Here is a 72,089-nt window from a genome sequence, read left to right on the forward strand (position 1 = left end):
CAGCCCGTGGACAGACACCCTGTGGCAGGAGCTGGTCCTCAGGCTGAGCTCAGGTCAGGGAGGTGAGAGGATATGAAGTGCACATGTCTCCAGAATCTCGCTCAGCACGAGAGAACATTCCCATCACTGTAGCTCATTGACATTCAGATCAGCCCCGCACCGAGCGTTTATCTTGTTTATGAGTTGTGAAACCTGGAATAAATCACCGGCGTGGAGAGCGGCGCTGCCAAGCTCCCAGTGACGTTATCAACCTCCGCCATGAATCAGAAACACAGAAGGCGTTATTCCTGCTCCGCTCCGCTCAGCTAATTCTTCCTGACAAGCGAAGCCTGAACATGTCAATCACATCGTCCCTGATTGCTTACAGATATCTGGAGGTCTGACAGCTCGCTGCGATCTGCGGCTCCGTGATCGATCGTCGGTATAAACAGCTTCACCTTCAGCCTCCTCCTCCTCCTCTGACCCTTGGGAGGTTCCCCTGTGTTCGACCAACAGGGAGACTGGCTGAGGCCTTCGTTCTCCAAACAAACACACACACACAGAAACACACACACACACAAACACATGCACACACACTATTCTGGAATCTGATGTAGTGTGTGTAGCTCTGATTTGCGTTGGCCTCAAAAGTGTTTACCACCCAAAAACTGAGCTGTTATCAATCTGGAGCTTTATAGGGTTAAACACACACACACACACACACACACACACACACACACACACACACACCTATCATGAGCTGTAAACAGTCGAGTTCAGATTTCAGAACAGAGACAAATTGTGTGTTTAGCCTCGCTGTCATCGTTGTGTCTGTTCAACCCGACTGCCAGAATAAAATGTTGGCATTTTATGCAAACGTCACATTTGCATGATATAATGGAGAAGATAACGTGAACACACGCTGGTAAATATGTGATTAGGGTTAGGCACAAAAACACTTGGTAATGGTCATAGAGGGTCACTGCAGGTGGCTAGAAACCACCATGTTTGGAGGCGTAATAGGAACATGAAGGAAACAGCCATGGGTGGGTAGAAAACTCTGTGATTGGGGACTTGAATGCTCCTGGAAACAACCTGTCTAAGGAGTGAAAGGCCGCGGGAAACGGTGATGACTCACTAAATCATGACTTGTTTTGTTTGCTCGTCTTAAATGGTTCTTCGTTCTTGTTCCCGTCAGGACGAACTGTATTAACTGACTTCTCTTCCAGCACCATCATAAGGTCAGCGTTCTCCTGTGTCCATTATGAGCACACACCTGCAGAACTCAGTGTTTGGTGCTCATTACTGAACATTAGTGTGCTTTTACTCCTGGTTCATTCATGAAGACAGGAGGTGCACACAGCAGTGATTAAAGTTCATAAATAATCATTGTTCCTGAGGGAGAGCTCAGCGCACTGTGATGTGACGTCAGCTGTGAGGAGTGAGGAGTGAGGAGAGGCTGTCAGCCTGGTGGTGTTCAGTCTTCATGTTACAGGCTGTTTAGGTTGAATGTCTGACAGCAGCAGCCATCATGAAACCAACCAGCTTATATAGGCCCAACTCCAATCAGATCCCTTACAGACTCACTGACTTAGAGACGCGTTCATGTGAAGTGCGTGAGTGTGTGAGGGCTGTCCCATTGTCAAATCGTCAAGTCAGTGAGTCAGTGAGTGAGCCCTTTATGCCCCCTTACCATAGGTCAGCATCGATGCGGACTTACGGTAAGGAAATTACCCACAGTTCATAGCGTTGTGATGTCATATACAGGGGTTGCCCTCGGAACACCAGAAGTGTTATTAAAAAACCCGAAAACACGGTCAGCAGATATGCAAACGGTAACGTTATGGAAGGAGAGCGAAAAAACAGATAGATAAACAATGAAACATTATATTAACAAGGATTTAAGATGGTACATAAACACACATGAAGTCAGAGGAATACCAGTGGTTATATTCCACACACAAAGAATATATATGTCTATATATCTATCTATATAGATATAGATATAGATATGTATTCTTTGTGTGTGGAATATATGCTGACAATAACCGATAAATGATCACGCCCAGAGCCGCCAGTGTCAACAACATTTTGTAGGGAGGGGGATAAGTGCTGTCCCATTCCTATTTGTAGCATCCAGAGCCCTTTCAGACTCTCGCACTCAATCACTTACAGCTGACGTCAGTTAAGTCAGTGAGGGTTCAGGGCTTGAGTCTTTAGGGGCCGGATTGGAATTGGGCCATAAACTCCTGAACCTGAACAGGTGAGGCCAATTATGAGGGGGGGGGGGGGGGGGGGCAGCCAATCAGGGAGCACCTGAGAGAGGTCAGAGCAGGTTGTGTTAATAAGCTTCACTGAGATGGAGAACAGAGCTCCCTCTGCTCTGCACACAAACACTGAGCAATGAAACTCTGAATCAAAGCGAGTCAATAAAACAAGAACAGACAGAAACAAATGTGAGGATCAGAAAACAACTGACACGACTCCTCATGTGAAACCATGAACGGTGGAGGCCGGAGCAAAACAGAACTGTCACAGACACACAGCAACAAAATCAGTTCTTGTCTTTTTAAAGCGAGTGTAAAACATCTGTGGAGTCTGATGGAGAGCAGCTTCTTTCAGTTCAATCACATGATGTGTTTGTGGCTCCACGAGCATCATCATCATCCTCATCCTCACCAGCTGCACACTCTCAGTGTCGTTAGATTCAACCCAGAGGCCGTTTACATGTACATGGTGATTTTGATAAACGGAGACATCTTGCTTGGTTTACACGCAAACGGAGATTTCTCCTCTGAAAACGAGTCTGTCTAAAAACTCCGGCCAGAGTGGAGATTTTGGAAAACTCCGGTTGCGCATTTGCATGTAAACTGAGATAAACGGAGATAAACGGAGTTATAGGCAGCCGACGTCACAGTATGCGCCGGAACTTGCGCCTGTGTCAAAAGTGCGACCTATGTTGCTATGGTGACAATGGATACATGGAAGGCTTGAGCTTCTCGTTACACTGCCACCTACAGGTTTGGCATGCTCTTGTGTATATATACACAGGTAAGTGTAAACGAAGATCTTTTTGAAAACAGAGACGGTGAAATGTCCCTTTATGAAAATAGCCGGCGACATGTAAACGGCCTCCCAGTCACCAGATAAAATGTTGGCATTGAATGTTTCTGTAAACCACAGGTTCATTACATTTCCCAGTTATTGACATTATTGTTCCAGCAGTGCTGTGAGTGACATGCATTTGTCTTTTCTTTGTCTCATCAGAAATAAATCTCATTTGGAGACGACTCAGTTCTGATCTGTTTTTGGGAGAAATAAGGAGCACAAGAATAAAGCAGCAGGAGTTGTTTAGCTGTGCTCAGAGGCTTCTCAGAGTCCAGACTTTACTTTCATCACTGAGACAAATTTCTGAAATTGTTCAGTCTCATTTAAAAGTAAGTCAAGTTTTCTTTTGGATCTGTAACCCTCACCTGCTCCTGGCACTTTAAGATAGTGTTAAATGTATCAAATAGGAAATGAGGGTTCGATTAGGAGACTGTTGATATTTACCTGCCTAATTGTTGAATTAGACAATATCCACCCCAAATACCACACACACAACAGACTGACAGTTTTAAAGGAGATATATTGAACCCAGTAAAGATTCTTCACAACACAGTATCTCAATAAAAAAAAATAGATTGTGAGTAAATTGTAAACACAAGTGAGTACTGGATTAAAATACTACAGTAGCCTACCTTCATCCATTCAAAATTGGACTCACAATACACAGCTCTATTAAGTACCTTTGTTGTACCACAATCGGCCAGTCGAATATTTCGAACAAAAATAAAAAAAACCTCTCTGAGATCTCAGGTATAAAAAAAGAAACTCTCCCAAAAGTTCAAATGAATAGAAAAAATAAATAAATAACCCATAAAAGAACAAAATGAGTGCACTCAGAAAATCCTACCACCCTCTTTCACAGTGAATGTCCAAGGTGAGTATTGCGATGGGGGGATATGGAGATGTGAACGTGGATGACCCTTTTTCTGAAGGTGAGTGACAACCAGGATGGAGATGTAGATGGATGACAGCAGAAGATGGTGGAGGACCCAAGGACCCAATGAAGGACTCTAAAAAAACCAGCCGGGAAATCAACTGTTTACAACTCTAAACAGTTCTACACCGTCCCACTTGAAGTCACAGCTCATCAATCGTCTCGTCTACATCTGTGTTCCACTCTGTGTTAGATTTCTGACTTATGACTCTGTTTTTATCAACCAGTTTCTACCCTTTTTTCCTCTTCCTGCTTCTACACACACCACGCAGCATCGGTCGAGGAGACACGCAGAGAGTGGCATAAAGTTAAGACGCTTACTCGTATCAGTTTTTATCACACTGAAAACAACACGTAACAACTGCCACCCGAATTAAAGGGACATTAACACAAATAACCTGGGGTTTAACTAACCCTGGTTACAGATCTTTCTGTTTATCTCAGAGCTGATTATTTCAGACAAATAAAGATCATAAATAAAGATAAGCTGAATTTAACAAGTATGAGATAATGATCAGAATCTCATACTGATGTTATACTGAGCTCAGTTACGTCCAGGCAACTCGGTCTCACTCTGAAGTCGTCAAAAACCAGTGCTTGGTCACTGACTTCCTGCGTCAGACACCGATGCTGACATGATACCTGGCCGGTTGCCCTTATTGTTTAACAGTGCCCGGCGTCATCAGGGAGAAACGCAGCAGGACAACCTCAGTTAAAGAGGCAGAAGTGCAAGTACGAAAGGTGGGAGGGGCCAACAACAACGACCCAGGAGGCCGGTGATCACTTCCTGTGAGACTGTAAAGCCAAACCCTGTTCATCTTTTGTAACCCCAACCAGGTGTGTTTGTTGTTGAAGGAAAAAACCATCAGTTGGTGGTGTTGTACTGACGTAGTGCTTTTATTTTGAAAGAGACTGTATCAAACTGTACATTTCCTGTGAAAACAGAAGTGTATTTTGAAAACAGACAATGCATGTAACAGGCTGAAGTTGACACGGCGTCCCAGAACGTCAACAACCAACACACCCAGGGTACCTTGGACGTCATATGTGGACGTGGAAAGTCCATGACCAAACGTGGACATGTGACGAGGTCACAGTGAGGATGATGATGGTATTTCTGAGGTTGCAGTTTGAATCACTGACTCAAGAACACGGCCTGTTCTTCTTCTTCTTTCAAAGACTGAACACAGCGTCTCTCACGGTCGAACAGATCAGAGTTTCACGTCAGCAGAAACTGACTGCAATTTATCTACAATAAATACACAACCGATCACAGTGATTGATCTCCACACTGTGAGTTCTCCTCGTCTCTGTGACTGACAGACATCTGGAGCTGCACACACACATACACACACACACACACACACACACACACACACACACAGCGTCCCTGGAGCATCCTGGATTCCTTCAAGCTGGATGTTGATTGGCAGGGTCAGACACACATAATGGTTACCGTGGCAACAGGAGGCTGACGGGGGACAAGGCAGGAAAAGTGCAGCCAAGACGCAGAGAACACACTTCAGGAGGTCGAAGGTCGCCATCCCTGGAGCCGGGAGCCGGGCCAACGTGTTCACAGTGATTACTGAGTCACGGTGATGATACACACAGAACCCTCAGAACGTCTCTGCTGCAGGTGGCTGCTGGTTCGACACCCGCACGCCGCCGCCGAACACAAAGAGCTGGACACCTGAACTCCCCAAAGAGGAGGGAGGAGGAGAGGAAGAAGAGGAGGAAGATGAAGACGAGGGAGGAGAAGGAGAAGAAGGAACTGATGTTTCTCTGCGGGATGGATCGTCTCCCAGGAGGTCGCTTTGTGACGGAGGAAGCTGATTGGCTCCATCTGGATCAGATCTGCACGCTGCTCATAAATCCTCTCTGCTGCTTTATGTTGATTCCATCCCAGTAAGCCCAGTAAGCCCAGTGAGCCCAGTGAGCCCAGTGTCGCTGCTGTTTGCTCCTGATGGTCGCGGCCCTGTTAATCACTCACAGACACACAGACAGAGGAGATGTTTCACTGACGCTCCCTGTGGACCTGTGGATTTTTCATAAAAAATGTGTTTACATTCAGAGTCAGAGTCTTTGTATGAATCACTGAGGTCTAACAAACATGTTGGAAACATTTCCTTCATCATAAAACATTTCTAACGTATCTTAAATCTTCAGTCTGTCGCTGTTTACTTATTTATTACATCTTCACTTCTTTTTTTCCACCGATGCTTCTTGTTACTGCGCTCTCCCCTCTGCTGCTCCTCCTCCTCCTCCTCCTCCTCCTCCTCCTCCTCCTCCTCCTCACTGTGGCACTAATGAAGGACTTCATCTTTAAATCCTGCGTTGTTAACATCACTGGTGTCCAACCTGGGGGTCTCGACCCCCATTAAGGGTCACCAAAGCTTTAGGGTTTTTTAAAGGGGAGCGGCAGCATTCTGTTCATTTCTGTGAAGAAAGCTAAATGACATGATTATTTCTAAAGTTTAGATGATTATTTAAGATATACATTTATATCATCTGGTTTAAACCAACAGTCGGATTGTATTTCCTGATCTTTGCTGAGCAACAGTTTTGTGTGAAAGGAATTAAAGGCCTGTTGAGTTCAGTGATTTAAGCAAACATTAGCCCGAAGCTACAGATTGAAGTTTTATGGTAACCAGGACTAAACGTATGGGAGGCCTCAGTTTGATGAACTTCAGCACTACTATTGGGCTGCAGGCTGTAGAGACCTGATGTACTGGCAAGATGCACATCAGGTGAAGTCACTGACTGCGTTTACATGCACACCATATTCCAATTAAGGTGTTTATATGTGCTGCAGCTACTGGAATATTCCCTTTACATGTTAACTGACATATTCCCGTGTTTCGGCGTATTCCAGAAAAGACCGCGGCTACTGGCCCACCAGAAACGCTCTGATTTAATGCAACACTCAACCTGCGGGGGGCAGCAATACGTCTATAGGCGTCTGGTCTGCTGGACATACAGAAGAAGAAGTTGTGTTTACAATGAACAGAAGCTGTAATGTTTGTTTCCCACATACCCCTGTGTTGTCCTACTTGTGCTTTTACACCACAACTTAACTACAACACTCTGCTGATCCATGTTGTCCTCAACAATGGGAGACGAGAGCGAGAAGAAAAGGTGAACTAGTGTATGGACCTTTCCACGCCAGCCAGAGCCCCCCTGCAGTCTGTGGATGAAGGTCCGGAGCCAGTTCTGCTGTTCTCCCTGCTCGCCGTAACCATAACAACACCGACAACCCAGGATTTCTTGCGAATCGAGCATGGCAGATGTTACTGAATATTCCGGTACGGGGCATTTTCCGATTAAGGCGTATACATGTCACAATATTCTGGTTAACACAGCCATATGCCAGGGGTCTTATTCGGAATATTCTCCAACCGGAATATGACCGTAATCGGGTTATGCACATGTTTACATGACTCATGCGCAACTGGAATATTGAGGATATTCTGAATAACACAGGAATATGGTGTGCATGTAAACGTACTCACTGTGTCCTCTCCGTCATGTCTCCAGTCAAACAAGATCTCTCTCTCTGCTCTTCTCTTGTCATTCACCAGTTCTCCTACAACCATCACAAATCAGTGCTTTAAGAATCTGCTATCAAATAAAGAAATCATTCAAAATGCCTGGACTCCAGTGTGCCACGATGATGACCTCCCCCGTCTCTCACTGACAGGAAATTAGACTTTGGAACAATAAAGGCAGAATCACTGTAGCAGACCGTTACATCTACGACATGTTTGCCACCTTCAGTCGGTTGAGAGAAAAGTATTTACTCCCAAGTTTGCATTTCCTCCGTTAGCTCCAGATGTGTGTAGTTTTATTGTTTGTATACAAATTTGAAAATCTATTTCATGTCTACATATGAGGCACTGGGTATCCTCCTGCATATGTTGTTGAGGGACGCCATGTCAGTTTACGCCCGTTACATTCATCGTGTCTTTTCAAAATAAACTTCTGTTTTCACAGTAACTGTACAGGCTCTGCTCGTTAGATGCAGACAGTCTGTTTCAAAATAAACTTACAGCCTCAGTAAAACACCTTGTATTTACGTTTTTTTCATGTGTAACAAAAGCAAGTAGGTTCAGAGACAAACATCATGGTTTGGGTCCACAGTCATACAGGAAGTGAACGGCGAGCTCTGGGTGAAAGTCTTAGTTTGTATCTCCTCTCCCGCCCCTCTCCTCCGCGTCGGTGACCAATGTGACCACGGGGTCAAAGGTTACACTTCTGTTACTGACTTTCAAAATAAAAGACGTCAAAAATATTTCACATATAGTTCACATCTTTTTACTGCGTTTTATTCAGGACTCTGGCCTGACAGACGACATAAAACAGTCTTCATCATTTTGAACTGGAAATCCCACTGATGCTGTGATGACCTCTGACCTCTGCTGAGTCAGCAGGACGTACTGGCACCAGCAAACCTACATGAAGAACAGAGAAAGAATTACAGTAACAATCCCCCACATGTTACACACCACACACACTACACACCTCACACACTACACACTACTCACCTCACACACTACACACTACTCACCTCACACACTACACACTACACACCTCACACACTTCACACCACATGGACGGGACCTGGAGGAGGAAGTGGATGAAATCAGTCAGAGATAAGCAGTAAATCTGTTGGTCTGTGAATTGATGATGTTGCTTCACTGATTCATAGTTTCTACGTGACATCATCTTTCACTCCACATTTATTATTGTTATTAATACATTTCTATAATTAGCTCAGTTACACTGTGTGATGGTCAGGAGGTCTTCTTCAGTGTTGATTTTCCATCAGGTGATGTGACATGTTCATGTTTTCACAACTTCCAGAGAAAAATGAATGTGAACAGTTACATGAATAACCCGTGTTCTGTAACGAGAAACTCAGTTATTAAAGAGAAGGTGAGACACACTGCTGTGCTTATGGCAACACAGTCTCACTCTACTGGTGCTTGGTCAGTGACTCCGGCGTCAGACACAGACGGCAAAAGCTGTGCTTTCAAGTCAGCATGACATGTGACCAGATGCTGTTATTATTTAACAGCGGCATCATCGGGAAACGCAGTGGGACGACAACGAAAGTTAAGGTGGAAGGGCTGGTGGATGGGTCCAACAATCAATTAATCAATCAATTTTATTTATAAAGCCCAATATCACAAATCACAATTTGCCTCACAGGGCTTTACAGCATACGACATCCCTCTGTCCTTAAGACCCTCACAGCTGATCAGGAAAAACTCCCCAAAAAACCCTTTAACAGGGAAAAAAAAAAATGGTAGAAACCTCAGGAAGAGCAACTGAGGAGGGATCCCTCTTCCAGGACGGACAGACGTGCAATAGATGTCGTACAGAACAGATCAGCATAATAAATTAACAGTAATCCATATGACACAATGAGACAGAGAGAGAGAGAGAGAGAGAGAGAGAGAGAGATGCAGGACAGACGGTAATGACAGTAGCTTACAACAACATTAATGAAAGTAATAATATTATAATTAATAACAACAACCACTGACTTTCACCCTAGAGGCCGGTGTTCACTTCCTGTAAAGCCAAACCGTCTTTTTTTTTTTTTTAAAAACCCAAGAACATGCTTTTCTTTCCAAAACTCAACACAAAATAAAAATAATAAAAAAGCAAACCAAACAAAACAGGAAAAACACAAAACAAAAAAGATGATTAAAAGTCTACTGAATAAAAAGAAAGTAAATAAATACAATATAATAAAATAAACAAGCATAAATACCATTTAGAGGTCCTTGTACTTTAATTAACTTGCACTTACTCCACTACATTAATTTAACACTTTTAGTTACTTTACAGATTCAGAATAATGATACAAAATAAAAACAATAAAATATGATGTATATTAAAATGAGGAGGGGAAATCACAAACTACTCAGCAGTAAATAAAGTCATTAAACTGAGCTCCACCTTTATCAGCTGCAACATGAAACTGATCAACACATTACTGCATCGATTATAATAATACAATCATATCAGAGATATTGTTCTGCAGAGTTTGAGAACTTTTACTTTTTGTTCTTGAAGTATATTTTAATGCTAATACTTTACTTTTACTTTAAATCTGTTGAAACTTTCAGACATAATGTTGTATCATATCTGAGTCTGTAGTTTTAACTAAAGTTTATCTTTTACTTTTATATTTTATCATAAGTTTTTATCATCTCTTTTTCTCTGTCACGAATGTTTTGATTGTCTTTTCTGTTCTGAACATTTTGCATTTTATGCATGAATTGTGCCGTGTAAATTTAGTTATTATTATCATTTATTATTATTATTTCTACACTATTACTACTTTATTTAATTTACTTTATTTTTTTATTTTATTTTTACTACAGATCAGTACATCTTCCACCTCTGGTGATTTTTCACAGATATTTTAAAGGACAGAATAAATTCCAAATTTTCCCAGATAAAGTAAAACAGCTTCTGCTTTGATTAAACAAACATCAACCTCCAAGGCTGAAAAACAAAGCCACAAACTGCAGTTCCTCTAATGTTCACTTGAGGCTGGCTTCAAGAGTGAGTCAGTCCCCACAGACCTCCGTGTTAACATGTGGATATAAACATGTTTATAGCCTGGTGCAAAACCAGTTTTGGTCTCTGTAGATAATTACAACATTCATGACGACTGTACGGAGCTGAATTTTATACAACTCACCTGTTTACGTCTTATTAAGTTTAAAGTGACCCTTCATCATCATTAAGGGCGGGGCCTCTTCGAGTGACAGGCTGTCTGCTGATAGTGTCCTCAGTCAGGTCCACCCCTGGCTCCTCCACAGCTCAAAAACTTTTGCTCAAATAAGGTCTCTTCTGGCTCCAAAAACAGCAAGATGGCAGCAGCTGAAATGTCAAAGTGGAGGCTTCAAACCAACGGGTGATGTCACGGTACATACGTCCATTATTCATACAGTCTATATGATGAAATAAATAAAATGGGACCAAAATAAACAATAAATAGAAACATCATGAAACAACTGGACCTCAAGTGACAGCTACCGGTGAAGGTCCTCACAAGAACCTTAACACATGTTTGTGTGTGTAGTTTCCTGTTTCTCTGTCTTCATGAGGACCAGGAGAGTTTCTGTCCTCACTCTGCGGCTGTTCGAGGGTTAATGTCCGGGTCAGGTTAAAGGAGCACAAATGTTTAATGTCAGAGAGCGTCCTCACAAGTACAGAAATAAAACTGTGAGTGTGTTTCATGTCTGTGGGGTTTGAAGCTGAGAGCTGTTCGATGTCTTTAAGACGCTGCAGCAGCAGAAGAAGAAAAAAGGAAACGAGTGGAGAACATGTCTTCCAGATGTTTGTGTGTGAAGCGGCGTGCCAGATTCTCGGAGGAGGTGATTTTAAACAAACGTATTTTGGCGACGGACGACAAGGCCATCGCTCATTTTTATGTTTGAAGTTTCAAACGTTTTCATGTCTCCCCATCTGGAGAGGAAGAGAGAGCAAAGCATCGTGGGAAGACCATCAACACACACAGACACACACAGACACACACACACACACACACACACACACACACACACACACACAAATCACAGCCAAAACAGGCCCATCAACACTTATTAAGACACAAACACACATGAGAAGCAAGTTTAACCAGAAAAATCTGCATTTAAACACAAACCCCTGCACACACACACACACACACACACACACACACACACAAAATTATTGCTGTTTCTGTTCAGTAGTGCAGATCAGCATCACTAAAGAAGAAGTCCTTGGATCATCACACGGTGATAATGGGTGGATCATGAGACGACGGGCCCCTGGACTCAGGTATTCAAAGGGCCCCACCATATTTATGTTGCATGTTTCATACAGGAAGCGCAGCACAAAGGTTTTCACAATAAGAGCACTATAAACACAGCTTGTGCTTCACATAAAACAGATTTAAAATTGTATAAAAATATTAAATAAGTTATAAAATCATGAAATCAAGTAAGATGCAACATTTTAAGAGTTACAGCAGCGTGAAGTAAAAACAGAAAGAGTTTCAGAGCCGTTTGAGGAAACTCAGATCTTGAGGTTCTCCATCAAGACATTTTGAACATTAAACATTTCCTGCGACAATTTATGGTGGAAATGTCGTGGTGTACTTCCTGCTTCAGTCGTGCACAGACTGCAACTGGTGACTTTGTGCTTTTGAGTTTGCACACTGCTCTGCTTTACCAGAGCTGCTGCTGCATCTGTGAGTCGTGTGCATGTGTTCTAAATATTAAAGGGGGCGTGTCCCCTGCACCCCACCCAAAATCTACACCTCTGCCCACAACCAGCTGCTTGGCTGTGCTCATGTTTCACTAAGAGGTTGTTGGCTCTGTTACCCAGCCCTTACACTTCCTGTCAGTCTTCCATCACTGTTGATGATCTGGGTCATTATTACGGTGTCATCAGCGAGCTTGAGGACGAAGCTTTAGGGCTCATTTTGCTTGTGAGTCTTCTGTTTGTACTCTGCGTTCATTTCATCTGTGTCTGTGCATGTTTCCTGAAAGCTTTCGGACATTGGACCAAACAGAGCAGAGGCACCAGAGATCGTCGAGGCGGTGTTCAAGCAAGATGGAGATAATGAAGGAATTTCAATAATCAGTTACGCAGTAAAAACAATTCTCTGCTTCATGTCAGGATGTATTTAATGACCTCACCATCGCTTACAACGCTGCCTCTGTTTAAAGGTACATTATCACGACCTCCTCCACCGTTTGACTCCGCCCTCTGGTGCCATCTATTGGCTGTATCTCTGACATCATAAAGGACACGTTAGTATGAGAACAGAAACAATGTTTGAGATGGACGTCTCTATGTAAAAGGAGAACAAATGGGCCCTGACCACTGGTCTCATGTCTCTGTGCTGAGCTGCAGGAACTCTGATGTGAACCTGCAGTAAACTGGTCCTGTCTCCAGCTGTCAGAGTCTCAGTGCTGTAAACTCGTCCTCTTCTCACTCAGTGGGTTTGTTGTTAATAAAGTTTTGTAGAAGAATGTGCATGAACACACACACACACACACACACACACACACCCTCTGAGTAATGTTCCTGATAACTCCTTGATGCTCGGGCTTTGCAGAACATTAATATCAGTTTACATTCAGAGCAGTGGAGTCCAACGCTCGCCGCCCGCTGTCCTGGCCAGAAACAGCCTCACACGCCCTCAGCTCGACCTCCTCTCCCCCAGGTACCAGAGGGAGGAGGGAGAGACCGCCAACGCCAAGAACCTCCATCAGGAACCAATCAGAGTGGAGGAGACGTGAAGGTTTCAGCAGGTTGTTAGTGGAAGGTTTTTTCTTCTTTTGACTAAATAATAATGAAAAATGTAAAATATGTTCACATGATCACAGAGAGTCGACTCGAAGCAGATTTTTAACCTCTTTCACTTCTGTTCCTACGAATCACATTCACTGTTTGGTTCAGCAGCTGCTTAAAGCCCAGAACACACTGTGTGACTCTGGTCTGTGCCAGACTGAAGATGACCAGCCATGAAGAAATGTGGCGATATCTTTGGTGGTGGCTCTAACACGGTGGTCCTACGTCACACAGTCAGAGAGGTTCAATGAAATGCAGCATGAAATGAGCCAATCAAACAGACAGACAGCAGCTCACCATGGAGGCAAAACTAAAGCGCTAAAAGAAATGTGAGGAAAACCTTGTGAAGCCTTGTGATGTGTCCTCCAGCTCTGACCATGATCGAGGAGAGAAGGATGAAGCATGGAAGGAAATAGAGGCGGAGCTACAGCTGCCAGGTGAGACTCGAAGAGACGGTGAGACGCCTGCTGAGCTGCAGACCGCCATTGTTGGGGTCAACATATATTTACCTCACTCGGCGGCACTATAAATGTTGGGGTCAACATATATTTACCTCACTCGGCGGCACTATAAATGTTGGGGTCAACACACTAGGCTTCACACAGAGGCACCAAATATGTTGGGATTTAATTGGCTATCGGAAATAATTAATAATTATTATTAATTATTAATAATCATGTTAAATAATGTGACTTAATTAACATTAAATTACCTCGTGGGGCACCATTCCCGTAAAGGGAAAAATGATAGCCAGTTAAAGATATCAGTCTCATAAAATAGGCTAAACTATTAATTTAGAGTTTTGATTAATAATTAAATTAATGACAAGAACCAAAATTAACAGTAACGCCTGAAGGATTTCAGAGTTCTTGACGCAGCAGAGGTTGACTATTCATTCACCCTTGTGCAACATTAAACAGACAGCAGACATGATTCCAAAGAATTATATTTATTCACAAATTAGCAAAGCAAACCAAAACACACAAATTCTAACTAACTATAGGCCTATACAAGCTTGGTGTGTATATGTGTGTGTGTGTGTGTGTGTGTGTGTGTGAGAGAGAGAGAGAGAGAAAGAAGAGTAAGACAAAGGCGGGTGTTGTGATCAAGGAGCCGTTTGCCCTACAAAACAAAATGGCTGACAACAGAGAACTACCAAAATGGCCGAATCCAGGCTGCTTCAGTTTCGGGGGAGGTGTTTGTCTGACCGTGTGGTCAGGACAAAGACAAAGGAAAAGAAGCGGGAACTTTGAGATGCCTGTTTGGATGTAGCTCTATTAAAAGCCTATTTGTTAATGAGTCTGTGTCAATGTGACGTGTGTTGCAAACAGTCTGAATTAGTGCAGAGATTGTTTAGTTGTGTGCAAGAATCTGTTTGTGAACAGTATTAGCAAACTAAACACTTAGCTGTGGTGAAGCCAACTAATCAATGACCTGACTGCAAACAATCACAACAATACTCAGTAAACAGCATCAAATCACATACAACAAGTCAAACAGTCTTGCTCAGCCTGTAAAGCTGTGATAAGCTATGCCCAGTTGTTACGTTACCGATCCTTGAATGGATGGAAGAAAGAGTCACTTGGTGGTGTGCTGCTTTGTTAGCCGGCAGAAGAAGGCTGGGAAGATGGTTCCAGCTGCAGTCTTTGTTGGGTCCTTTGTTCCAAAGGTTCTGATCCGAGGAAGCTGGTCGCTCGGGGTCCCTTCAGAGTTAGACGCTGGCTGCTAACTCACTTAGTTCCTTGTTGCTGGAAAGCTAGTTGCAATGGCCTTGTGTTTGCCAGAGAGTCTGTGATCAGTCGCCCTCCCTTTAGTGGTTTGGGCATCTGGAGCAGGGGTTTGGGCCTCTGCTGTCCCAGGCCCAGCCGGAAAGAGGGGTGCAGCTGCTACAGCAGCTGGAGCGAGAAGAGGAAGAAATCTGATGGAAGGGAGCAGATCTTTGCAGGATGCCTGTGACATCACAGAGTCACATGTTACTGTAAAAGTTCTGTCCAATCATCTTGTGAGATTTGTGTCTCACTGAGGTGTGAGGTGAGACCTCCTGTGGAGATGGGTGTCACCTAGCTGTCTTTGTTTGAAGACAAAGAGCATGCAGAGGAAAAAGCTTTTAAATCTCCAGTTATGATTTTACCAAATGAAAAATCATCTGTGGTCTTGTGAATCCCAACATCCCCCCTTTGGTCTGAGGATTGCACTTGATGTGTGATCCTGAGGGCAAACACATCTTCAGTCCACAGCTGAAAAGTTCATTTGTCAGTCCATTCACATTGTAACATCTGGGCAGTTTGTTAACCAACTGGGCATTTGTTGGTACTATCTATCTCGGCTAAGCAAGAATAGTCTCTAAGTACAAAACAAAACCTTCAGGTTACAGAACAACTCCAGATAAACATCAATAACACTGGCATGGAGTAAAATAACTAACTTGAGTTTCTCAGAAGGTGTTAGTGAGAACAGGAGTTAGTTATGTAAAGGTGTTAGGTGAGATGGAGAGAGGGTGTCACCTACAATGATAAGGGCATGTGTATGACTGTGTGAAGTCATAACGTGGTGTCCTAACCTAGTGTTTGAAACTAGGGGTGTAACTGATAAGAATTTACAGAAATAATCCAAGTGTGCCTGCAAAGTTGGACAGTGGTGTCTCAGTCCAATCAGATTTTAGGCTACCTAAACTAATAGCAGGGTGTCTGGCTATTACTGTTTAGAATTACTGAGATTGCTGCTGTTGCTGGCAACTCAAGTCTGCCTAACTGCAAGAAACAAGGTACTTTGGATTAGCATTTGTGTTACTGTCAGTACAGGGGTGGACTAAACAAGGAGCAGGCTCTGGAGTGCCTGTGCTTAGCTGGTGGCTCAGGGCTGTAACGCTCCTGGTAGCTAGAGGCAGAGAGGCATTCAGAGGAGCTGTCACTGTCTGAAAGATTCTGACTGTCGTCTGAACTGTGGTCAGACATGTCAGAGATGCTGTGCTCATCATCTGACTGGTGACTTGGCAGGTCACAGTTCTGGGCCAGAATCTCTGAGTATGGCCTTCTACAGCTTCTGTTCTGTGAATGGCCATCTCGACGCAGTTGGGGGATGTATCGGTTACACTTCTTGTCTCCCTGCGGTCTTTTCACACCCCCCTTCGAGCTGTTGTGAGGGTGGTGTTTTGGGGCAGAAGATCTGTGTGACACTGCAGGATTTGAACTGGCAGGTTCAGTTGGTATCCCCGTGGTTTTGGAAGGGACAGTAGTTTCCCAAGCTACCTGTGTCAACTTCCTGAGCTCATGCATGGATGGGATACTATTACAGGTCATGAGTACAACATGAGTGCGTACACAAGGATGCAGGTTACGCAAGAACAAGGACTTGAAGCTTGGGTTCTCTTCTAAGCCTGGTGCATTCTTGCCCTGAAAGTATGTGTGTCTCAAACGGTTGTAATATTCCCTGGGATTCTCAAGACGTGCATGTTTAATTTGGAGGGCTGCAACCATAGAATCAATCTAGCACTGAAAGAAGAATTTGCAACCATAGATTGATTCTATGGTTGCAAATTCTTCTTTCAGTGCTTGACAGAGCTTTCTGTAGTTACTTCTGACACTGGGACGCTGGCATTGAATAAACTTGTGGACAGCTTTGGAGCTGGTCTTCCACAAAAGTTTAATCTTCTCCCTTTCAGTTGCCTGGAGCAGGTCAACTAGACAGTTGTCAGTCTCTCTCAAATAATCATCAATATGTTGATCACAGTTGTTTGGATCAAACAGTTCAATGTCTGTGGCTAAAAACTCAAGCACTTCAAAGCGAGAGCAGTCAGATGTCCTGTCTGGTGAAGGCGAGACTAAATTAGCATTCCTAAGGAGGTGTGAATCGCATGCTGCAGGTCTGTGAGGTTGGAAGGCCAAGGTTGAATGGTTTTCAACCCCCCTTTCCCCCTGTGCATGGGTGAAATTGTCAAAACTCAGTTTCTGTGGAATACATGGGACAGAATATCCTGAAGATAAACTACATGTTTCCTCAACATCTGTGCTTGGGACATGGGAAATCAGGTCACTGCTACCTCTGTCTGTTGGTGGAGGTTGGGGAGCTGACTTGATTCCCAAAGACTTAGGGTCTGGTGGGAAAGATTTCCACTTACTGAGTGGAGGAGGTACTAACCTCTCATCCAGGGAGGAGTGGGAATCATAAAAGCCGGAATCACATTGGCTGTAAGACTGTGCTGGGGCTAGATGTTCTGATCTAAGCCTAAACAGTTCTTCTTTATATGAGCAGAGGTCTAACTCTGCTGAATGCAAATCATCTAAATAGCGCGTGGCTTTCTTGTTAGCCATCTGTGCTTCATGGAGGAGGGAAGCATTTTGCGCTCTTAGGCTTTTTACCTCCTTTTCTAAGGCTGCTTTGCTCTGAAAGGCAAGGGTGGTTTGCCTGTGAAAGATCAGAAGCAAGCATTTTAACAATGAACCACTGAATGCAGTCTGCGCATCACAGTTATCACTGAGTAGAGAGTTTATCTCTTCAATGCATTCCCCGAGACTCAATCTGCTGATGAGTTCTGGACAGCCAGAGTTTAGGCTCTGTGCGATGGAATAGATAAACTGTTCTAAACAGGGGTTTGCCATTGTTAGGTCTTAAAAGAGGGTAAGGTTAAAACAGGCTGTCTTAGTACAAGTCAAATGTTAAATTGGCTGTGGTGTTGCTTGGCAGACACCTTTGAGTGTAACTTGTGAGTACACAAGGCTAACAAAAGAATGTACTGTTCTTCCAACACCAACAAACACAAAAGCAAAACAAAAGCGACAATTTCGGACAAACAAAAAAAACCTGACTGAGTTTGCAAAGGCCTTCATTTTGAACGCTAGAGTATTTTGTGTTGACTCGCTTAACATGTGCAAATAACTTGCGTCATACATGCCTGAAATCGTTGGATCAATGAATGAACTTCGGCCTGTAAGTCCTTGGCATTGTACGTCCCTGAAGGATCTCAAAGCTGATTGGCTAAGGCAGCACAAATTGGTCGCTGAGGTTCGCATTTTTCAACTCTCGCAAATGAGTGTATGAAACAGAATCGCACTAATTGTTTCAGTCGCATCACTTTATTCACAAACTTTGCGTCACTCACTTCGTGTCCATCGCGCTGCCCGGCAGGAGTTTGTGTTTAACTGCATTATTACATCGACTTTACAGATAATTACTCGCACAAACTGTTTTATGCATGGTGTGAACACAACACCACCAGTGTGATCAGTGTGACCAGTGTGAGCATTCTGAGGTCCACAGACAGGAAACATGAAGTTTCAGCTCATGTGTTCATTTTCAGATGAACTCTAATCTCAGTCACTGAACCTCAGAGCTGCTGCAGACAGTCCAACAGATAACAGCACACACATACACACACACACACTGAGCAGGGTTATTTTTAGACACTGAGTGCTGAGAATTCTGGGTAGAGTGGGAGGAGGAGGTGGGAGGACCGGTTCGGTGTCAGGCGGAGACATTTGTCTGCTCTCCAGTGAACCTTTAACACTCGCTGACATGTTCGCTCTCGTGGCCTTTGAATGTCAAAGAAACAAAAAAAAACTGTCCTGATGAGTTTATTGGTCTCAGGCGATGATGATGTCATCATGTCAATCATTCACCATCATCACGTCTGTCCGTCTGTCTCTGTTTGGTTTTCAAGGCCGGACGGTTGAGCTGCACATTCAGCTGATAATAAACCGCTTATCAATCAAAGTAATCAAAAGGTCTTATCTGACACACACACACACACACACTGTGTTCAGGGCCGTGACGTAAAATGTTTCAGAGGAAAAACCCTCAAACTTTTTATTATTCATCATCTGCATCATTTTATTTAGTTCATCGTTTTTTTTGTTTCTGTATCGACGTGTGAAATGAACAAACTTGTTTCCTGAACACGTTGCTTCAACAAGGCTCCGTCCAGACACGGTCACCTTTTGTGATCATGGTAGGACTAACTGGACCCTGGGAGGAGCAACAACGAAGCTCAAGAGCAAAAACACAACATGCACCAGGAGCTGATGGAGCAGTGAGGGGGAGGGGCTGAACACCCGCTGTGACCTCATCGAGATGGGATGTCGGGGCTTTGTGAGCTGGTCACTCTGCAGAGTCATCACCACACTGGGGACAGTGGGGCTGGCTCAGAGGAGTCCCATCACATCTATCATCAAGGCCACAGAGAGGAGGGAGGCCCTGTGGTCACCTGCTGCTGGGACGCAAGCCGGGGTGGCCATCGCCTTGGTTGCCTGGGTGATGGCGTCTGATGTCTGAAATGACCTGAAACACCTGATGACCCAGGGACACATCACTGATGATGCAGCTCAGCTCATCCACAGGATGTGCTCTGTCAGGAAATTCAGTTTTATTTATGGTTTTGGTTTTGATAAGTTTTTGCCCACACTGTCAGTCTTGATCTGCTGTAAGACACACTGTGTGAACTTCTCTTGCACTCAGATGATGTGTATCTTTGCCTTGTTAACCCTTGATGGGGATGTGTGTCGTACTGTGCTGCTGAGTACCAGCCAACCTGCTCCTGCCGGCCTGAAGCAGATTTTATTTGTGGAAATACTTTTGTAATGAATACAATCTTCTATTTTTCATATAACGCTGTCTCTGAGGTGTATTTACCCAAACTGTGCCACAGTATTTTAAGGCTCCGTCTTGTACCAAAGACCAAAACATAAGATTCAGTTTTCCTGAGCTGCAGTTCATCAGTTAAGAGTCAGACTTCTAAGTATTGAAATCTGACTGAGAGGCAGTTTGGATTTGTAGTCAGTGAGGTTTAGAGGTATAAGTGACAGTATCATCTGCGTGGAGCTTAAAGTTCAGACACAGTGAGACATCGGCATCCAGAACACCAGACACACACACACACACACACACACACACCATCGGTACATCGATGTGGTCACTGCAGACAGGAGCTGCTCACACATCACACAGCATTATGGGAAATGTAGTAGGCTGACCAAACGTCCTCTTTTGCCCGGACATGTCCACTTTTCACATCCCGTCCGGGGCATCCGGGGGGTGTTTATAAACTGATGATAATGTCCGGTTTTCCGTGTGTGTGTGTGTGTGTGTGTGTGTTAGAGTGCGGCACGGGCCACATATTTCTGTCCGAAACCGAACCGAGCCCGACATTATTTCAATCAATCAATCAAACTTTATTTATATAGCGCCTTTCATACATCAAAAATGCAACCCCAAAGCGTGCTATTTAATGACTAAAGCACTGAGTTTGTGTCACACAGTGGTTACAGGCTATTTAACAGGCCGGGCGTGCGCCGTGGGTGCTCAGCGGAGAGGGAGACCTCCGTGTTTGAGACGGGAGCGGCCGGCGGGAGGTCCGAGGCTTCCAGCGAGAGGAGAGGGAGAAATATAACAAAATAAGATAAAATAGGAAAAACCTGTCTCCCTCTTTTATTTTATTTTCAGCGTTTAATCAAGGCGGAGGCGGGCGGCTGGAGGTCCGAGACTTCCAGCGAGGAGAGAGGTAGAAACAAACAGCCAATGTGTATCTGTGTGTGTGTTATGTTCAGGTGTTGTCACGTAAATAACAGTGCCCAAGCAATAAACAGGACAGACAATAGGATTTTATTTATTTTTACACTACATTTTCACTGAAAGCTGACCGAATCCGACCCGAACCCGAATACAATTTATACATTTTTGACAGAACCTGGCCCGACACGTCGGGTAGGTCTACCGTCGGGACCTGTCGGGCTCAGATCGCCACACTCTAGTGTGTGTATGTGTCCCCTATCTATAGGGGCCTATCTGAATTTCTGTCTTTGAGAGATATTATTTTGTAATATAACTGAATTTTCTATCCATACGTTTAACTTTAAATATATTAAAATGATAAGGCATCTTTGAGTAAACTGCGAGTATCATTTAAGTAGGCTATGTCGTGGCCGGCTGAGTGTCCTCTTTTTTGGAAATCAAAATATGGTCACCCTAAAATGTAGGATCATCTCCAACAGCATCCTTCAGGATGAGCTGTCATAACTTCAGTGATCCTTCATCCTGCTCATCATCAGGCCGATGGGACTCATTCACTCGTTCATTCACTACGTTTACATCTGATCAGCTGTCACATTAAATAACGAGCTGGACGTGAACCACAGTGACCTGTCCTCAGGTTTCTGAGGGCCGGTGTCGACACAGTGTTTTTAACACCTGTTTTCAAGAATCAAGATTCAAGATTAACTTTATTGTCCCACCAAGTGAGAAATCAATATTTCATTCATCAGTTTATTTCACTGATGATCAGCCTGCAGAGAGAAAATCATCTTTATTCCTCTCAAATATTCTGTCTTGGACCCTCTGTTGTTTTCACGTAAAGCTTTGTGTTAAAGTTGTTCTTTGTCCCATAAATAATAAAGTCAGATATTATACAACTGTTATATCATCATCATGTGACTGGTCCAGGAAGTAAACTGTCACTGGTGATGTCAGCAGGAAGCAACAACACTGTGACATCACACCAGATAAACCAGTGAAACAGGGGAAACACTATCATCACACACACACACACACACACAACACTGATCAGAGATCAGCGCTCTGCCTGCAGAGACACTGAGCGTGCTTGTTAATGAAACATGATGCCATCAGAGTCAGGACCTGAGGAGACCTGTCACACTGACGAAGGACTGATAAGAACCTTTAAGACAGTTTTCAGGTGGAGATAAAAGAATTAACATTTTATTTCAGTGTGTTGAAACTTGTTAAACTCAGTGACAGAACCTGTGAGTGACTCTTGACGGCTCGGGAATTAAAATCAGTGTCACCTTGAAATGAGAGCGTGTGTGTACATGTGCTGAAGGTGGAACAAGCAAGGCGAGTATTATAAAAGTTGTCATGAATGTTGAAATGATCTCCAGAGACCAAACTGGCTGTAAACATGTTGATTTCTACATGTGAACATGGAGCTCTGTGGGGACCGACTCTAGTGGCCATCAGAGGAACTGCAGGTGTTAGCTTGATGAAGCTCGTTAAAAACTAACCCTGACATAAATGTGAGTTTCATGTGGTGCTGTTTTCTGTTCTGTGACTTGAACATAAATAAAGACAAAACACACAGATGAACTTTTATACTCAATTTTAATTTACAATGCACGTTAGCCCAGATTCCTCTGATATAAAAAAGCTGAGTGACGACAGAAATGCTGCCCAGCAACATTCAGACCAAAGCAGAACAAACATCCCGACACACCACCTTATTTTATCTGTTTCCTTATTGACTCACTCTGAGTGCAGTAATAACTCATGCAAAGACTTTACTCTCTACAAACATGCTGCGGTCGCAAATAAATGTGTAGAAAAACCAACGATAGAAAAGTGAAAAAGATGAAGGCTGTGCTGCGCGGCGGCTCAGCCAGCCAGCAGAGAACGTTCCCACAACGTTACCTCACGTTAAGTTCATATATCAGCTGGTTTAACATTTATCTGATGTTTGAAATATGAACATCAGCCTGATGAAGACACACCTGTCAGACAGACTAATGTTTAAATTCATATTTAACACAAACATGACAGAACATCGACACAAAGCAAAATCCTATCAACATTTGTCTCTGTGAAAACAGTCAAACAGAAATCCTGGATTTCAGGAACATTGAGAGATAAATGACAGAAACTGTGAAACATGAATTTACAGTTCAGGCTGTAAGAGTACATCTAACTGTAAAAATGATTTCATGTTGATGTATCACAGCCCGACTTCACACATCATTTTAAGAGACTTTTAAAATAGGGGCAAATGATGACAACGTTGGTGGAACATTTGTGGAACGCTGTGGGAACGTTGGGCTGAGCAGCTCAGGTGCAGCAGGACTCTGACAGACAACATTCCTGCAGGGAGGTGAAGCTCCTGACAGACAAACCCTGTGGTAAAACACTCCACACCCACACAAAGCTCATGTAATTATAAAGTGTGACAGCAACACGCCGCAGCCCCGCCCCTCTCTGTGGTGTATTGGCGGGGTAGGGGCAGCCGCGGCGGCGGTGGCGTGGGCAGGGGGACCTGTCCAGATCTGCTCAGACCTCAGGAACGACCCAGCCTCGTTTCAAACTGGATTTAATTAAAGCTGCGGCTCCCCTGACGTGTCTGATACATGTGAGGCGTCTGGATCCACCCAGCAACACACACACACAAACACACACACAGCTGTCTGGGCGCACCGCCAGGTGGAGGTGAGGGGTGGAGGGCCACATCTCCACAGTTAAAATCATTTGAACACAACCTGGGTCTGACCGTGTCACTGTGTCCAGTCTGACCAGAAACAGCTGATGTCATTAATCACAGGACAGAAAGGTGATCAATACCTGATCAATACTCACTTCTGCAGTTTAAATGGGTTATTTTTGACACTTTTATAATGAATTGTTTTCTTCAGAGCTGTTTAAAAGTTTGAATAAAAATTCAATCAAACAACACGAAGCCAACTGGAGCTGAAACAACAAATTAATTGATCAGTTGATCAGAAGAGAATTTATCAGCAGCTAATCTGATGCTTAAATCTGAGAGTTCAGACCAATAATCAGTGTGAGGAATCACTGCAGAGGGTTCAGACATGTTGTTTTTTCTTCATTAAAAGGCTAAAACATTCATCATTATAACTGATTGATTGATCAGTAATAACTGATCGTTGCGGCACTGCTTTGACCTCAGAGTCACGCTGTGAGGTGAGGACACACACGAGCTTTGCAAACAGACACAACTGAGAGAACCAGTTGATCTGGACCACGACACCAGGATCAAAACAGAGCTGCTGCGTCTCTGCCAAAACTCCACCTGTGTGACATGTTGACAGAGCATCAGTCACACCTGCAGCCTGACTTCACCTGACACACCTGGTTCATCAGAGGTCACACTCAGTCTGTTTCCATGACGACAGAGGAAGTGGATTTATATAAATCCCTGTAAACATGTCAGTGTGAGTGAAATGGTCCTGCAGTGAATGTGTCACAGTGGGACTAACACACCCAGATCATGTGACTCCTGCATGTATACAGTCAATCAGACCCAAACTGGCCGAGGCGCTCTGAGCATGCTCCACAGTTTCCGCCCCGGGCTTTGACCCGGAAGTCCAATAGCATTAAATGTGTAAGAGAAGAAGAAGCCGGTAACAACATAAACCCCATCAGTTAACGACACACCTTGGAGCAGGTAGACTTGTTGTCATGGAGACGCTGAGTGAAACTAAACCAAGCCAGGGCGTGAGTGTGATTAAAGATCACCAGACTCCATCACTAACAGAAACTACAGAGCTGTGTGTTTTATAAACTCGTATTTCCTCGACCTCAGCGGACTCCTGAGCTCTGCTGTTACTGACAGGTGAGTTCACCTGCACATCCATCAGCCACAACATGACAGGGCGACCCAGGTTGTTTGCTCCCTGCAGGAAACACTCCACTGACACAAACTGTGAACAAAACCTCCTGCTGAGGGACACTTCTGTTTCTCATTAGTTTAGTAAACAATCAGACACTCGGCAGAGTGAAGCTCTATAAATACAGACTGTTGAAACAATCCAGGCTGAAACTGACAGATCGGAGCTGGAAGAACCAGAAACGTCTTGAAAACATCGACATGTAGTGAACAAACCTTAAAAACTCTCAGACGACTCTGTTAAGTAGACATTTCTCAAAAAGAAGAAAATACACATCCTAAAAAAGGGAATTCAACAATTTACATCTTCGTCCTGCGGCGGCGGTGCCGGAGAGTGAGTCAAACATCCAGCCGCCGCATTTAAAGGAGCCGACAGGAAGTGTGTGTTAGGTTCCTACTGACGTCCAGTCTCTGTCTCAGAGTGAATCCTGATTGGACGACGTCTCAGTTCGTAGGAGCTCACGTCTCTGCACATTCCACCCATCAATCAATCAATCAATCAATCAATCAATCGATCAATAACATGTGACTGTTGCGTCCCTTTGGCCTCTCATATGATGCCAGAGTTGTTCAGAGACTTTCCCAAAGTCACAGTCTGACTTTTACATTTCCACCTGATGTTAAAAACTGGGACGATTTTCACTTTAAATCTTTTTGGTCCAAATTTGACTGAAGCCAAAAAATTCTATTGACAGAACTAAAAAACTTCTGTGATGCTGGGAAATAAAAATCTAAACCTTTAAACTCTTCCAGGAGGATTGTGGGAAACATTCTGATGGGCGCAGGGTTGAAGAACAGATTAAATATGAAAGAAAAAAGAAAAGAAAAGCAGGAAGTAGAAGAAGAAGAAGTGAGGCCACGTTTCCAAAGTGACAGAAGTCTCCAGAAAAGCTGTAGCGGGCAAACGCTCCTGTAATCAAACGTCCCTGTGGCTCCGCCCCCCTCACTGCCCGTTGGTGGGGGTGTTGTTGGGGGCGGGGCTGGAGCCCTCTGCGCCAGCGGGCGGCTGGACGTTGTCAGCCAGGTTGTGAGCATGCTCCAGGAAGAGGTCTTTGAGCACGCTCAGCTCTTTGCTCAGCAGTTTGATTTTGGCCTCCAGCCGCTCGTTCTCCTCCTTCAGCTCGTTGACGCGCTGCTGCGTGTCCATCGCTTTCTGCTTGCTGCGCATGCGGCTCTTCTTCACCGCCAGGTTGTTGCGCTCGCGGCGCTGGCGGTACTCGTCGCTGTCCTTGTCTGCGGGGGGTTTCTTCATCTTGCTGGGGGGGAGGGCCTTACCGCCTCCGGCTGAAGGGCCTGCTGGGACGAGCTGGGGGACCTGCTGCGCTCGGGCTACTGCCGAGGAGGAAGCGGTGGCGTGGGCCTGACTCTGGATGACGCTCACGCCGTTGTGGTCAGATGTGGTTAGTTTTGCCTGCGACGGCCGGCTCATTTGGATGTGCTGCCTTCAGGTGCTGATCTCTGAGTCTCCTCAGGTGTACCAATGAATCGGTGACAGGAAGCAGAAGATTCTTTGCCTCAACGGAGCCTGGAGGAGGACGACAGCGTTAATATCACCTGTAGTGACCTTCCATAAACCAACAACTGTTTTCATTATTGATTAGTCGTGTGATTTCACTGATAAATCAATAGTCTGGTCTGTAACATGTAAGAAAACAGTGAAGAACATCAGGTTCCAATAAACTGTCTCTTCTGCTGCACAGAGACTAAAGATTTAAACTCCTGACTTTATGATAAATTACAAAACTCATGAAAAATATCAACGTTATTGTAAATACAAAATGACATCAAGTCGCATATTTTTGGATGAAAATAACTGTTTTATGTTGTGGAAAATTATTTAGTCTGTAAAATGTCAGAAAACAGTGAAATTCAACTCCATCTCTTTTCTGCCATTTTTATTTGTTCAGTACTTTTTCCTTTTGTTTTTCTCTCACACGATAAAAAACACAAATCTTGTAAGAATTATGAAAATCATCAAATATAACTGAATAAATCCATCACAGTTTTTGAGAGTCGACCTCTTCAAAGTGCTCGTTTTGAGTTTAAAGCTCACAGATATTCAGTTTCGTCACAGCTGACGATCTGAAACTAAAACTCTCAATCAGCTAATCGATTAACGAACTGATGAGAAACTAATCAGCAATTGACTGTGTGAAAATTAAACGACAGCGTGTCTCCTCCAGCTTCCTGCTCTCTCCAGTGAAGGAGCCCAATAAGATGCTATATTTGTACATGTGCAGTCCGCCTGCAGAGTCTCAGCTGACCTCAATCCATCAGTCAGGAGGCTTCATCTCCGCCGCCGCTGCCGCTGATCACTGACACCCACCTCGCCACGGCAACAATTAATCACCACGAGTAAACTAATTATAGATATAAACAACGACGTTCTGACGAGTTAGAATTTTCAACTAGCTGCAACTCCAATTTAAGATATGTACAATTCATTTCCCACGAGTAGACATCTTTAACTTAAATACAGCTGGTCAACATTTACCACTGACTTCTATTCAAACTCAATTACAGATATCTTGAACGGGTTGTGACTTCAACGTGACGTGTCCATTAAGTCATTTTTACTAGTTGTAGTTGTCAGTAATGACGCCTACAGCTCAGGTCTTATGTCACTGCAGTCTCTACAACTGTTCTTCCATCACAGATTAATCATTAATGGTGTTCTTGAAATTTAAAATTTGGTTCTGACTAGTCAAAATTAAAACATTGATATGTCGGCTGATCTCATCACTAGTAACAATGTAATTTCAAATAGATGAAATATGACTGAGTGCTGGAAATTAAACCTGCGGGCCTACTGGCAGACGTTCTGTCTGAATTTAATTTTAGAAATCAGGTCATTTCCATTAGTCACAAATGTTATTGTGAATATTTTCAATGATGTACGTTTATATCTAAAATGGTCGGTTGTCTGACATGTCCAAAATGTTATTGCTGATTTCTGATCTGGGAAATTACATTTCCACCAGGGTTACAACAGTTTAACATTTTCACAGTGTGATGACTGTCTCAGAGAATATTGTGGTTTCACAGTACAACAGACTTTATATTATTATGAGTCAGAATGATCGTTATGGGAATGAAACAGAAGAGTTATTATTGAACAAACATTTTACTACTACAACTGAAACTTGAAACCATTTTTTTATGAACGTTTGTGTAAAAATTCTCCCTTTTAAAAAAACCCCTGAAACATAGTTGAAATACTCACAACAGTTGATTTCTTTTTTTATATTGCAGACAAGCAAACACACGGTGTGAGAACCATCGACTTCTATATCACAGTGAACCTTAAGGCTGATGTATCCCTACAACCCTCATCTCCACTTGTCACAATCCTTTTTCAATGTTTGGAAACTGAGTCGTAGATATCTGTAATGGTTGTTCTCATCCCTGATATCTAATTAAAGATCTGGTCATCAGTTCTGAGTGGTTGAAAAGTCATTTTTATGTTTCTACACTGTCAAATTCTTTTAAAGATATTTTAAATTCACATTTTAATGACATTTGACACTACAAAGTCTCTTTTCCACAAGTAAAAACTAGAGCTGCAACAATTAATCAATTAGTTGTCATCTATTAAATTAATCGCCAACTGAACTCAAAATCAATTACTTGGTTTGAGTCATTTTTTTAGGAAAAAGAGAGAGTGAAAGAGACGTCTCCTCCGCTGGATTTGGAATTCAAGAACGGAGAAACCATCTTAATGTGAGGGACTGGAGCCTGGTAACAGGTCGGCTCTGGTACTGAGCTTTACGGGTTTTAAAAATGGACCCGTGCAGGACTCTGATTCCTCTCACGTGAAACGGCGCAGGGCAATAAGCGTTTGCTCAAATGAGAGCATTCAGATGAACACCACTCTCAACATTCTGACTAGTAACTGTGATTTAATTACACATTCATCTCCCAGTAACTGATTACAATTACGTTTATTTTGTAATTTAGTTACATAACTCCATCACCTGTGACTCGTTATTCCCCAACACTGCGTTTAATGACATTAACAGGGATGCATGAGCATGTCGGCACGTATGTCAGCTTTAAACTGTTAGAATCGGCCTGCTTTCTCTTATTTTGCACAATGAGTGAAGCACATACATTGAAAATAATTGTATTTATAATCTCATGATGAGAGTCTGCCTGTAACATATAGTGTTAATTCATCTACAGCAGAGACCTGACGATCACTGACATTAGGTGGAGAGAAATGTACATATTGATATCAGTATTTGCAAAAGATCCAACACTGTGCATCATCAGACAGTAATAATTTAAAAATTGATGTGCAGATTATTTAGTTTTATCCATCATTTTTCTGACATGTTACAAACCAATCAACTGATCGATTAACTGAGAAAACAATCGATAGTAAAGGTGATCGTTAGCTGCAGCCCTGGTGAGAGCTGCTGCTGCTGAGATGTTTTCCACCTCCACCTCCACCCTGCCATCAGAGAGCAGCACGGAGCATCCGACATGATAACTGGTCGGATTATTATTCCGCACGGTCAATTAGCAGCGCTGCTCTGATTGGTCGGCTGGTTGCCATGCAGCCAGTCAGCTGGGTGCGCAGGGGAAAGCGCTCCGGGTGAAAACCAGCAGAGCTCCGGCTGTTGCCTGCTGTTGCATCATCATCGGCTCTCTTTGTGCCGAGAGAGGGGGAACTCCGGAGTCATGCGGGGATAAGAACCAATCTCAGCTTTTAGCGGACTTTCATAATGTTTGTCGAACATTAAAACGCGACTCACAGCCCGACACGGCGGACACATCCGCTCCGCTCCCCACAAACTCACACAAATCTATATTTCAGAGCACTTTTATCAACTTTTCCTTGAGTGGCTGCGGCCGACAGATGATTCACTGACCTGTAACTCAACACGAACCTTCAACGGTCTGAAAACAGGCGATGGTTTGAGTCTAATTTCGCTTTTAACACGAGCGAAACTACATTTTTACTTTGCTCTGACAAGCCCGTACACTGCTCCTTTAGCCGGGCAGCTAGCCAGCTAGTTAGCTCCTGATGCTAACAAACCCCTAAACCTGACCGCTCGCGCTCTTTTTCGGTCCCAATGAGACTTTAAAACACACGTTACCTTCCCGGGCCGGCGGAGGACTCAACCATCCGTCAAAGTAGGAAAAGTTTCCGGAGAAAGAGTGAGTTTAATTCCGTGTGTGAAGCTCGGAGTGTTTTTGTTTGGAACATGGAGAGGAGAGGATTGCGAAATCTCTTTTACCATGTACGGCAATGTCCGCGGTCAGCCAATCAGAGGCGAGTAGGAGGCAGCGAAGCGAGCGCTGGACCAATCATGAGCGAGTGTGCGGCAGAGTGATGCAATGCAGTATGTGATTGACGTCTGGTTCGACCAATAGGAGCGGGCCGTTTGCAGTCGGTTTTGTTTATGTAATATGAGGATGGTCAAATTAGTTCATACACGCATGACTTCATGTCTGAGTGACGTCATGTAATCACACTGAAACTACAGATTAAATACATTATTATATTTACAGCTCTGCTCCTTCTGTTAGTTATACAGACCACCTCTGTGTGTAACTGTAAATGGATCATGTGCAGGACAGAAAGAATAAAGAAATATGATGAAATAAAAAAAATATTATCTTGCAAAATCAGTTAAATTTCAGAGAATGTGTGTCAGCTCTGACACCCGTGTTTATGTTTGTTATTTAGTGTCTGTGTAAGGGGAAAAAGTATGACAAATAAAACAGAATAAAATAAAAATAACAGTGGTATTAAAATAATAATAAAAATGTTCAATACTGCTACTACTGCTTATAATAATAATAACCACTAAATATACTTATGTAACGTATTGAAAATGGTACACATGTACAGAACATAACAAAGCACAGGGAAGAAGGAAAAAGAAAGAAATATAAAAATATTTATAAATGCTAAAAATAATAATAAAATAAATTATTATCTCGCAAAAGCAGTTAAATTTTAAAGAATCTGTTACTCTGGCACCATGTTTAGATGTGTTATTGTGAGTCTGCAATAACAACAAAATTAAAAGTAATGATAATAATTAAATACTTATTAATTTTTTTTTTTTTTTTTACATTATCCTCAAAAAAATAATGAAAATAATAATAACAACAGTATGTATAGTAATAATAATAATACAGTCATTGTAATATGTTTTGGAAAAAAAATAAATCTGCTGAATGGTCATAGTCTGGAAGGAGTGGGGAAAAGAATTTATAGAGACAATATTTATAGTATAACCTCTGTGTAGTAACATGATAATAACTTGCACTCTGTCTTTGTTCTGTACAAAGAATTCACCTTGAAGATACTTTATATTACAGACAAACACGTGAGGTGACGAAAGTCAACAACTTAAAGGACGGTTACAAAATTCACACACGTCACAAACAAGTTGAAACAATAAAACCAATATTTTGATACCTTTAAATTTAAAACAGGGAGCTCCTAGTTTAATTATAGTTGAGAGTAAATGTGCTGAGTTATCATGTTGATATGGTGACTGCTGTTTCTGTTTCCAGTGAAGATGTAAAAGTGACTTTCTGTTTCTGTTTGTTTGTGTTTGCTGACGTCATGATGACAATGTTTTTATTAATAAACTGAAAGTTTCCAGCTTCCTGTCACCTTCAGAGAAACACAAAGAAAGCACAGTTCTACAGAAAGCTGAGGCGATATTAATGTTCATGTTTTATTTTCTGGTGATGATAATAATTATTATTTTGTCATTTCAGGTGAACGTCCTGTGATCTGATCCAGGTGACAGTCGGCAGCCACAGTAACCAGGATCAATCTGTGCTCGAGCATGTTCTCCCCGTGTCAGCGTGGGTTTCCTCCAGGTGCTCCGACATGTTCTTCCCGTGTCAGTGTGGGTTTCCTCCAGGTGCTCCCACATGTTCTCCCTGTGTCAGCGTGGGTTTCCTCCAGGTGCTCCGACATGTTCTCCCCGTGTCAGCGTGAGTTTCCTCCAGGTGCTCCGACATGTTCTCCCCGTGTCAGCGTGGGTTTTCTCCAGGTGCTCCGATATGTTCTCCCCGTGTCAGCGTGGGTTTCCTCCAGGTGCTCTGACATGTTCTCCCTGTGTCAGTGTGGGTTTCCTCCAGGTGCTCCGACATGTTCTCCCTGTGTCAGTGTGGGTTTCCTCCAGGTGCTCTGACATGTTCTCCCCGTGTCAGTGTGGGTTTCCTCCAGGTGCTCCGACATGTTCTCCCCGTGTCAGCGTGGGTTTCCTCCAGGTGCTCCAACATGTTCTCCCCGTGTCAGCGTGGGTTTCCTCCAGGTGCTCCCACATGTTCTCCCCGTGTCAGCGTGGGTTTCCTCCAGGTGCTCCCACATGTTCTCCCCGTGTCAGCGTGGGTTTCCTCCAGGTGCTCCCACATGTTCTCCCCGTGTCAGTGTGGGTTTCCTCCAGGTGCTCTGACATGTTCTCCCCGTGTCAGCGTGGGTTTCCTCCAGGTGCTCTGACATGTTCTCCCCGTGTCAGCGTGGGTTTCCTCCAGGTGCTCCCACATGTTCTCCCCGTGTCAGCGTGGATTTCCTCCAGGTGCTCCCACATGTTCTCCCCGTGTCAGCGTGGGTTTCCTCCAGGTGCTCCGACATATTCTCCCTGTGTCAGCGTGGGTTTCCTCCAGGTGCTCCCACATGTTCTCCCTGTGTCAGCGTGGGTTTCCTCCAGGTGCTCCGACATGTTCTTCCTGTGTCAGCGTGGGTTTCCTCCAGGTGCTCCGACATGTTCTCCCCGTGTCAGCGTGGGTTTCCTCCAGGTGCTCCCACATGTTCTCCCTGTGTCAGCGTGGGTTTCCTCCAGGTGCTCCCACATGTTCTCCCTGTGTCAGCGTGGGTTTCCTCCAGGTGCCCACATGTTCTCCCCGTGTCAGCGTGGGTTTCCTCCAGGTGCTCCCACATGTTCTCCCTGTGTCAGTGTGGGTTTCCACAAGGTGCTCCGACATGTTCTCCCTGTGTCAGTGTGGGTTTCCTCCAGGTGCTCTGACATGTTCTCCCCGTGTCAGTGTGGGTTTCCTCCAGGTGCTCCAACATGTTCTCCCCGTGTCAGCGTGGGTTTCCTCCAGGTGCTCCCACATGTTCTCCCCGTGTCAGCGTGGGTTTTCTCCAGGTGCTCCCACATGTTCTCCCCGTGTCAGCGTGGGTTTCCTCCAGGTGCTCCCACATGTTCTCCCTGTGTCAGCGTGGGTTTCCTCCAGGTGCTCTGACATGTTCTCCCCGTGTCAGCGTGGGTTTCCTCCAGGTGCTCCGACATGTTCTCCCCGTGTCAGCGTGGATTTCCTCCAGGTGCTCCGACATGTTCTCCCCGTGTCAGCGTGGGTTTCCTCCAGGTGCTCCGACATATTCTCCCTGTGTCAGCGTGGGTTTCCTCCAGGTGCTCCCACATGTTCTCCCTGTGTCAGCGTGGGTTTCCTCCAGGTGCTCTGACATGTTCTCCCTGTGTCAGCGTGGGTTTCCTCCAGGTGCTCCCACATGTTCTCCCCGTGTCAGCGTGGGTTTCCTCCAGGTGCTCCCACATGTTCTCCCTGTGTCAGCGTGGGTTTCCTCCAGGTGCTCTGACATGTTCTCCCTGTGTCAGCGTGGGTTTCCTCCAGGTGCTCCGACATGTTCTCCCCGTGTCAGCGTGGGTTTCCTCCAGGTGCTCCCACATGTTCTCCCTGTGTCAGCGTGGGTTTCCTCCAGGTGCCCACATGTTCTCCCCGTGTCAGCGTGGGTTTCCTCCAGGTGCTCCCACATGTTCTCCCTGTGTCAGCGTGGGTTTCCTCCAGGTGCTCTGACATGTTCTCCCCGTGTCAGCGTGGGTTTCCTCCAGGTGCTCCCACATGTTCTCCCCGTGTCAGCGTGGGTTTCCTCCAGGTGCTCTGACATGTTCTCCCTGTGTCAGCGTGGGTTTCCTCCAGGTGCTCTGACATGTTCTCCCTGTGTCAGCATGGGTTTTCTCCAGGTGCTCCGACATGTTCTCCCCGTGTCAGCGTGGGTTTCCTCCAGGTGCTCTGACATGTTCTCCCTGTGTCAGCGTGGGTTTCCTCCAGGTGCTCTGACATGTTCTCCCTGTGTCAGTGTGGGTTTCCTCCAGGTGCTCCGACATGTTCTCCCCGTGTCAGCGTGGGTTTCCTCCAGGTGCTCCGACATGTTCTCCCCGTGTCAGTGTGGGTTTCCTCCAGGTGCTCCCACATGTTCTCCCCGTGTCAGTGTGGGTTTCCTCCAGGTGCTCCGACATGTTCTCCCCATGTCAGCGTGGGTTTTCTCCAGGTGCTCCCACATGTTCTCCCTGTGTCAGCGTGGGTTTCCTCCAGGTGCTCCAACATGTTCTCCCTGTGTCAGCGTGGGTTTCCTCCAGGTGCTCCGACATGTTCTCCCTGTGTCAGTGTGGGTTTCCTCCAGGTGCTCTGACATGTTTTCCCCGTGTCAGCGTGGGTTTCCTCCAGGTGCTCTGACATGTTCTCCCCGTGTCAGCGTGGGTTTCCTCCAGGTGCTCTGACATGTTCTCCCTGTGTCAGTGTGGGTTTCCTCCAGGTGCTCTGACATGTTCTCCCCGTGTCAGTGTGGGTTTCCTCCAGGTGCTCTGACATGTTCTCCCTGTGTCAGTGTGGGTTTCCTCCAGGTGCTCCGACATGTTCTCCCTGTGTCAGCGTGGGTTTCCTCCAGGTGCTCCCACATGTTCTCCTCGTGTCAGTGTGGGTTTCCTCCAGGTGCTCCCACATGTTCTCCCTGTGTCAGCGTGGGTTTCCTCCAGGTGCTCCGACATGTTCTCCCTGTGTCAGCGTGGGTTTCCTCCAGGTGCTCCGACATGTTCTCCCTGTGTCAGCGTGGGTTTCCTCCAGGTGCTCCGACATGTTCTCCCCGTGTCAGCGTGGGTTTCCTCCAGGTGCTCCCACATGTTCTCCCTGTGTCAGTGTGGGTTTCCTCCAGGTGCTCCGACATGTTCTCCCCGTGTCAGCGTGGGTTTCCTCCAGGTGCTCTGACATGTTCTCCCTGTGTCAGCGTGGGTTTCCTCCAGGTGCTCTGACATGTTCTCCCTGTGTCAGCGTGGGTTTCCTCCAGGTGCTCCGACATGTTCTCCCTGTGTCAGTGTGGGTTTCCTCCAGGTGCTCTGACATGTTCTCCCTGTGTCAGCGTGGGTTTCCTCCAGGTGCTCTGACATGTTCTCCCCGTGTCAGTGTGGGTTTCCTCCAGGTGCTCCGACATGTTCTCCCTGTGTCAGCGTGGGTTTCCTCCAGGTGCTCCCACATGTTCTCCCTGTGTCAGTGTGGGTTTCCTCCAGGTGCTCTGACATGTTCTCCCTGTGTCAGCGTGGGTTTCCTCCAGGTGCTCTGACATGTTCTCCCTGTGTCAGCGTGGGTTTCCTCCAGGTGCTCCGACATGTTCTCCCTGTGTCAGCGTGGGTTTCCTCCAGGTGCTCTGACATGTTCTCCCTGTGTCAGCGTGGGTTTCCTCCAGGTGCTCCCACATGTTCTCCCTGTGTCAGCGTGGGTTTCCTCCAGGTGCTCCGACATGTTCTCCCTGTGTCAGCGTGGGTTTCCTCCAGGTGCTCCCACATGTTCTCCCCGTGTCAGCGTGGGTTTCCTCCAGGTGCTCTGACATGTTCTCCCTGTGTCAGCGTGGGTTTCCTCCAGGTGCTCCGACATGTTCTCCCTGTGTCAGTGTGGGTTTCCTCCAGGTGCTCTGACATGTTCTCCCTGTGTCAGCGTGGGTTTCCTCCAGGTGCTCTGACATGTTCTCCCTGTGTCAGCATGGGTTTTCTCCAGGTGCTCCGACATGTTCTCCCCGTGTCAGCGTGGGTTTCCTCCAGGTGCTCTGACATGTTCTCCCTGTGTCAGCGTGGGTTTCCTCCAGGTGCTCTGACATGTTCTCCCTGTGTCAGTGTGGGTTTCCTCCAGGTGCTCCGACATGTTCTCCCCGTGTCAGCGTGGGTTTCCTCCAGGTGCTCCGACATGTTCTCCCCGTGTCAGTGTGGGTTTCCTCCAGGTGCTCCCACATGTTCTCCCCGTGTCAGTGTGGGTTTCCTCCAGGTGCTCCGACATGTTCTCCCCATGTCAGCGTGGGTTTTCTCCAGGTGCTCCCACATGTTCTCCCTGTGTCAGCGTGGGTTTCCTCCAGGTGCTCCAACATGTTCTCCCTGTGTCAGCGTGGGTTTCCTCCAGGTGCTCCGACATGTTCTCCCTGTGTCAGTGTGGGTTTCCTCCAGGTGCTCTGACATGTTTTCCCCGTGTCAGCGTGGGTTTCCTCCAGGTGCTCTGACATGTTCTCCCCGTGTCAGCGTGGGTTTCCTCCAGGTGCTCTGACATGTTCTCCCTGTGTCAGTGTGGGTTTCCTCCAGGTGCTCTGACATGTTCTCCCCGTGTCAGTGTGGGTTTCCTCCAGGTGCTCTGACATGTTCTCCCTGTGTCAGTGTGGGTTTCCTCCAGGTGCTCCGACATGTTCTCCCTGTGTCAGCGTGGGTTTCCTCCAGGTGCTCCCACATGTTCTCCTCGTGTCAGTGTGGGTTTCCTCCAGGTGCTCCCACATGTTCTCCCTGTGTCAGCGTGGGTTTCCTCCAGGTGCTCCGACATGTTCTCCCTGTGTCAGCGTGGGTTTCCTCCAGGTGCTCCGACATGTTCTCCCTGTGTCAGCGTGGGTTTCCTCCAGGTGCTCCGACATGTTCTCCCCGTGTCAGCGTGGGTTTCCTCCAGGTGCTCCCACATGTTCTCCCTGTGTCAGTGTGGGTTTCCTCCAGGTGCTCCGACATGTTCTCCCCGTGTCAGCGTGGGTTTCCTCCAGGTGCTCCGACATGTTCTCCCTGTGTCAGTGTGGGTTTCCTCCAGGTGCTCTGACATGTTCTCCCCGTGTCAGTGTGGGTTTCCTCCAGGTGCTCCGACATGTTCTCCCCGTGTCAGCGTGGGTTTCCTCCAGGTGCTCCCACATGTTCTCCCTGTGTCAGCGTGGGTTTCCTCCAGGTGCTCCCACATGTTCTCCCTGTGTCAGCGTGGGTTTCCTCCAGGTGCTCCCACATGTTCTCCCTGTGTCAGTGTGGGTTTCCTCCAGGTGCTCCAACATGTTCTCCCTGTGTCAGTGTGGGTTTCCTCCAGGTGCTCCGACATGTTCTCCCTGTGTCAGTGTGGGTTTCCTCCAGGTGCTCTGACATGTTTTCCCCGTGTCAGCGTGGGTTTCCTCCAGGTGCTCCCACATGTTCTCCCTGTGTCAGTGTGGGTTTCCTCCAGGTGCTCCGACATGTTCTCCCTGTGTCAGTGTGGGTTTCCTCCAGGTGCTCTGACATGTTTTCCCCGTGTCAGTGTGGGTTTCCTCCAGGTGCTCCCACATGTTCTCCCTGTGTCAGCGTGGGTTTCCTCCAGGTGCTCCCACATGTTCTCCCTGTGTCAGCGTGGGTTTCCTCCAGGTGCTCCCACATGTTCTCCCCGTGTCAGCGTGCGTTTCCTCCAGGTGCTCCGACATGTTCTCCCTGTGTCAGCATGGGTTTCCTCCAGGTGCTCTGACATGTTCTCCCCGTGTCAGCGTGGGTTTCCTCCAGGTGCTCTGACATGTTCTCCCTGTGTCAGTGTGGGTTTTCTCCAGGTGCTCCGACATGTTCTCCCTGTGTCAGCGTGGGTTTCCTCCAGGTGCTCCGACATGTTCTCCTCGTGTCAGTGTGGGTTTCCTCCAGGTGCTCTGACATGTTCTCCCTGTGTCAGTGTGGGTTTCCTCCAGGTGCTCTGACATGTTCTCCCTGTGTCAGCGTGGGTTTCCTCCAGGTGCTTCGACATGTTCTCCCCGTGTCAGCGTGGGTTTCCTCCAGGTGCTCTGACATGTTCTCCCTGTGTCAGCGTGGGTTTCCTCCAGGTGCTCTGACATGTTCTCCCTGTGTCAGCGTGGGTTTCCTCCAGGTGCTCCGACATGTTCTCCCTGTGTCAGTGTGGGTTTCCTCCAGGTGCTCTGACATGTTCTCCCTGTGTCAGCGTGGGTTTCCTCCAGGTGCTCTGACATGTTCTCCCCGTGTCAGTGTGGGTTTCCTCCAGGTGCTCCGACATGTTCTCCCTGTGTCAGCGTGGGTTTCCTCCAGGTGCTCCCACATGTTCTCCCTGTGTCAGTGTGGGTTTCCTCCAGGTGCTCTGACATGTTCTCCCTGTGTCAGCGTGGGTTTCCTCCAGGTGCTCTGACATGTTCTCCCTGTGTCAGCGTGGGTTTCCTCCAGGTGCTCCGACATGTTCTCCCTGTGTCAGCGTGGGTTTCCTCCAGGTGCTCTGACATGTTCTCCCTGTGTCAGCGTGGGTTTCCTCCAGGTGCTCCCACATGTTCTCCCTGTGTCAGCGTGGGTTTCCTCCAGGTGCTCCGACATGTTCTCCCTGTGTCAGCGTGGGTTTCCTCCAGGTGCTCCCACATGTTCTCCCCGTGTCAGCGTGGGTTTCCTCCAGGTGCTCTGACATGTTCTCCCTGTGTCAGCGTGGGTTTCCTCCAGGTGCTCCGACATGTTCTCCCTGTGTCAGTGTGGGTTTCCTCCAGGTGCTCTGACATGTTCTCCCTGTGTCAGCGTGGGTTTCCTCCAGGTGCTCTGACATGTTCTCCCCGTGTCAGTGTGGGTTTCCTCCAGGTGCTCCGACATGTTCTCCCTGTGTCAGCGTGGGTTTCCTCCAGGTGCTCTGACATGTTCTCCCCGTGTCAGTGTGGGTTTCCTCCAGGTGCTCTGACATGTTCTCCCCGTGTCAGCGTGGGTTTCCTCCAGGTGCTCTGACATGTTCTCCCTGTTTCAGCGTGGGTTTCCTCCAGGTGCTCCCACATGTTCTCCCCGTGTCAGCGTGGGTTTCCTCCAGGTGCTCCGACATGTTCTCCCCGTGTCAGCGTGGGTTTCCTCCAGGTGCTCCCACATGTTCTCCCCGTGTCAGCGTGGGTTTCCTCCAGGTGCTCCCACATGTTCTCCCCGTGTCAGCGTGGGTTTCCTCCAGGTGCTCCCACATGTTCTCCCTGTGTCAGCGTGGGTTTCTTCCAGGTGCTCTGACATGTTCTCCCTGTGTCAGTGTGGGTTTCCTCCAGGTGCTCCGACATGTTCTCCCTGTGTCAGTGTGGGTTTCCTCCAGGTGCTCTGACATGTTCTCCCTGTGTCAGCGTGGGTTTCCTCCAGGTGGATGGAATCAATGGACCTGTTACATAACAACATACACATGTAACATATCAGTGTTTTGCAGAAATGTACAATACCAACATTTTTTTACTGGTTACTGGGTTTTTTATTTGTACAGATGAGCTTTGACTTCAGTACAGATGTAGATGCAGGTCTGTGTAGACAGTCACAGTCTTTGTGCACTAAGAACCAGAAAAGAACTGGACAATAAACAGGATCACTGAATGTACAGGTCTAGCTGAGTTTATTTGTGTCACACTGATCAACAGTGTGAACTCAAAGTGCTTCTGTCACTGTATCCTGTTTGTTATAAAAGGGTCCATGACGGAGCAAAATGTTTAAGTTATTCATGTGCACATTTTACAGCATTAATTTTCTTTCCACAGATGATGTTTCACACATTTACAGGAGCAACACTGTGAACAAAGGAAACTTCATGTGCGTCTTTATCCTGAATTTAAAATGAAGGAAACAATAAACGATCCGCTCAGTTATCTGCAGGTTGAAGTCAGTCGCCTGAGCGCTGTATTAATACTGTGCTGTGAGATCAGTCTGAGGGGTCAAAGGTCAACACGTCCACCTCGCCCTGTCTGAGTCACTCCCTCTCAGTGCGAGCCAAGTCAAACAGTCCTGACAGTACGCAGTACAGTGTGTACTGAAGGTGACACAGCAGAATTCTCTCAATTCACTGTGTACAGGAAGTCACGTGATTCCAGACAATCTGACTTCAGTTCAGCTGTTTTCACCCTTTAAACAGTTTCATATAAAAAACACCAAAAACTGAGTCGATGTTTCCGTTTGGACTTTTTTTTTATCAGCTGTGAGATTTGTTTTCTTCTGTTGAGCATCGCATTGCTCTGTACTGCCTCAAAAACCTCCTCAAGGAACCTGAAATTTCCTCCAGGTCTGTACTGTAACCTCCTCAAGGAGGACTAGGACCTCCTTGAGCGTACCTTGAACTGCCTGGAACACCCTAAAGGACTGTTAGAAATTTCCCAAGAACACTGGGACCGTTTCAAGGATCCATAAAACATCTTAAATTCATACATGAGCCTCTTCAGTTTCCTCAAGGATCCCTTGAACCTCAATATGAAGCTGTTAAACTCCCCAGCGTCTTCTGGAAATTCCTCAGTGACCCCTGAACCTCCCCAAGGGCCTCTACAACTCCTTTAAGGATCAATGGAACCTCCTCAAGGACCCTTGGAGTGTTCTCAAGGACTCCGTGGACCTCATTAAGAGCCAGTAAAACCTCCTCAAGATCAACAAATCTTGTGGGGACTGACTGAACATCAGACCCGACAGAAACTCCTCAAGGTCTGCTGGAACTTTCTCAATGACCGACTGGACTTCCTCTAAGGATGTAACCTCATCAGTCCTGGAACCTCTTGTTGATCCTTTAAGCATCTGACTTCTAGAAGCTCCCCAGGAGCTGCTGGAGCTTATACACAGGATTATTAAAATATCCTCACGCAACGTCCAGTGACCCTCTGATCCTCCTCAGTGATCCATATCAGCTCCTTAAGGACCTCCTTTCAGAGGACGAGGCCGGCTGAGGCCTTTTTTACCTTCAGCCTCTCTGAGTGACTGAAGGAAAGTCCATGACCGTCCCTCCACCACAAATCAGTTATTGAGATTTTTGAAACTTTGATGTTTGAAAGTTAAAAGTTGAAGATGAACTCCTGGAGTTAAAAACAGCGCCTGTTTTCCACTCTTGTTAGTTGGTTCATGAGAAATCACGATTTTAAGCTCAGATTTAGTTACAGTTTTATTTTCCTGACAGAATCATGCGTCGCACCAGATGTGTTTAAGAACCGTCACAAATAGTCAACAATATTTATTTTTTTATTTTTTCAGTTTCTGGCAGTTTCTAAAGAACACATGTTTTCCAAACCTGTCTGTGCACCTTTCATTTAAAAATGTTGTTTTACAAACTGTTTCAATTTTTTTATTTGTAGTTTTTTTTTTTTTTTTGTTAATTTACAGTTTCTGTGATAAACGGTGTGAAATATGAGCAGGTTTGGAAAACATGCTTTCTTCTAAAATCAATGGTAAAATAAATACAAAATAAAACCACTTTCTTCTGTTGCCCCTCCTTCAAGCCCAAATAAAAAATGCAGTGCTTAAAAACTTATTTGACATCGCTCCCCTTTTTGCACTTCACTCAGAAGCTCGTTATGAAAAAACATCCTCATTCACAAACCCAGTGATTTCAGTTTGCTGCTGAGTCCGACCCTAACCCACACTTTGTTCAATCATATTTTATGGTTTGATTCAGAACATGAGAGATGGAGGAAAATACAGGGCAGAAAAACATATAAGAAAGACTGTAATTGTGCCACAGAGAGGGAGGACAAATACAATTTAAAATGAAATTAATTTCGGCCTAAATAAATAAATAATCACAGAGTCTCCACATCAGGAAAAAAGGGCTCAGTGTTCAGTCGACAGAGGGCGCACCAGTCCGTTTGTTCACTGCGTCACTGTCTTTATCCTGCAGCCCTGAAGTGAACCTTCCTACCCCCGATACCCCTGCAGAGACCCCCGCTCCTCTGTTCCTTCTCTGCTCCCTGACTCCGAGCTGTCAGACACTTCACTCTTCATATGAGAGCAGGTTAAACTCCAGTTTAATGAAGGCATGTTTCCATTAACACCAGAGCCTGTTTAGACTTTACATCTGAATAAATCTCGTCATTTATAGCGAAAGAAATTCTGTGACTTATTATATCAAAGTTTAATATTAGAATTTAAAATGATGTGTTTGACTCTCACCTTCTCATAAAATAAGGAAAACAAAGGTTTAATCAATTATTCGCCCTTTTATTGTTGTTTTTATTTAAAAACGTCATAAAATAATATTTTCCTAAAAGAAATAAAGACAGAAACAAAGCGTCACTTCTCTGCACAGACTTGGTGTTAAAGTGTTTCATGACTGAGCTGATGTCACACAGTTCAGGTCTCACACCTGATGCACACAGTCTGAACTCATCCGCGCGTCTGAGCTGCGTCTTTACGCGCGGATGTCCTCTGCAGCTGCTGCACCGTCACCAACACGCTCTCATGTACCAAGCTTTTGTTGAAGCTGGCACTTGTGTCAGTGATGGAGGAGTTCAGCAGAGCTATCATAAACTTAATAACCTGCGCGCACAGTAATCTTTCTCACTTTGAAACGTGCCGCTCCCTCATTGCGGAGATGAAACCAAACTGCGCTCGGAAATCTGCCACTTTAAGGCTGCATCGCCTCTGAGAGCAGAAACACACCTTTTACACATGAAGGAGTTCAGTGTCGCGTTTTAATCTGGATACTGTCACAGTGAGACGGGTGGTGTCAGAGGAGCGCGTCAGGAGCAGTGGACTCATGGAGAGTGTTAAAGAAGGGACATCGATGTTTTGTGCATTTGACTTCAGCCCAATTGAGGACTGGCTCGTGCTCCTTCAGAGTTCAGAGTAACTTTAGTGCATCGTGTCCGCTGTGATGATAATATGAGAAATAAATGATGTGTAAACGGAGCTCGCAGCGAGAGGCTGAACGGAGTGTAGTTAACTTTGCACTGTGGCTCTGCTCCGTAAAACGTTTCTGTGCAGTGACAGTGGGTTAAATCCAAGACCGTGTGTGTGTGTGTGTGTGTGTGTGTGTGTGTGTGTGTGTGTGTGCGCCCGCCCACTCCCTCCTGCTATATAACCGCAGTTTGACAGCTCAGACTTTACTGAGCAGGAGTCGTCTCACCGACACCCCGCCGCTTGTCTCCTCTCCTCTGCGCCTCTCTCTCTGTGCTCTGAGCAGACACAGACCTGTTACACTCTCACACCACTTCATGTCTGCAGGTTTATCAGAGCCCCCTCTCACCTGAGGACCTGACACTGAGAAAGCTGACTTTGTCCAAACTGGATTCTCGGAGCTCCTCGCCATGCATGCCCGGGTTTAGATTCTCCATGGAGCTGTCTAACTTGTACGAGGTCGCGCCCCGGCCCCTGATGAGCAGCCTGACCCACGGCCAGCAGCCCTCCTCCGGCTACAGAGACCCGTCAGACCTCGGCGGTGAGATCGGAGACAGCGAGACCTCCATCGACCTGAGCGCATACATCGACCCGTCGGCTTTCAACGACGACTTCCTGGCCGACCTGTTCCACCACAGCTCCCGGCAGGACAAGCTCAAGATCATGAACGGAGAGTACGAGTCGGTGCCGTGCGGCCCGGGGCCCCAGCAGCACTACATGTCCACCTACATGGAGTCCAAGCTGGAGCCGCTCTACGAGCACAACCCGCCGCGCATCCGACCCGTGGCCATCAAGCAGGAGCCCCGGGACGACGAGGACATGACCCCGGGCATGCCTCCCACCTACCACCACCCGCACCCGCATTCCCAGCAGTACTCCCAGCATTCCCAGCAGCAGCAGCAGCAGCCGCAGATGCCGCATCTCCAGTACCAGATTGCGCACTGCGCGCAGACCACCATGCACCTCCAGCCGGGCCACCCGACCCCTCCGCCGACCCCGGTGCCCAGCCCGCACCAGCACCACCACCACCAGCACCACCACCAGCAGCAGCACCCGCAGCAGGGCGGCCTGAAGCTGCTGGAGCATCAGCGGGGAGGCGGGAAGTCCAAGAAGAACGTGGACAAGAGCAGCCCGGAGTACCGGCTGAGGCGCGAGCGCAACAACGTGGCCGTCCGCAAGAGCAGGGACAAGGCCAAGCTGCGCAACATGGAGACGCAGCAGAAGGTGGTGGAGCTGACCACCGACAACGACAGACTGAGGCGGAGGGTGGAGCACCTGACCCGGGAGCTGGACACGTTACGGGGCATCTTCAGACAGCTGCCGGACGGATCCTTCAAACCCATGGGCAGCTGAGAGACTACTGAGCCGGACTGGAGCCGGACTGGAGCCGGACTGGGACCAGGCTGGGACCAGGCTGGGACCAGGCTGGAGACGGACTGCTGGATTTATACTCTCTTCATGTGTGGACGGACTGAGAGCTGTGAGGAGACACTGAGGCAGCTGAGGTGTTCACTGCAAAAACATCCGAACCATCATTTTGTCTTCAACTCTCATTTTTCTCTTTAAACAATCTGCAAATATTCCAGACACAAATCAGCTGTTGAGACAAACTGACAAACTTTAAGAGTTGTGACGTCAAACAGAAACTCTGCAGCTGGACTCCTTCTTGTTTTTAGAACTAAAGTTTCAGCTGATGAAACATTTTGACTGGAAACAGGTGAGTTTGCTCACCGTCATCTCATTGGCTGATCACCTGCTGTGACGACAGACAGACGGACAGAATGACTCGTGCATCTTCTTGCAGTGTTCATGTGCCTTGTGTTCTCTATGAGCTGGTTCCGCTGCAGATCCACACACAGAGGACTGGTTGTTTTTGTGCCTTGTTCCCGTTCAGACTGTGTGCACGACACACTCGACTCACATATCAGTGCAGCTAAGGTAGGGCGTGTGTCCCAGATCAGCCTGTGGTGCATGTTCCAACTGTGTTTGTTGTATCTCTTCATCCTCTCCTCCTCATCATCACCGTCACACAGCTGGAGTGCAGAGCGCTGCACAGAGAGGCTGAGCTGGACCACCTGTGCTTCTTCTGTGGTACCTCACAGGGTCCAGCTCAGCCTGACGGTACGGCTGTGTGACGTCATGATGTCACCTTCATGTTCAAATGTTGTAAACGTGCTGCAGATCTCAGTCTGCTGCACGTTCTGGTCAAACTGAACTGTGTATTTGCTGAGACGTGATGACTGTGAACCACCAGCAGCTCCCCAAACCTTGTATCTCCGCTCACAGGGAGCTTTTCTTTCATGCTCTTCAACCAGTTGAAGGAGCAAAAACTGCAGAGCGTTCAAATGAACCTTGTAGAGTTCATAAAAAACATCTCAAATGTTTGAATCATCTTAAAAGTGCATCATCTTCCCGCTCAGAAACACGGCGGCTCTCCTCTCTGACTTCCCCAAAAGTTTTTGTGACTACAATATTTCACGTCTGTCTGAGTGATAATAATTTGAGTTCTCGGAAAATACAAACACAAAAAACTGGAATTGAACATGTGGTCCAGTGGAAACCACGTATCTCCAAACTGCTGCAGAGTCTCTGTTCAAAGATCATCATGATGCATTTTTTATTAAAATGTTTTATCGTCTGTAAAACAGCAGAGCTTCATCTTCTGACGTGAGCTCTGCAGACTTGGAGATGCGTGGTTTTCAGAGGACCATAAAACAGCTCTGTCGTATGCACTATCAGTTGTCACATGAAGCGCAGCGTCGTCTCAGACACGCGTATGGGTACTGATCTGATCTGATCTGATCTGATCTGATCTGAAAACGCCTCGCTCTTCATATTTATGTGTAAAAACAAAGAAAAACAAAATGTGAAAAGGGTTCCTATGCAACACGTCTCTTCCTCTTTTCCACTGTTGAACCACACACTCACACACACACACACACACACACACACACACACACACACACAGACGGGGTGCCTTCTGATCCTCTGAGATGACCTTTGACCTCAGGCTGATCTGCTCGTCGTCGCTCTGCTCAGAAAGACGACGGTCGGACTCAGCGAGGGAAAAGGAAGCACTTTTGTTTTTTTGTTTTTGTTTTTTATAAACTGATGTTAAACCTGTTTGTTTCAAAGTAACGTCTCAATTGTAAAATAAGCCTATATATATATAAATATATATATATAAATAAATATATATATATAAAATACCAAATAAATAATAAAGAGCTTGTTTTATCAGAGTCTGCTGTTGGTTTGGTGTTTTTATTTGTGTGTGTGTGTTTGTCACAGAATCATCACATCAGAAACTTCTGGAAGTTTACTGTGTTTTTATCTCTGCTGCAGCAGATAGGGGGCGCTCTCAGGACCGTCACACACTGATACAGATCAGCTAGATTGATTCCTCAGTGTTGGGGTCAGGCTGCAGCTCTGTGCCGTCACGCTTTAAGTTTTACTCACATTAAACAGTGACAGATAGGAACTCAGTGAGTGTGTTTAAAGGAGCAGTCCGTCACTCTGCAGCAGCTCCCAGTCACGTGGGGAAGATTTGGTTCGTTGATCTTTAACCTGCTGCTTCTTCTTCTACTGCTGCTTTAACTACGGCCCTGATTCTACAAGAGTTTAGACACTGTGGGAATAAAAACAGAAAGCAGTGATTTGGAAATCCTTTGACTGAATGCAGATATTTATACTTTTATAGTAACATATACTCACTCTGCAGCAGGTTAGAATAACGCTGGGGCAGCAGCATGTTTACAGCTGTGTGACATCATCACCTTTTCCTCTAACAACACACTACGTGTTCAGGAACTTTGTTTTGAAAGTGAAATTTCTTCCTCAAGATTCAAAAGCGGGAGCAAAAATCTTCCATATTTACAGTCCGTCTGTGAGGAAGCATGAGCTCTGAGTTTCCTCATACAGGAAGTGTCCTGAAGCTGCGCTGCAACAAAGAAAACTATCAGTATATCTGATATATATGCATATATATATATGTATATATACATTGGTGATATTCAAGTATTAACCATATTTCAGTTAGCGTGTCGTTCCACTTCACTGCACGTCATCTTCTGGGCTGAGATGTTAAACCTTCATTATCAGTGTGGTTTTATTGATTTAACATCAATGTCTGATGTAAGTTTGACGTGAGCAGCTGCACTGGAGAAACATTTTTGATGTGTTGAACACTTATTTGTCCTCAGTGCGTGGAGAGGATTCACACATCACTGCGTTCTGTTTCTCGCTATGTTCTAAACAGTGTCCGGACTCTGTTGGACTCTGGGCTGTAGGATAATGTAGCAGAGCGGGTCACGTGCCGACGGGACGGTCGGAGGTTCGTTCCCAAGCAGTGAATGAATTACTGAGCAGGCCAAGTGGGCACGGGGCCAAAAGACTCAGGGGCCCCAAAACCAGAGCGTCTTTATGAAGTGGCTCTTATTTTTACTGTTATACAGCTGCACAGTTCAGACTGAGGCTGCAGAGAGTCCATCTTACAATGATGAAGTCATTTAAATCTGTTTCCATCTGACTGTTAGCTGTAATATTTGGTAGTGTCTTACGCACACACACACACACACACACACACACACACACACGCACACACTCACACACACAGTGTCAGTGTATGTGTAGTGTTTAGTGTATGAGAGGAGAGGAGGCTGCAGCTCAGATCAGCTGCAGTTTGTCGTGCTGATAGCTCTCACACCAGACGCAGAACGACCCAAAGTTTCACTGTTTTAACATTAACCCCCTGAAATTAAACAGATCTCCGTTCTGTCTGTGATTAAACTGTATTTTTTATTAGTTTATTTTTTGTCTGCAGGCCTCTCTTGGATCAGAGATGCAGATCTAAATGAACCTGTCTGTTTCAATAAAGAAGTACATTTTTAAAAATGTGTTCGCCCGCCTCCTCTCCTCTGACATCATGTTGTTACGTGGCGGCTGCAGAGGGGAGTTCATGTTGGATGAAAATTCAATAAAAACATATAAATAAGAAAGTTTGCGGCAAATGATCTCTTCATTTTATTTTATATTTTATATTATTTTAACAGACACTGAATCCATCAGCAGCTGCAGAGAAGCGTCACTGATGACGACCTGGCGAGGACGCGAAGTTCAGGACTTTAGAACAGCGACGTGTTTGAATAAAGTGAGTTATCTGTAAAACAGAGTTCAGGAAACTTTAGAAACACACACACAGAACATTTATTCTCCAAACGTGATATCATGTCAGTCTGCTCTGAATGAGTCATCGCAGTGTCAGCTGATCAATCCCACAGATAGATCTATTGATCACTGAGTCCAAACAGCCAATCTGCTTGTAGGAGGAGAAAAATAAAAAGCATTCATCAGGACTGAAGCTGCGTGCAAACAGAAAAGAAAAGAAAAGAAAAGAAAAGAAAAGAAAAGAAAAGAACAGAAAAGAAAAGAAAAGAAAAGAACAGAAAAGAAAAGAACAGAAAAGAAATTTATCATCATTTTGTTCTGAAAACAAAGAAAAACAGAAAACATGTGTTTGAGATAAAAAGTAAAGGTCAGACATGTCGGAGGAGACGATCCACATCAGCTCAACTTCAACTCAAACTAAATAAAAACTTTTCTACAGAATCTTTTCTGTAAATAAATAAAATGGATCATCGGCTGATTTGTGACGTGTGGCCGCAGCTGCTGCAGGAACATCACGGTCGGAGAGCAAACTAAATTTGTTCATCTTCTGGTTTGAGGTTCTTTCTGTGCATCCGGTCATGATGATGATGATGACGATGATGATGATGATGATGATGACGATGATGATGATGATGATATTTAACTCTTCAAAACATTGATGATGTCTGAAGCAAACGTGACACGGTGCGATCCCATATAAAGTCAGTGCAAAGACGGAGAGTCACACATGAAACTCACACTTTTTGCACGAGTTGGAACTTTTCACCTTGAACCAGAAATTTGCGTTTCATGAGAGCCAATCAGAGTTGAGATGTGGTTGAGATTCTCCTGACGTCACGTCACGTCACGTCACGTCACGTCACCAGGAGCTCTACGACTGGACGTCAGTGCTGAGCAGAGACAGAACAAACACATGAGTGAACCCACAGGTCAGTTCTGAATATATGTTTTTTTGATTTGTGTCAGATGTTTCCTTGAGCTGCTTCTTATCAAAATGCTCTGAGTAATTTCAATTGGTCTTTTATTGTGAAAGGTAGACAACAGGAAGGAGTGAAGTGGTGACGAGTATGGTATGAAAAAATAATAAAGAGTGTCTGAGTTCACGCTGTTCAAGCTGTTAGCTGTGAGCTGTTAGCTGTTAGCTGTTAGCTGTGAGCTGTGAGCTGTGAGCTGTGAGCTGTTAGCTGTGAGCTGTTAGCTGTGAGCTGTTAGCTGTGAGCTGTTAGCTGTGAGCTGTGAGCTGTTAGCTGTGAGCTGTTAGCTGTGAACTGTTAGCTGTTAGCTGTGAGCTGTGAGCTGTTAGCTGTGAGCTGTTAGCTGTTAGCTGTGAGCTGTGAGCTGTTAGCTGTGAGCTGTTAGCTGTGAGCTGTTAGCTGTGAGCTGTTAGCTGTTGGCTGTTGGCTGTTGGCTGTTAGCTGTGAGCTGTTAGCTGTGAGCTGTTGGCTGTTGGCTGTGAGCTGTTAGCTGTGAGCTGTTAGCTGTTAGCTGTGAGCTGTTAGCTGTGAGCTGTTAGCTGTGAGCTGTGAGCTGTTAGCTGTGAGCTGTTAGCTGTTAGCTGTGAGCTGTTAGCTGTGAGCTGTTAGCTGTGAGCTGTGAGCTGTTAGCTGTGAGCTGTTAGCTGTGAGCTGTTAGCTGTGAGCTGTTGGCTGTGAGCTGTTAGCTGTGAGCTGTGAGCTGTTAGCTGTGAGCTGTTAGCTGTGAGCTGTTAGCTGTGAGCTGTTGGCTGTGAGCTGTTAGCTGTGAGCTGTTAGCTGTTAGCTGTGAGCTGTTAGCTGTGAGCTGTTAGCTGTGAGCTGTGAGCTCTTAGCTGTTGGCTGTTGGCTGTTGGCTGTTAGCTGTGAGCTGTTAGCTGTGAGCTGTTGGCTGTTGGCTGTGAGCTGTTAGCTGTGAGCTGTTAGCTGTTAGCTGTTAGCTGTGAGCTGTTAGCTGTTAGCTGTGAGCTGTGAGCTGTTAGCTGTGAGCTGTGAGCTGTTAGCTGCCTTCTGCAGTTAGTTAGTTAGTTAGTTAGTAGTTAGCGACACTGTTAGCTAAGTTGTTTGGGGTGAATATTCACCTGTTGTGAAATACTTCAAAACCCACTCCAGCAGCCGTATTTGTTATTTTTCAGATGCATTTTTAAATCTGTCATCTGAAAAAAATCATAAAGCACACCAGGCTGTTCTCGCAAAAGTTTTCTATGTTTTCATACACAAAGCATTTCACCCAAATTCATATATATCCCACGTATGTTGAGAGGCTGTGATCATGTGACCAATGAGCTGACAGCAGTAAACAGGAAGCAGTCCTGAGCGCCTGTAAGGAGGCAGGTTGGGGTGATGGATGGGACTTTCCCCTGGAGTCACGTGATCAGACCTGTGTGAGTCATGTTAAGGTTCGTCCTCACCGTGTTTCTGTTCCTAAAGCTAACCTCTGGAACTTTACAGTAATCATGTAACTGCACGTTAAGGACGTGGCGTCATTCATGGGGCACTAATATGTAGGATATCATACAAACTGTTCTGTGAGAGTACGTTGACTGGAGCAACGTGATGACTCCGTCGTTTGGTTCTGTGTGAAGGCGGAGTACCAGAGGGACTTGGTAGTGGCTCTATAGCGCCCCCTCTGTGTAGAAGGAGCTTCTGAAAGAGCTTTGAACCTTCAGATGATCTGAGCAGCTGAAGTATCCTGAGACCTGAACACCAGCTGGACGCCTTCAGTTAAAGCCAAACTGATCGTCCTGCAGGCTCCTGCCAACAGACGGCAGAAACACAACAGTCAGTTTCTTTTTGTATCAGAAACAGGTGAAACATCTGACTGAGCGAGTGTGAAGCAACGTTTTTATTCAGGAATGTAGAAAACAGCTGAAACAGACGAACCTGAAGGAGCAGAAGAACGAGGGCAGAGTGTAAACAAGATTCAGGTCGATAGAAACACGCAGTGATGAAGACTTCCAGATGTTTCTGACGCTGTCTCTGACTGAAATATGACTGATTCAGTTTGAAATGTTTCCCTGTAAACATCCAACATGTGAATGCATCATCACCACTGGACAGTTTCACCTGCAGCAGGTCGTACTGAAATAAAGTTCTGCACAGAGTGTATATGTTCAGGTTTTATATGAAGTTCAACACTTGAGTCTGTGGTCTCCAGTCTGACTCAGTGGATGGAGACTGTGGCTGTGAGCCTGGCAGCGCTCAGTCATTTAGGATGGTCACCATTATTAACACACCCCTTCACTACAGGAAACAGAAACAACAACCTCTGAGTGAACAACCTACACACTGAAAATGACAAAAAGGTTTTGACCAGGGTTGCAAATTGCAAGCACTTTCCTTAATCGATCATTGGTAATATTAACATCAATTAATTGCACACAGCAACTGGCCGAAAAAGTTACGAACCAAACCGTCCATCATCATCCTCACTGTGACTTCATCACATGTCCACGTTTGGTCATGGACTTTCCACGTCTACATATGACGTCCAGGGTACCCTGGGTGTGTTGGTTGTTGACGTTCTGGGACGCCGTGTCAACTTCTCTTCTTTCAAGACACACCTCCGTGTTCATACGTAAAATGAAAGAGTCTCTTTCAAAATGAAGTCGGTAAAACACAGCAAATTGACCTTTTCTTTCCTTCAACAACACACACACATGGTTACGTTTAGCCAACACACACACGTGGTTACGTTTAGCCAACACACACACATGGTTGCATTTAGCCGACACTACTAGAGGTGAAGCCTGAACCGGCCCATCTGAGATCACTGCATAAAATACTGAGCCCAAGCTCGACCAAGTACAACTTCTCCCCCACAAAAGGCAGCGATTGGCTTATAATGCCCAGGACACACCGGCTGTGTGGCGAGGAAAGCTATGCCCGGTGCCTCCAGCACAAAATGGACCCACTTAGTGGATCACAGACTCTCCACACTGTTCACCACCAGAGAAGCTCCCTGCTCCGACCAGGAGGACGGACAGAGTCAGTATTGGATCAGGGTTTGGTATCGACTGGTAATCAATATAACATGACTCAGACTGGGGGCAAAAAAACCTGATCATCACATCCTTAGTAGAGACACAGACAGGTAGATAGACAGACAGGTAGAGAGACAGACAGGTAGAGAGACAGACAGGTAGAGGGACAGACAGGTAGAGGGACAGACAGGTAGAGACACAGACAGGTAGATAGACAGACAGGTAGAGACACAGATCATTGATGATTGATCAGATTTTTCCACGGCCCTGACGCAGTTTCACGAGGACAGATCACAGCTGTGCGCTGGACGGACAGATGCAGTCACACCTTTGTAACATCTGTCTGGAGCGAGGATGAAACCTCTTCTTCATCATGATGAAGGATCTGAGAGCAGGAACACACAGTCGCTGCTCGTCACCTGGTTGGAGCTTCACACGGAGAAATGTCTGACTGATAATATCCAGACACAACACGAGCTCGTCGTTTGATCACCTGACGTGAACTGAATCATTGATTATTGACTTGTTTGGCTCCTCTCTGGTTAAATCAGTAACACCTGGTCTGAGATCAGCTGTGTGCTTCTGAAGGTCTGTGTGAGACTCTCAACTCATTCAAGCAACCAATCCTCGTACAACACTTCATATGATTTCCTATGAAATTTGCTCCCATAACTGATGTTCTGTACCTGGCGTAAAGTCGTGGAGGTCAGGCTTAGGAAAAGAAACATGGTGACGACGTGCTGCAAAAAGTTCACACAGGTTCAAACGCTGGTCTCCTGAGGTTTAGTCCTGTGCTTTGTGACCCGTCACCCCAACCTGTCCCCTGAGGGCTCATTTATGCTCAGTGTTATTTATGGAGACAGACGGAGCCTTCTGTTTGTACTCTGCATTCATTTCATCTGTATTTGTATTTGCTCATTTTCTGAAAGCTTACAGATACGGCAGAAACAGAGCAGAACCACTGGAGACTGTGAGGCCAGTGTAGTTCAAGTCAGATAAAACCGCGGGCGACAATATTACGACCTTGTCACGTCACCTCGTTTGTTGTTGTGTAAAACCTTTGACTCCGCCCTCTGGTGCCATCTATTGGCTGTATCTATGACATCACAAAGGACACATGGAAGTATGAGAGCTGAGACGTTCACAGCGTTTGTAATGCTGTAAACTATTTTTGTAAGTAAAGGGAGAAGAGCTGGAAGGGTCCAACAAATCCTGGACTTTCACCCGGGAGCCCGCTGATCACTTCCTGTGTCAACGTTGAGCCAAACCATGATGTTTTTTTCTAAACCTAACCACGTGCTTTTGTTGCACAAGGAAATAAATGCAAATAGAAGGTGTTTTGTCGACGTAAGTTCTGTCTGCATCTAACGAACAGAATAACGTACACTTCCTGTGAAAACTGACATGCATGCATGAAAAGACACAAGAGGCGTAAACTGACAGAACGTCCCAGAACGTCCAGAACAGACGCAGGAAGACACCTAGTTCGTCATATGTAGACGTCAATGTCACTGTATAGGGGCAACATGTGACGAGTTGGGATGAGGACAAGTTGGTTTTTTTCTTCTTCTTTCTCACCCATTTTTCTTCCTTTGCTGTCTCCCCTAATTTCCTCCTTTTCCCTCCTCCTATCCTCTTCCTTCCTTCTTTCTTTCCTATCTTTCCTCCTATCTTTCCTCCTCTTCCTTCCTTCCTTCTTTCCTATCTTTCCCACTCTTCCCTTCTTCTTTCCGTGTCACTGTAGTAAGAGAAGTGTTTGATATTTCCTTGATGTCATTAGCGTGTGTCAGTGTTTGTGTGTCAGTGACGTTTGGTTGGATCTCAGCTCTGTAGCGGTGGATGGTAGCTGTTGTGGTTTTGGCCCGTGGTCGGTGTCTCTGAGTGTGTAAAGACACACACAGGTCTTTTATTTTGTTTTTGGATGTGTGTCTGCTGTTGGCCCGAGACTCTTCCTGCGGATGGAAGACATTAGCCTGTTAGCGGCTGGAACTTCTTTCTTTCTTTTCTCTGTTTTATTTCCACTTCATGTCCAGAGATCCTTCCCTCTGTGTGCTCGCTGAGCCCAGAACAGATTGGCCTGACTTCAGTGTTAATAATCCTCTCACACGGTCGGTGGAGCTGATCTTCATCTCAGCTCTCCTGCTGACAAATCGGCCTCATGTTTAGGTGCTTCACGTTACGCCGAGGTTTGGACGAACCGTCAGATGCTTCACCTACAGAGTGACGTCACATCAGACCCCCACACTGTTTGAGTTAGGAGTTCAGCCTCTTTATTAAAGCTTCAGTATCAGAGCAGCAGCTCTTTGTTTCCAGAGAAATTCAGCCAGTGGGTCCCAACCTGGGGGTCGACCCCCCCAGAGGAGTCACGGCAGAAATCTGAGATGATTTACAGGAAAACAGAAAAACATATTTCTGTTCCAGAAACAGTCTGTTTATTAATATATACTCTGACTGATTAAAACAGGGCTGTTTGTGATGGTGTTGATCACAGAGGACAGATGAAGGTCGTCTGTGGAGCTCTGAAGTTATTCAGCCTCCAAACATCAGTCTGACTTTAATCAGGCTGATCTCACACTGTTCATACGTGAACCTACGAAAAGTAATGAGCCACAATTCATATAAAGCACATGTAATCAGGAAGACAGCGATCATGTGACCAACATGCTGTCAGGAGTAAAGAAGGATCAAACAAACACAGGACTGTCCCCCAAAGAGACAAGTGTTCACGTCCAGAGCGAAGGGACGTCGTCACCATGTTTCTTGTCTTAATCCTAACCTACATAACTCTACGTTAAGTTTGTAACTTTACTTTTCTAAACCTAACAAACGTAACTTTACATCAAGTACGTAAAGTGACGACGCCTAACCATGATTGTTTTCCTAAACATAATTTATGTAACTTTACGTATCGTGATGACACCTAATCACGATTCTTTTCTTAAACCTAACCTGCTTAATATAACGTTAAGGATGTAACTTTACTTTTCTAAACCTAACAAACGTAACTATACATTAAGTACGTAACCTTAAGTACATAATGTGACAATGCTGAACCTTGACTCTTTTTTCAAAACCAAACCCATGTAACGTTACGTCATGTATGTATCTTAACATTAAGAACGTCACTTTAGGGGCAGTATGTGACTTTACTTTCCTAAAACTAACATACCTAACTTTACGTTTGGTACGTAATGTGACTGTGCCGAACCATGATTCTTTTCCGATTCGTTAGCTATCATATGATGTTGCATTAATGTCTGTTTTAGCTTCTAATTTTATCAAATGTCAAAGTTTGTCATTTTTGTCATCAGAAGAAAATCATCATTTAATACAAACACATGATGCTGTAACCATGGAAACACCAGAGAATACCAAGCTAACTAATAACCGTCGGCCCGTGTAGGCTGAGCGCTCAGCCTTTGGCGGCCCCAGAATGTAAACATGAAGATCTAATGTAGATTTATAAAAGTAGAAGAGACTGATGGAGCAGCTGGGAGCAGAACAGAGAAGACATCTAATGTCTGTTTAAACTGGACCACATGTGGTCAGAAGGTTATTGTTTTGTTATTTTATGCTGATGATGTTTGGCCATACGAGCGACATCGTAAAGGTTCTACAGGATCAGCTGGACAGATTTCACTTTAAGTGCTTTTGCAGACACCTCAGTGATTCGCAGGTTTACAGGTGAGACGCCACCATGTTGACGTGTTTACTCACAGCTGGATCTACCTGCAGCTGCAGTTTGATGAAATGATCACAAACGGCCCAGAATAATGTTCAGTAATAAAAGCTGTCACATGTCAGTGACACACCAGTCATCACCAGAGTTTAAAAAGTGTGGATTAATTCAGTGTTTAAGGTGAGGACGCAGCAGGGTCAAACATGTCTCCTGCTGGTTAATATGAGCCTGATAAACGTATGTGAACGTATTCTCAGTCTGTGTCGTGAGTAAACGTCGTCCTTTCTTTCTGCCTGCAGGAGAACATGTGGTTATTTTCAGATCGTGTGTGTTTGCAGTCTCAAAGTGCTTCGCTTTCATTGACGTGTTGTGTGGAGAGTGTGTCAGCGGCTCGATCCATCTATCTGCTCTATTTGGCTATCCACTTTTTCTATTTGGCCTGTGTTTAAAGATTAACCGGCTCCTTTCATTGACTCGGAGCAGACAGAGTTGACTGAGCAGCACTTTGCTGTGAAAGGCCAGGTAGTGCTTTTACTGTTTGCTCTGTGATAGAGGAGACTCACACTCAGCTGCTGCACTCACATGGACCCTGACAGGACTTTCACTCTGGGTCTAGGGGACCACTGGTCACCAGTGTGCAGACCCAGTTTGTGTTATTAGCATCAGTGCTACATGTGAGGCACAGAACTGAGACGTTATAAACCTCAGACGGTCTTTTTACGACGCTTCTCTCTGTTGTAAAGGTTTTTTCTAGAATCATCAAAAACCCACGGCTGCACAATGAAAACGATTATTTTCCAGGTCGCCACCAGCTACTATCTGACATTAGCATTTAGCTCAGAGCACCAGCCTGTCAGAGCTGTTAGCATGGCTGCAGACTCTCAGCCATGTTCTTCACGCCAGGTGCCGCTGACAGGCCGCTTTGGCCAATAGATGAACTCACAACATGACTCTTGGTATTTGAAATTCTAATAATTCTCTAATCTCTAATAATTTTAAAAAATGTTGCAGTGAAACAAGGCGTTCATGACACTGTGACTCAACATACTACGATTTCCATTTCAGCTTCATCATTCTGTTGCACATTGTGAAAGTGAAATCAAATCGAGTTGATAAAAGCACACAGCTACAGGACAGGAGCTGTAGCATGAGTCTAGATGGTCAGCAGCCATTGTGTTATATGAAGTCATCTATAATTCTTCATCACAGCTGTCTACATATATCACCAGCTCTACATTTCATCTTTGGGTGACATGACTGACAACTGATAACGGGAAAGCAAAAACACATTAAGTATTCAGAAAAGGATCAAATGTGCCGGTTCCAGCAGACGTCGCACTGCAGGACTCCTTCAATGCAAAGCTTTTATCCACATCTTTATTTGGAATCGTTTTGCCTTTCATGGTTTCCTGTCCTCGTTTAACCTCTGTACATCTGCATAAACTTATTCAGTTGTTGATCCGTCTCATTTTTGCACTTAACAAACAGTGTTGTCTAATGCATCTCTGAATGTGTTGCTCTGCAGTGGGAACAGCGACACGCTGCTGAAGGAACCTGTTCACAAACAGAGCAGAAGCCAACTTTAAATCAAAAGAAGAGAAACTCTCTCAGATTTGGAGCCAGTTTTGATTTTATGTCCTGTGCAGAGCAGCAGAACTTTATCCTCTGTGATACCACAGTTATTTGCGATGTATGCTGCGAGGCCTCCAGAGAGGAACAAAGAGAGGAGTGTCCGCACATATATCTCCCTGTTGATTCAGCCTCTCAGTGTGCTGGCATTTACTGGCTCTGTATGAAACTCTGAGGAGCGTCAGCTCAGCTCGGAGGGAGCTGTTTGTCTTGGTGTCTTTATGGAGGCACGATCTGCTTTTATGATCCAGTCAGGAGGAGATTGATGGTAGAAGTGCCGTCAGCAACAGTCCACGCTTCGTTTGATGGAGCCAAAGATTGGTTTCCCTCGTCCCACTGCCGCGCCGCGCTGCGGCCGCCTCAACATGTCGGTGCTTTGTCTTGAGACTCAGCAGATTTCTGTTCGTGTTGCGTCTCATCGCTGCATCGACTTTGATCATCACGTTTGTCTGACAGCTCAGATCTGTTTGTTTTCTGCTCTCTGCCTCAGCACTCCTGATTTATGGAGCTTAATTACACACAGCTTTGATTTCTTTGTTAGATCATTGGAGGAGCAGCTCTGATGGTCTGTGCTCATCAGAACAAGCAAAGCATTGTGGGACAGCACTTACTGAGTATTAAAGATGACAAGGCTCAGTTCACTGTGTCACACCCAGCCAGCAACACTGAGTCCAACACTGAGGAGTTGAAAACTGCAACAAATATTATCACAATAATTTTCCCTGTTTTGATGGATATTTATCACGATAATACTCTGAGGATAGTTTGAAAGTGTCCTGATGACGTCTGACACCTGAAGAAACCAAATGATTTTCCAGCTTCCTGCGGCGCTCGTCGTAAAGCTGCAGCAGAGCAGTTTGAGAAACATATTTCCTGCCTGGGAGCTCGTACATGCCGTCTCACACTTTAATTAATTTCTTGACCCCGTCTGTCTCCACGGTCTCATGGGCATCAAGTCTTTGGCTGCAATGTGTGACACTGCGTCTGTTTCATCTCTGCTCCTTTCCATCCCCTCTCATACGAGGTTACAGCAGCAAAACAGGACACTACTGATTTCTGTTTTGGTGCCGCCCTGTTAGCCCCGCCCACAGCAGCAGAAATGCTCGGCCGTTGAACACGTGTTGGTGGACTCACTGCAGTTTGGGATTTTCATGCTCTCAGTGTAGTCGCTGGGATGCCACCGTGTCAGGTGATGGAGCAGGTTTGTTGTGTTTCCCGTCCTGATTGGCACCAACCGACAACATGTTTTGTGGGCCGTGCGTCGCCACCTTTCAAGTAGCCAAACCACTTCCTGTGTGACCTTTTTATCCACAGTTTCATCTGAAGCTCTTCTTCAGCTTCACTTCCAAACATTTTCCCCTCTTTCAGTTATGTCCACGCTCCCATCCGTCCCTCCTCACCTCAGCACAAACTCTGCAGTGAAGACATCTGCACACATCTGTCTCAGACCGGCTAACAAAACTGTTTTTTAGCAACCCATCACGTGTTTCCAGCAGCTCACCCCATGTGTCTGCCTGCACTCTGTATTTACGCCCCTGCGCTGTGTTTCAGTCACAGATTTCCCTCCGCAGCACATTTTAAGACAAAACATGTTTTTCTGACCAGAGCTGAGTGGATTTTGTGCTTAAACATCACCACGTTACCTACGGCGCTGCTGCCACATAAAACTTCAACATATCAGCTAATAACGTGCAAATGTATCTGACGTTTGCAGAAACTCCAACATTTATTCTGGTGACTGTTGGCAAACATCCCATAATACGTCACAAACAAATCATGTGCTTCTATAATTGTCTGTTCATTGTCTCTGTGATGAACCATCATTCCATTATTTTCTGAAGATGACCTCATGTCAGGGTGTCACTCCCACTGGGGACAGAGGGACACGTCCTCCTCTGTCTCTGTCCTCCGACTGTCCAGCTGCTGAAAACCAGATTAAGAGGTGAGTTGATAAACATGCTGATCAACATCTGAGTCACCTTCAGACATTACTGAGGGCTTAGAGCAACAAACACACAGCATTCAGATCACCAAAGGTGATGTTTGTGCCCTGGGTTTTGCCTCTCAGGCTGCACACAGGCTGCCCTACTTTTCCGTTGGTGGGGCTGCATGTAGAGCATGGAGAGCCGGACTGCAGACACCACTACAGTTAATAATTACAGCACATGGTTGCTTTGGGCCGCAGCCAGTGGCTTTTAAGTTTGGTGGCCTGTTGCAGATCGCTGTGAGATGTGTGTGCGATGGGATGTTTGTGCCTGATAAGGATCTGATTGGTCCAAACTGTGGACAGCAGTGAATAAAACTCATTCTGGGAGACAGAAACTTTTATTTAGTTAGTTTCTATTTGTCTGTGTGGAGGCAGAGCCTAAACATGGCTGCTGTGTGTTAGTGCGACTCTTTGGCTTCTGTTAATTTCCATTAAATGTTGTGTGGCTCTTCATGGTTCCTGGAGGATAATGCTCTTGTTACACCTCAGTGTTTTACCCAAAGCTTTCCATCTGTACAAAAGAAATATAGCGCCACCATCAGGACACATTGTACATGTTATACCTGCGCTGCTGTTGAGACAGTGAGGAACTAAAGAGTGCTGACCTTCCTCGGAGTTCAGAGGATCCATGTTCGAACAGAGCCAGAAAATGTTTCTTTAAACAATAAAAATCATCACAATAAGAGCGTCCACTCAACATGTTAATATTAACCATCAAACTGGGACACTTCAGCCGTCTTCCTGTTTACAGTCTGAATGTTTCACTGATATGAAAACACGCAGCAGATCTCCACTCCTCCGTCACGCTGTGTGCATGTAAACAGTCGGAGCTCAACATCTGCAGCTTCTCCAATAAAACGCCACATTCCACATTTATGGCAGAACAAAGACAAACACAGGCACGTATAGAGGACGCCCATCCATCACCACAGAGATACAGGAAGCCTCTTTTTACTGCTGCTGGATGAAGACGGAGAAAAGATGATGTCACACCACACCTGGTTCCTCCACCTGTAGATCTGCAGGTCATCTGGATCGGACCGAGAGGAGAACCTGATCCAGTCTGTGAGTTCGGTCCGGTTGCATTTTGTAACCTGTAAAACACGAAGCGCACTGCACTGACTTTCATGTTGAAGCCTTCTCTGATCAGACAGAGCTTTCTGCAGCTTGCTGCGTCTTTTTAAAAAACTGTTGCTAACCAACCACCACGTCAGACGTCCTCAGCTGAACTGCTAGTTTGCTGAGAAGCAAACTCACGAATACCTTAATATCTGAATAAAAACGGGCTGAAGACACCTGCTCTGCCTCTGACTGAGGCTGAGAGGCTGGTCACAGGGAAACAAAGATCTGTGTGGGTCCATGAGACCTGCAGAAAGAGGAGAAATCACAGCAAGTACCAGCAGCGGGTCGAGGACTTCATGTGGATGATGGTCGGTTCAAATCTTGTTTTAGGATGAGTCGGGACACTTTGAGAATCTGCTGTTAATTTTCAGGCCTAATTATTGTTGGTCAAACAGCAGAAAGTAGTTGAGGCTACAGTTCAGGTGTAAATGGACCTGCATTTGTATAGCGCCTTTCTAGTCATCTAGTGACCACTCAAAGCGCTTTTTACACTACAAGTCACGTTCACCCATTCACACACACATCATACACTGGTGGCCGAGGCTACCCTACAAGGTGCCACCTGCTACTCAGTTTTAACACACTCACACACCGATGGAACAGCCATCGGGAGCAGTTTGAGGTTCAGTATCTTGCTCAAGGATACTTCGACATGCAGCCTGGAGGAGCCCGGGATCGAACCGTTGATCTTTCGATTGGTGGACGATCCGCTCTACCTCTGAGCCACAGCCATGCAGTGTGTCTTGCAGCTTGCCAAGGACAAAGTTAAAAGTTAGCTAAAGTTAGCTTAACACAGACCACATACAGTGCTTTGCTAACTTGTTATCGCCACCACAGAAGGACCGCCCCCTCAATACATCTGATCAGATGATGGCTTATTTAAATCTGAGTTGAAGTTTTTTCCACTCGAGGCGTCCAAGCTGCAAACAAATGTGTTTGGTGTCTGCGCTCCGTTCAGAGCGTGTTTGGTGTTTCTTCTGAACAATCTGAGTTGGTGAATAAATGTTGAGTTTGTGAGATCAGCTTCAGCTCCGACCTGAATCTGATAACAATCCGTCTGCTGCTGCGAGTGTTTCTGCAGACTGATAGTCAGCGTTAATAATTCACAGCGTTCCGAGCAGTGCCGGCTGAGCGCTGGGCTCGCTGCACGGATCGTTTGTGCTTCAGCGAGGCCTCTGGCAGGAGAACATCTACAGTCCTCCGACAGAGGAGGAAAGAGTAGAAGAAGAAAGTGTGGGAAGAACAGCTGGAGCCGCCGAGACTCTCTGCTGTGTTTGCTGTTACTCTGATACCATCTATGAACACCTCGCGGTGCGTTCAGGGTCGAGCACCGTGTTCTGTCCCTGCCAGGTTTCCACTCCTGTTCACTGCTTCTCACTTTGTTTGTGCTTCACTCTGATGACTTCCTGATAGACTGAGAAAATAATCGCAGACGCCGTGTTAAATATGTCCAGAGCTCACAGAGGTGGAAGTCATGATGTATGAATTAAAGATAAGGACGATCGTTTAGGCTAATCTGCACCGCCTGTCCAAAATAAACACAGAGCAGAACCACCGTCATTTATCAGACACAGGCTCATTGAAAGTGTCATCATCAGAGAAGTATTCATCATGACAAAGTGTCTCGTTAGAACAAAAATACCTTCCTGCTGAAAGATGAGTAAAAAGGTCTCGTTGTGATGAGAAGAGACAGAAAACGCTGCAGATACACACAGATACACACAGATACACACAGTACGTGTTAAATTAAATCAAGTTTATTTATACAGCACATTTACACCAAACAACCAAAGTGCAAAGACACACAAATAAATAAAACAGAACAACACTGGTAAGAAAGATTATAAAATATCCAAACCACTACAAACAACTAAAGGCCAGTGAAAACTGAATGTCTTAAGATTTGTCTTTAAGTGTCAGTGGAGGAGGATTTGATCGAGAGCAGGAGGATATTCCAAAACTTTGGAGCAGCTGCCACAAAGGCACGATCTCCCCTCAGCCATCAGCCTCCATCGTGGGACAGTTGGAAGACGTTCATCAATCATTGTTTTTGCAGGTAAAATTGACTGAGCATGAAGCTCCTTGACAGCAACGCCCTGAGTTCACATTCAGTGGGCTGGAAGGACACAAAAATATAATTACAATAAAGTGATGTAAAGAAAGTCCATAAAAACAAAGACGTAGCAGCGAAGAATCATAAACAGTAAAAAGATGAAAAAGTTAAATAATGAAGAATGGAGTCTGCCATAAAGCACACATACATGACAACAACAATAACAACAACAACAACAACAACAACAATAAAAACAGTAATATGTAGAAAATCAAGTGTGTCAGTTCACCAAAGCAGCAACACTGTAAAACAACCACATCATGTAGTGTGTGACGACACACACCTGTCAGTTTATATATTTCTTGTAACTTGTTCCGTTCATGTCGGGCGAAAACACTGAAAGCTAATTTACGGAGCTCTGAGCTGATCTGAGGAATTTCAAGGGATATAAATTCCTGTGATCGTGTGCGATGAGAGAGGGATTTGATTTTTAAAAGTGAGGTAGAGGAGGAGCTTTCCAGCCACTGTCTTATAAACAAAAAGGAGACGATCTTTTTCCTTCTGCCAGTGAGACAAACATCTCACATCCTGATACAGCTCACAGTGCTGAGCTCTAACATCACCCCAGATATAACACAGAGAGAACTGTGGTCGACTGTGTCAGTGTGGACTGAGCTGCACGCATATGCAAAATATCACCATGATCCAAGACTGAATAATCATCCCTCTATTCTCTAAAGAGAATCATGGTGTGAAGCTCTCAGAGGTCGGGAGCTGCAGCAGGTGCAGGCAGGTTCAGCACTGTACGAGCGGATCAGTCTGTGTGTGACTTTGGAAACAATAAAGGAAGGAGGCTGACTCTGAACACGAGGTCGGTCAACATGAGAGATTCATTCACAATAAAATCATCAGAATAAACGAGACAGATGGATCTGTGAGGTCTGCAGAGGGAACGTGTGACAGTGTAGAAACAAATAGACAGAAACACTGAGGCGTGCACGAGAGAGGAGGTGCTGCTTTGAGTTATATACACCTGAGCCAGGTGTGTCTCATTAACCTGCAGACAGGAAACAGACACTGTTCCTGCTCCATCAAGATTCAAGATTTCTTTATTGTCATTCCACACACATGTATTTGCACACACAGGCTGAAACGACGTATGAGTGTGTGGGAGGGGGCACAGTCCATTCACCAGCCTCACAGCTTGTGAGAAGAAGCTGCTCAGCATCAGTGTGGGGCTGACAGGAACACGTGGACGCCAGCTGCAACTGGTTTGGTTTTTGAACTCAGACTGTGTTTTTTTTACTTCAGTAAAAGATGTGTGTGCGTCTTCCACCTCGGTCACTGTGACATCATGAGGAGACATTAAAGAGCGGAGTTCCCCTTTAAATAAATAAATAATTCTCTGATTCATTTATTCAGTCGTTCATTAAGAGAATAGTTTGAAAGAAAAGAGCAGCGACGGAGGATTTAATCCTGCAGAGACAACTGTAGTCTCACATCACCTGTATGACCTCACATCACCTGTCTGACCTCACATCACCTGTCTGACATCACATCACCTGTATGACATCACATCACCTGTATGACCTCACATCACCTGTATGACCTCACATCACCTGTCTGACCTCACATCACCTGTATGACATCACATCACCTGTATGACATCACATCACCTGTCTGACATCACATTACCTGTCTGACCTCACATCACCTGTATGACCTCACATCACCTGTCTGACCTCACATCACCTGTATGACCTCACATCACCTGTATGACCTCACATCACCTGTATGACCTCACATCACCTGTATGACATCACATCTCCTGTCTAGCATCACATCTCCTGTCTAACATCACATCACCTGTATGACATCACATCACCTGTATGACATCACATCACCTGTCTGACCTCACATCACCTGTATGACATCACATCACCTGTCTGACCTCACATCTCCTGTCTAACATCACATCTCCTGTCTGACATCACATCACCTGTATGACCTCACATCACCTGTATGACCTCACATCACCTGTCTGACCTCACTCACAGGTAACGACCTCTGTGTGTTTCTCTGCTCTGTGCTGCTGAACAGGAAGTAGTGTGATGCAGCAATAATTCTCCGCACAGATGAGGAAGCCCGACTTTATCTCCTAGAGCATTTTCCCAGCATGCACTGGGGCTGACAGGTCACTGCGGTAGATCGGTCATGAGTAAGCAGTTTGACTGTAAAACCAAACACTGAGTTCCCACAAAGAGACGGAGGGAGGACAGACTCTGATACTCTGATGCTCTGCCTTCTTCTTCTTCTGCTGATTGTGCTCCGATGTGACAGTTTGTTATCAGGGCAGAGCTCATCTTTACTTCTGTACGGTTTAACTTTCGTCCTCTACTGTCGTCGGTGTCGTTCAGAGGATTCAGTCACAGTGAAACAGAACGACTGACGGACAGAGTTTAGAGTTTAAATGTGAAACAGACGTTTTTAATTTGCAGAAAATGTTCATCCATCCATGTCCAAACAGAAGGACAATTCTCGTTGGTCCTCAGCAGGGACAAGTCGTGGTTTCTCATTTTCTTTTTCATTGTTGTGGTGACAAGAAAACAAACAAACAAACAGGAAGTATTTCAGAAAAAAATTCTTCCATATTTTGAGGAGTTTCTACTGAAACAGGAAGTGGTGCGGTGCGGTGCGACGTCACGCAATGACACATCAAGTTTGTGTGATGTAGCAGATCAGCAGAGGTGGAAACTACACACTGATGTTACCCTGTAGGTTGTTCACACTGAAGCCGATTGTATTGCTTATTTATTTATTGTGAGATAAAACAAAGCAGGGGACACAGAAACATGTTGACCTGATGGTGGCGCTACATGAGAAGTCAGAGGATCAGTAAAGTTATGACAGTTCTTCCTGAAGGGAACATTTAATAATAATAAATGGATGTGTTTCAAACGCTGTTCATAAACATGTGGTGTATCACAGGGATCTAGTTTGGAACCTTTATTATTTCTTATTCATGATTCTCATTCATGATTTTTCAGCAGTCTATAAATTTTATTTTCCCATTTTCTTTGCTGATGATACAACACGATCTTATCGCACACTGACTGACACGCTCTGATAAATATCATAAATGAGGAAATGGAGGTATGACGGGAGATGCCCATCCGAGGCCAGATGGAATAGATAGAAAAGAAATTTCTCAGTTTCTCACACTTGTTTTTTGCACATTTGAGTTGATGAAAACTTAAATTGGAAACATAAATTTTCTTTGTATCTAAAATGAGAAGTCACCGAGGATCATCAGCAAATTACGATGTTTTGTGAATGTTTTTTGTTCATTAACTTTATATTATTTCATGATTTATCCCTGATTTATGGTGACACACTCCCCTCAAATCTGCATCAACTCACAAAAACAATTTGTGAGAGCAGTTTTAATGAGGAAACTGAACTTTCTTTCTCAGATAAGTGTGTTTTTATGTAAATATATGTTCTTCGTCTCGACCATCATTATTCAGCAATTCCTTTAAATCATTACATTTAATTCATGGTGTCTCTTTTTTTTTTGATTTGTTTAAAAATATATTTTATCCCCTGTTTTTCTTTTTACTTTTTTCTCTGCACTGTGTTCTCTGTGTTTCTTGTTTTTTTTATTGGATTATTTTTCACTGACTGCTCAGTCTGCTTCCTGATGTCATTTATCTGTTGTTGTATTTTCCTGTATAATGTTAGTTCAGTTCTGTCGTCTACTTTTCTCCTTTTTTAAGTTGAGGGCAGGTCCGTTGGTATCGGCCTGTGGCTTCTCCACCTCTCCTGACACATTTCTTATTTCTTCCTTTTTACTTTAATGCAGTTTTATGTGTGTGCAAAAAAAAATGGAGATCTGACACCCAGAAAACACAGGCGAAGAAGAAGAAGAAGAAGAAGAAGAAGAAGAAGAAAGTCTGCTGCTGCGTGTGGATCAGAGCGCTGACACTGAGGACGTCCTCACAGACGGAGACATGACTGACAGTCGTGTCTCCGTCTGTCTCTGATGGAAACATGAAACTCTGCTGTTAAATTATCACAACAGAGAAACAGCTGTGGTTCTTTGATCAGAGACTGAGGGAGTCAACTACGACTCCCAGGGTGCATTTCACCAACAAACAGCCAATCACAGAGCTTCACATTAACAGAGACAGAAACCTGATCAAACGTTCAGCAGTTTAAATCCACTGTCTGATTCTGGATCAGTTTGGGATGAAGTCTGTCTCTAATGGCAACAACACAGAGCTCTGGATGTTGCTGAGGCTCATGGGTAATGTAGTCTTTAGACCCATTTTAACAAAGTGACAGAAAAAATCAGGTTTCTAAGAAACAGCGTGTAAATAATTCAAACATGTTCTCAGTTAAAATAACAAAACTACTGTGTTCTGTTCTTTCCTGTGTCTGGAAGCTGGAAGGCGGCTCTATCTGCGGCGGCGGTGGCGGCGGTGGCGGCGGCCATGTCAGTCGGTCTTCACACATAATGACATGTAACGAGAGCAAAGGAAAACCACGTAACTATACTCCTGTTTTTCTTGTCCTGCTTCCTCAGCTGTGAAGCTGTCGTGGTTTTAGACGTGCTGAGGAATTATTTTTAACAAGATCAAACCGTCATTCACACGTTTACAAAGAGACGCAGGCGTCAACAGGAAACACGATGACCTTTAGAATCAGTGTTGGACTGAATCAGGTTCTGTTTGAGAAATCATTTGGTCTCGTCTGCAGCCTGCGACACGTTTTCAAAAATGCATGCATGCAGTTTTGAAAATCATTTTTAAACCACGCACAGTCAGTCCCTCAGTCCTTCAGTCCTGTCTGTGGTTCTCATTGGTCAGCAGTGAGCTGGTTCTCTGTCTGCTGTTGTTTGGGTCGATGATGATGATGAGGAGGAGGAGGAGTTGTCTGGTTTTGGCTCACTGATAAGAAGCTGTGGGAGGCAGAAGGAGGAGGAGGAGGAGGAGGAGGAGGAGAGCCGTCTCCACCACCTCCTCCTCCTCCTCCCCCCTGTCGCTGACTCAGCAGGTCTCCTCTGATACCCGGTCTGTGTTGGTTCGGAGCTACAGGGCGACTCTGAGCTCCCGGGAGGCGGGGCTTTCTATTTTGAACAAAACATTTCTTTCATTGATTTCAACATGACTGAGACATGCAGACGCTACATCCCTGGAGATGAAATGAATCCTACATGATCCAAATATGACTGAAAGAGAAATATAAGTGGATTTTATATGACACACTAGATGCATTTATAAATTGAACAACCCACCACTTCCTGTTTGTCAGAGCGTCAGTGTCCACCCAGGTTTGCAGGGACGTAGCACCAAATTCAGGGCGTGATGCACAAGCAGTCTCTGTGGGCCCCGTCCTTCCTCTCTTGATCCATGTCTCCCTCACACACCCTGTTTATTTATTTATTTATTTTTAATAAAGTCAGTTTGCTTTCTTTCCCTTTTGTTCTGTCTTTTCTTTTCTGAAACCTTGACTTCTCTTAACTGGGGAAAGACATGACTGTACGCTGTGCTCTGGCAGCAGAATCAGTAAATTAAAAAAACTCTCAAACAAAACCAACTAATTTATTCCAGGCTTTTAGAGGGCCCCCTCCTGTTAAGGCCCCGGGTAATCAGTCCCACTTTAACCCCAGTACGACACACAGAGTCGCGCCCAGCACCCGCCCTCGTGTTTTCCAGGTGGTTAAAGACGCACCATGTGTACAGGCCCTTATAACTGTCCATGTCTCCAGTCGGTTCTGGTAATCGATGGTTTCTGTGTGTGGAATGATTTAACCGTCCACACATCCTGACCTCAACAACACAGCCGTGTGGTCGCTCCACCTGAACACCGGCAGCGCCGCTCTGCAGCTGCCTCTGTACAGCAGTGACCCACAGCAGGAACAGGACAGCAGCTCACATTTCCACCGTCACACCAGTCCTTATTCACCATGAAGCACACACCTCCTCTCCTTCTCTCCCAGAGTCCTCTGCTACGTCTGATCGGCATATAGAGAAAGAGCCACCTGATGAATGAACTGTGCAGGACTTAGTGTCAGGGAATCAGAGGATGTTACAGTTGCTGATATCCTGTTGAAAACTGATGGAGGTCGTCCAGTATATTTCCAAGTCCTGTACAGAGGTGAGCAGGATGCTAATCAGCTCAATGTTTACTTGTGTTTACATGTGAAAACCTTAGCCCGGCTAATTAGCAGCTAGCTTGAAATCAGCGGGAGAGGTGATGTCCAAATCACCACCGACATTTTTTAAAATATACACAAGAGCCTAAATCTAGAAAATTCAGCTCCACTGAGTTGGTGCTTAATGTTTGATTCATTTATTCTTAATGTTTTTTTTATTTATGAATTTGTTTTTTAGGTTTCTGACGTGTGAACAATTCGACACTTTTGTTTTTTGCAGGCCTGTGATTTTTATACAATAATATTTTATAATTTTATATCACTACACGTACGTTAACAGTTTGAATTCCTTTCTCTGAGGAGCTTTAATGGACCAAACCAGATTTCTCTGGAGCGTAGCTTTGCTGTAGTTCAACTTCTTGCAGTGTGAAGTCATTTTTTCACAGCAGCTTCCCAACACTGCAAATAAATTTACAATATAGCAAATAATCCCACTTTAATCTGTAATTTAATGCAGCGATGACACGCTGAGTAACAGCCTGATCATTTCAAATATGTCTCTGTGGTCTCTCAGTCAGTCAGTTTCCAGATTTATGTGTCAAACTGACAAATGAGAGAGACACCAGATTGAAAGTGTCCTGTTGGACGTGTCAGTCTGAGCTGCAGGAGGACACACAAAGACTCTCTGCAGCCGCTTTGTGAAACATCTTGGCACTTCTCAAACCTCTCAAGTGCTCGGTGGTTAACCGAAGAACAAGCCTGGACGTTACGGCGCTCTGAATGTGAGGTTGTTTCTGCAGCTGGCAGTCCGTCTCTCTCTGTGTATTTTTATGTCATTGTGTTGCTTCTGTTTGGTGCTGACAGTAATAACAGCAGCTGATACAGAAATAGCTGCATGAGCTGGAGAGTGGAAACAGTAGTAGTGCTGGAGGTAGAAATAATGGAGACACTCTACTCGAACAAGTGGAGGCTGCTCTGTACACAGACAATAAAACAGTGTAATATTATAAAGCTCGTCTTCACAAGAGAAGTTACGAGTGCTGGGAATTATTTTACATTATTTAACACTTTGAAATGTAATATTTTGTAGCTACAAAGTTATTCATGCTACAATACACAAAAAATACTGCAAAGAAACTCGAAAAAACAAAACCCAACCTATGTGATAAATGTGTCTGCTGAGGAACAGACGCTCTGCTGGACCCACACTGGCATGGAGTAGGTTTGGTTTCGACACGGGAGGGGACACTCATGCAACGGGGAGTTTTGGAGCAGAGTCCTGCACTGGGTCGGGTACCCAACAGGTGACCTGCAAAAAGCTGTGGAACAGGTAAAAACATGTATCTATAAATTGACGCATATGGGCACGGGTAAGCAGGTGACAACAACAATCTGTTTTTTATTTTTCAGAATAAAACACAGTAAAAAGCTGTGCAGGATATGTGTAATATTTTGACACAAGTGTAACCTTTGACCCCGTGGTCACATTGGTCACTGACGTGGGTGCAGCTTTGACTTAGACATAATGAGGGGGTCAGCTCTGGCACTGGGCTTTATGGGTATGGGTGGGTGCTGGTCTTGAAAAATGGACCTGTGCAGGACTCCAGCTCAGGGTCTTTTCTCAGAAAACTTTTTCCTGCATTCTGGTAAATCTTTATGCCTCTGTGTTGGTGCTAGCTGTAGTTGGAAAAGGTCAAAGGTCAGCTTGACTGAGACATCATCATGTTTTAATGTCATATCTCAGGAACAGAAGGGGAGACATTTGGTCAGATACTGAATATGAAATGTAGAAAAAAATCATCTGCTGAAGTACAGACACTCTGCTGTGACAACATGGTGTCAGCACTGGGGCTGGGGACAGATGTGCAGCAGCATGTTTGTGGATCTTTTTTTGCACAAATTTATGCAGAAATTTCAATGCAATTTAACATTATTTTAACTTCATCAAAATAAAAGAGCTCTGAAACCTTTATGTTTTTTTGGAAGTATCAAATGCACACATCTAAATATTGAGGGGACCCGTCCTCTGTGTCCCCCCTGAAATGCACACCTGCGTGTGACGGAGCCAGATGTGTTGATTCATACATGTATTTATGATCTGTTACTTGCACTAATGTCAGACTGACTTCATGGCTGCAGAAACATTTGTGTAAACTTCTGGTGGAGAGCAGCTGTGAACTTCATGTGAGGGATCAGTGATTTTAGGCGAACTGTTCCTTTAAGAGAGCAACTCTTCCAGTTTTAATGTGTTGACAGCCAAATGCTAACGTTGGTTTCCCAGATCTGATGTCAGCTTCATATCCATCTCCTCTAAGTGCTGCGTGCCAGTTTGGCATTCAGCCGACAGCTAAAGTCAATCTGTGAGAGTCAACAGATGATGCTTACAGTAAACACTGATAAGATAAAACCCCCGCAGGAAAATTCCTCTGCTTCATTTCTGAGGCGTGTTCAGATTCACATTCCTCCGCTCGCTCCGTCTTCACCTGGAACATGGTCGCCACCGTCGCTGCAGGCTGACCTCTGACCCCAGAGAGGGTGCAAGACACTTCACCTGCGTCCACATGGTATTAATACACCCTGTACACACTGCGGTGCAGTAACAGTACAGGACAGAACTGAGCGTGCTCTGTTGTAGTAAAGACTGAGACGTGTGCAGACAGGTGTCCAACTGCAGCTCTGAGATCAGCTTTAAACTGAGACGTGCTGAGAGTGTGTTTGTTCATGTATGTTTGAGTCCACATGTGTGCAGAGGTGAGGTGGCCAGAGTTCACATGGTGAGTTTACTCAGGGAGGGGGCTCTCATTAACCACACACTCCTCCCCCCTCTGAGTCAACGGTTAAAGTCCTTCGATCATTCAGCAGAGGAGCGTCCTCTCACTGTTTGCTCGGGCCGATATCGGGCCAGATAGGAGCCGGGGGGTCAAGGGGGGCCACGGGGCAGTAGGGCAGAGTCCAGTCGCCCTGACCTGGTGATCTGGGCGGGGTCAGGATGACCTGCAGGTGGAAACAGCCTGTTAGCTGGTTAGCGCTGGCTGAGTGTCGATGCACCTGCACAGTTACACCCAGTCGTCCACACTAGAGACGGACACGTGCAGCAGAGGACAAAGAGTAGCTACTCTCCCACTACCAGAGCAAACATGAGTGGTGTCTGTGCACATTAATTGGTTGAACACATGAGTCAATACAGCACCAGCAAACGCCATTTTTATAAACTAGTCAGCCAAACAAAACACTAACAACAGCTTGTAACAACAGAAAACATGGACAAACAGCCTGACAGTGAAGTCGATGTTTTACAGAGCAGATATGTGCAGATAAAACATGTCAAAGCAAAAGTGACGTTGCTGTACCAGCCGCCAGCCGTCTCACAGTGCGTCACAACAGCGTTCCTACAGAGATCTGCATGGACGATGTTTTTCTGTAGCCTGACGTTGAAGTCAGCGTCGCCCTGGTTCCATCGACACAAAGCTAACTGGATGTTTCCACTGAGGTTTGGATTATTACAGAAAATAAACTCTGCGACAAACAAATGTTTCTGATCCTTCAGGTTTTGTTCAGTGAGATAAACTTCACCAATGAACTAACTAACGTCACGTAACGACACCACAGTCACACAGCTTAACGTCTGTGTCTTTCTTTGTCTCTGTATGTCTCTGTCTCTGTCTGTCTCTGTATGTCTCTGTATGTCTCTGTCTCTGTATGTCTCTGTATGTCTCTGTATGTCTCTGTCTCTGTCTGTCTCTGTATGTCTCTGTATGTCTCTGTCTCTGTCTGTCTCTGTATGTCTCTGTCTCTGTCTGTCTCTGTATGTCTCTGTATGTCTCTGTCTCTGTCTGTCTCTGTATGTCTCTGTCTCTGTCTGTCTCTGTATGTCTCTGTCTCTGTATGTCTCTGTATGTCTCTGTATGTCTCTGTCTCTGTCTGTCTCTGTATGTCTCTGTATGTCTCTGTCTCTGTCTGTCTCT

The 72,089-nt window shown here is 45.4% G+C and overlaps 2 protein-coding genes across 2 annotated transcripts; one reads left to right on the top strand and one right to left on the bottom strand.

Moving 5' to 3' along the window:
- Positions 1 to 23,155: 23,155 nt before the first annotated feature.
- Positions 23,156 to 30,018, bottom strand: cebpg (CCAAT enhancer binding protein gamma). Its single transcript, XM_033620273.2, has 2 exons — positions 29,879 to 30,018; positions 23,156 to 26,301 (listed from the first exon to the last, which is right to left on the bottom strand). The coding sequence occupies exon 2, from the start codon at positions 26,203 to 26,205 to the stop codon at positions 25,720 to 25,722; it is 486 nt and encodes a 161-aa protein (XP_033476164.1). The 5' UTR covers positions 26,206 to 26,301; positions 29,879 to 30,018; the 3' UTR covers positions 23,156 to 25,719.
- Positions 30,019 to 42,557: 12,539 nt separating this feature from the next.
- On the top strand, positions 42,558 to 45,618 carry cebpa (CCAAT enhancer binding protein alpha). The gene has a single exon (XM_033620196.2). The coding sequence runs from the start codon at positions 42,791 to 42,793 to the stop codon at positions 43,727 to 43,729; it is 939 nt and encodes a 312-aa protein (XP_033476087.1). The 5' UTR covers positions 42,558 to 42,790; the 3' UTR covers positions 43,730 to 45,618.
- The last annotated feature ends 26,471 nt before the right edge of the window (positions 45,619 to 72,089 follow it).

The sequence above is a fragment of the Epinephelus lanceolatus genome, chromosome 2, assembly GCF_041903045.1.
Source record: "Epinephelus lanceolatus isolate andai-2023 chromosome 2, ASM4190304v1, whole genome shotgun sequence".
NCBI classification, from domain to species: Eukaryota; Metazoa; Chordata; class Actinopteri; order Perciformes; family Serranidae; genus Epinephelus; species Epinephelus lanceolatus.

Coding starts and splice junctions, on each gene's coding strand:
- cebpg (XM_033620273.2), bottom strand. CDS start 26,205: ATGAGCCGGCCGTCGCAGGCAAAACTAACCACATCTGACCACAACGGC.
- cebpa (XM_033620196.2), top strand. CDS start 42,791: ATGCCCGGGTTTAGATTCTCCATGGAGCTGTCTAACTTGTACGAGGTC.